General features: G+C 39.2%; 2 protein-coding genes across 7 annotated transcripts; one reads left to right on the top strand and one right to left on the bottom strand.

The window, feature by feature from the left end:
• Positions 1–20848: 20848 nt before the first annotated feature.
• On the top strand, positions 20849–44457 carry BMAL1 (basic helix-loop-helix ARNT like 1). 4 transcript variants are annotated; one of them, XM_061347383.1, is made up of 18 exons: positions 20850–21039; positions 21782–21929; positions 24971–24991; positions 26006–26044; positions 26380–26421; positions 27377–27534; positions 28613–28692; positions 29702–29794; positions 30739–30856; positions 32987–33136; positions 34509–34752; positions 36519–36625; positions 36938–37088; positions 37700–37788; positions 39632–39740; positions 41436–41529; positions 43101–43203; positions 43749–44457. In XM_061347383.1, exons 2-18 carry the CDS (start codon positions 21790–21792, stop codon positions 43907–43909), a joined length of 1899 nt encoding a protein of 632 aa, XP_061203367.1. In that variant the 5' UTR covers positions 20850–21039; positions 21782–21789; the 3' UTR covers positions 43910–44457. The 4 variants fall into 4 exon arrangements, with proteins under 4 accessions (XP_061203382.1, XP_061203367.1, XP_061203376.1 ...); XM_061347374.1 differs by having other exon boundaries at positions 20855–21039; positions 34506–34752; XM_061347398.1 differs by lacking the exon at positions 24971–24991 and having other exon boundaries at positions 20849–21039.
• Positions 44458–44758: 301 nt separating this feature from the next.
• BTBD10 (BTB domain containing 10) lies at positions 44759–70986 on the bottom strand. Of its 3 annotated transcripts, none has more exons than XM_061347431.1 (8): positions 70828–70986; positions 54402–54595; positions 53445–53730; positions 51043–51145; positions 50211–50331; positions 48910–49107; positions 47311–47421; positions 44759–45868 (listed from the first exon to the last, which is right to left on the bottom strand). In XM_061347431.1, exons 1-8 carry the CDS (start codon positions 70926–70928, stop codon positions 45558–45560), a joined length of 1425 nt encoding a protein of 474 aa, XP_061203415.1. In that variant the 5' UTR covers positions 70929–70986; the 3' UTR covers positions 44759–45557. The 3 variants fall into 3 exon arrangements, with proteins under 3 accessions (XP_061203415.1, XP_061203422.1, XP_061203405.1); XM_061347438.1 differs by lacking the exon at positions 70828–70986 and adding an exon at positions 60538–60678; XM_061347421.1 differs by lacking the exon at positions 70828–70986 and adding an exon at positions 60342–60493.
• Positions 70987–71725: the final 739 nt, after the last annotated feature.

Here is a 71725-nt window from a genome sequence, read left to right as displayed (position 1 = left end):
TAAAGTTGAGATGTAATGTGATAGCTGCAGCCTGGGTGCTGCATATGAGTAAGACCCTTTTTCAAAATGAATTCATAACAAAGAGGCTGGGAACACCAAGAAACATGTAGGTCAGTTAGCTTAGAGGAATACGGAAGTGCTGTTTTTATGCTCAAATTCAATATTTAAAGCTGTTTTCAGCACAGAGCCAATTGTCTGTGTAGTTACACTTTGACAGGAGGTACAAGGAAACCTGAGGAAATATACTGTTGTTGAGAAAAACAGAGGGATTTTAGTGCATCCCTTTGTGACTTTCTTTTTTTTTAAAACCTTTGTCTTCAGTTTTCTCAATAGTTCTGCTCTTGAAAGAGGGCAGAAAAGTAATAAAAAGCAGCTACCTCTATCCCCAATTAATAGACAGTTCTGTGCAGTTAGCTGTCTTCAGTAAAAGATGTTTAAAGGCATATAATATGCAAATGACTGCAAAGAAAAGCCAAAAATAAATATTTCTAAGCTTGCATAGCTTCCTTGTTCTCAGTAAGTTTACAGAACTCAACAAATATTAAAAGTTTCACTCTTTAATACATTAAACATGGTTTGAAACTTTAATTTTTGGGTGTTGTCATACTTGGAAGACTTCAGACTAAAACAGTTGGTTTTGATAAATGTAGTAGCTGAGTTGATACTGACTGGAGCACAGCATTAACTTTAGTTGGTGAAGGGGCTGCTTGAGCAGCCTAGAGAAATTACGGTCTATGTTTTGGAGGTGCTTGCAAGTAAGGCATTCTATGGCATTTTCAAAAGCAGTGCAAGAGCTTTCAATCTGGGTTTTTTGGTTTTGTTAAGAGTTGCTATAGGTAGATTTTAGATAATGGACTGTTGATGGGCTAAAGTAAAGCAGAGGTATACTCTGCCTGCGGTATGTGTTTGTGTGTATATAAATATATACACATGTGTATATATATGTTTGTGTGGTAGCCTTGCATTGCAGTAGTAAATACGTTCCAAGCTTAGATCAAATACAGACTGGCAGTTTTTGCATACTCCTGTGGTTATGTAGGGAACAGACAAGACACTTGAAACAGAACAGAAAATGATGCACTTACAGGATGAGAGTGGTTTTTTTCTTTTTAAGAGTGCATTGAGATACTGATAAAGCCCATGTAAGTTTTGTTTGCAGTATTTATTTTTTTCTATTGTGATAGGAAGAGATCCCAGTTGTAATTACCAAATTATTTTTATCTGGTTTTAATAACTTTGAATATTGTCAGATGACCTGTGGTGTGATTCTAATTGAGCTTTACATTCAGTGAGATGGACATTGAGGTGAATAGCTCACTGGCATGAACAGCATATTGCACCTGCCTTGTTTTACCTCAGTTTGTTGGAATAATGCAGAAAGGCTACTTATCCAAGGCCCAGGCTTCATCTCCTTGGAAACATGATCTTTCACCAGATGTTGAGAAATGTAATTTCTTTTTTAATCCACTCAGCAGAAGAACGCAGATCAAAACAGCATCTTCAGGTTTTGTTAGTCTGGAATATTCATTAAGTAAAAAAAAAATAGTCTGACATTTCAGTCTTTGTCCCAGAGAAGATCGAATTGATAGTTTCTCTTGCATTTGATATTATTTCGAGTTTGTTTTATCTGGTCCTAAAATTCGTGTAATAGTGGTATAGTTTCATTCAAGAACTGGCTGATAATATCATCATATGTACAGTGCAGGACAGTTTGTGTTCCCTGCCCCCTTCCTTGTCTGCAAGGATTCGTCCCTCTTCTCTATACTCAGGTAATGTTTGCTCCTTTGCAGCTGCAAAAAGCTATTTCTTAGCCAGTGCTCACAGGATTTGTAACCTTTTCAGTCTCTTGCCATTTGAGAAGCTGTTATTCAATGTCTCTGATGTCAGACACACTTCTAGGTCAGCTGCTGGTGTCAGAACAACTTGTGACCCTGAGCTGAAGCCATGGTGTAGTTTAGTAGGTTGGTCTTCTGTGGGAATGGTGCCAGTAGGCTACTTACAGAGCAAGAAATATTGTTGGCAGGATTTTAGAATGGTGAAATAACAAGCCATATTTCTCATGGTCTAAGATGTTGGTGTTCTCTACTGACTTTAAAGAAACCCATTCATGTGAAAGTAAGCAGTGAGGAAGAGGGTTATAGTTTTCCTGTTTATTTTGGCAGTATTTTCCTTGCAAATGTTAGTAAGCTCTTTTTTACACAGGTACAAGGCAATTTAGAGGCACCTTGTGTAAACTTTGGTAGAAATTGCTAAATAATGCTGTACTGCAGAACAGTAATGGAGTGAAGTGAGAAAGGAAAGTTACTTCCTAGGGGAAAAAAAAAAAGAGAGAAAATAAAAGAGACTTTTTGTGTTTTGGGGTGGGTTTTTTTGTTTGTTGTTGGTTTGTTTCTTTGTTTTGGAGGGTTTGGGTTGTTTTTTTGTTTTGAGTTATGAATGTGTTTATCATTGTTATCTATGGATTTTTCTTGGAATGTTATGAAATTTAGGAGTTCTGTTCCGATTTGAAAAGTAATAAAACTTTATCCTTCATGTTTCATATATTCATTATAGTTATGAATGACAGCAAGAGGAAAGGAGTTACGGTTTGGATTAAGCTGTGTTTGGTCATTTTTTTCATAAATCTACATAAGAATTTGACTAAAAATCTGGTTTTGATACTGATACCCAGAAGTCAGAAAAATAAGCAACTTTTTACTTCTCTAGAACTTTTTTTATTCTCTAGAGCTTTTCTAGTACAGTTCTAGCTTCTCTAGAACTGTGTAACTGTACTAGAGCTTTTAACTATTTTTTATGCCACTGAAGAAGAGAAAAAAATATTTTTTTATTACAAGAAAGAGTAACTTAGCTGCATCTCTGACTCTATTCCCTTTCTCCTTACTGGTTTCCATGTGTTTCTGGGTTTCCAGCTGAACAAATATAGAAGTGTTTCAGATATGCAGATCTCTCAGGAGCTCATTCACCACCATCACCTGACTTTACCGGAGCTGGACACTTACACGTCCAAGTTGTTGTCAAACTGATAATAAATTGAAAAATGGCAGAGACCCAGCAGTGTCTCCAGTTTGGCTTGCCAGGAAATCTGGAGGAAACGAAGTATAGGAAGGAGACTGGAAGGAAGATCTTCTTTTCCACCAAGGCAATACATGATTTGAGCTGGAGTCCACTAATTGTCCCCTTTTGGGAAGTAAAGCTGTCTGTTTAAAAAAAATATGTGTATAAAAAAATGTATATACTTATATATATATATAATATTGAATTACTGTGTAAGAATGATTTCCTGACTTGCATAGATCTCATCTTGCTGTCAGTTTGTCTGCATGTTCCGTTTTCTTGAAGCAGAACTCCCTAAAACCTACTTGGGCTTCCCTTTAGAGCAATATTGGCACCTTAGTTTGTTCTTGGTATTCTTATCTAAGAGCCATAGGAGAACTGTTCTTGTGTTCTGTGACATGAAAATCTGTTTTTTGTATGACAGTGATGTGGGCCTTTTTAAAAAAAATAAAAAAAAAAAAAGATTTAGTAAAACTCTTGATCTTAATTTGTGATATAAATGGAAAGTAGGAAAAGGTTTAAGTTAGCAGATAAGAGGAGAATTTGTACCTTCTACTTTAAATTGATTACTGACTTTTTCTTTCCCTAGAGCAGATGAGCACTAGTCAGGACCAATTAGTTGCACATCTTGGAAAAAAGCTGGATGGAAAAAAAAATAATCCTCCATGTAATAAAAAAATCCAGGAAAAAGTTCCTACTGATACCTAATTAGAGACCTTGATAGTATTGTAGCATATCGACAGCCTTTTGTCTCTAGGTGAACTGGCCATTCAACCTTACAAGACTTTTGAAGTACCTTTAAATGCATAGGTAAGTCTAAAGGAGTTCTGGATGCTTTTTAGGCAAAATTAATATGCCTTTTATAACAGGATTTGCTCAGGCAAGTAGGTAAGCCTGCATGGATTCATTCATGATGTGCGTAAAACTTGTGTGATCTACTTCCTTTGGTATGGCTTTCAGATGTGTACTTCTTATTTTTTAGAACAAATGTTTTGTCAGTCAACAAATTTGTCTTACAGTTTTAGGATATTTCTATGGCTTGTAGTTCCCTGCAGCCCTAAACATACAGGAATGATGGTGTTCCTTGACAAACCTGGAAAAGTACTGGTTTCTGGGTTTTGTCAATGAGGCCTTTTTTTTTGCTGATATTTGTGTGTGTGTGTGTGTGTGTGTGTGTGTGTGTGACAGAAAAACCCGGTCTCTTAACTGGTCTTTGACTTTACTTACACAACTTGAAGTTGCTTGTGTGTGGCTTTCTGTTATCCTTTTGTCTTAGTTCTGTGAATGCTTTGTTTGCTTTTAGTGTGTGTATGTTTGCTTTTAGTGTGTGTGGCAATGGGGATGTTTTGGAATGATGCTGTGTTGGCAACCAGGTCAGAGGATGTGATTGGTGTGAGTTCTCAGGTTTGTCTGTAGGAGTGGCTGCTGAGTGGATTTCGGAGACTTTTGGGAAGCAGAAAAAGGAACTTTCCTGGCCTTCCTTCAGGAATCTTGATGGACTAGCAGATTTATACTTAAAGAAAAAAAAAATAGGAATAAATACAGTTAACTTTAGTTGTCCCTTCTAGCAAAACTAATTGCATGTTGTAGTGAAGTGCCATAATTTTCGGTGTTCAAATGCACCACTGCATATCCCCTTTAACTCCTCCCTATGATGTAGTTTGGCTGAGTCTTTGTTTGGCAACAGTACATAAGTTTCTCTTCAGTCATTCTTTATAGTGTAGTTCTGTATTTTCCATGCATCCTTCCAAAAGTGTACTCATCAGAATCATTTCCACATGTGAACTAATCATTGTCTTCAACTCTTAAAAGGGGCAGTCACTTCCTGCTGGCTTCCTGTACTGTGTTATGCTTATCTTCCTAGTTTTCACATTCAGTTTGTAAACATCAGTCATTTATGTGCCATTCTAATATAGAACAATGTTGTCTTAAATCTGGCTTACCTGGACGTTAAATAGCTTTCATACAAGTTCTGTCTTGACTATGCTCCTGTGTATTGGAGATTGATTTAACTTAGGTCTTGATTAAAAAAAAAACCTTTTATAAAAGGAGTAAATTTATTCAAAGCAGCAGCTCACAACATAAATACCACTTGACAGACAGTTTCTTGAATACTTCTCTTACACTGGAGGCTTTGTAGGCTTATTCTTGCTGTAGCATCCCCGTAGAAGTTAGCCTGTGTGTTCAGGTGCGCATTTGCTTAGGCAAGTTACATATACAGTCACTGTTGACCTCATCATCTCTCCCCCTGTGTACAATGCCGGTACTTGTTTAACTCCCTGAATCACCTTCTGTCATTTACGCAGGTTTGTAACTTTTTAAAACAAAATATTTTTTTGGTAGGATTAGTTTTAATCTATTTTGGATCTCTGAACAGTTCACTGTGGGGTTAGGTGAGTGCTAGGGTTGTATGGGAGTGCACAGCTGAAAGGTGAAGCTAGGAGGTTAACAACTCCTGCAGTAATTCTTCAGTTATAAAGGGTTAATGTTTAGATTTACAACTTCTCATCTAAAAAAAAAAAAAAGAAAAAGAAAAACAATTGTGTCACATGACTCTCCCAAAGAGAGGTCTGCGCTGCAGTGTAAAGATCCACGTAGCCCCATATTGAATAAACTGGCTAACTGATTCATACTGTTTGTGATCTAGGATTAGTCAGTAGTGTTGTTCCTGGCAGTTTCCACTTGGCTTTGTCCCTGCTGTTACATGAGTGAGGATCTGTACCTGTTACATGGTGACAGAGGAGACTCTTGCTGGTGAGAGCCAAGTAGTGCAGGTTGGCCTGTTACCACTCCAACAGTTTATGTGGCTTGCTAACAGCTGTCTTAGGAGATGTACCACTTCCAAGTAGTTATCTGTGTATCACACAAGATGAAGGTTAGAAGTGACTGAAGATGGGAGGACTGTATTGACTGGCAGTTCCCAGTGCAGTGTTACAGAGATGTGGATAAATGAATTTTTGGCTTGGGAAACAAGGATATCAGGCTGGATTCAAAGGTAGTTTGGTCCATGTATTAAGTATGTCACAACTTTAATACTTTCCCAGACTTCATAAAGTACTGGTAGAAAACTGAAAGGAGTTTAAGGAATGAACCATGTTTTGCAAACATAACGTTACAGTGTGAGATCCAAGAAACACAACTGAACTTAAAGGAAGAAAAAACAATTCACTGGCTTCATCTTTCAGTTAATGACCTGATAAGGTTACCTGGTAGGAGTAAATGAAATGAGATTTAGGAGCTGATAGGTAGCCAACTCGATTCAGACTAGAAAAGTTGGAAGTTTTGAACAAGAGGAAGTAAGCTCTGGAACAGAAAAGATAGGAGGCGAGTAAATTCTTGTACCAGATCAGTTCATCCAGGATATCTTTCTAAAATAAACTTTGGCCTGAATTACAGCATATCAGTTTGTTGCATAAAATAGTAGATGAGGTTGCCTTCTATTGCAGAAGAGATACAAATACAGGATTATATGAGGGAACAAATCTCAATGATTCTGGTATCCGTATTAAGATAAAACTTATGTACTTATCTCTGTGCTACTCTGTGCTTAAGCAGAAGGAAGCTGAAGGACGTACAGCTTTAACCAATCTGTGAAGGAGAGGCAGGGCCAGAGGGACTTGTAGGAGAGAGAGGGCACAGATCTATAAAGACTCTTGCAACCTTTGTTCAAAACAATTTAAAAGGTTAAAAATACTACTGGGGATTCTCATATTGTTATTCTGTAAGGCATAGATAAAATGCAATACCTAAGAGATTTGCACAGCAATCTAAAAAGCAAAACAAACCTCGCTTTTGGTCTGTAATCTTTCTAATTAAAAGGAATAAAAGGCAACATTTCTGTATTTTTGAAATAAGAATATTGAGTTGTTCAAGAGTAGAATTTCAAGCACTGGTACTTGATGGAGGCAGAGGTGGGGGAGAAACTTGAGGGGCTATATCCCTATTCAGGAAAACAAAGATGTAGTGATTTAACAGGAAGGTCATGGAAAAGACCTGAAAGGTCATCATGTCTAACCTTTACCCCATGACTGCAGTCCACTAAACCATGTCACTAGGGGCCTCATCTACATGGTTTTTGAACACTTCCAAGGATGGTGAGTGATGGAGGCAAAAACTCATGCAGAAAGGGTATGTATTTCTCTATTAGTCAGAGCAAAATGGTGCGTGAGACCCTAGACCATGATCTGAAGTGAACGCTGGGGGGGGGGGGGGGGTTGTGAAAGAGGAAAAATGCCAGAAATATTTGTACCTAGTGGTTAGCATATGATCCCCTGAAATATGTGATGCTTTCTTTTCTGTTCTAGTCTAAGCATGTTTGTCTGGTTGGGATTTTCCCCATGTGTTATCAGTAACAGTTACCCTACTTTGCTGGCTCCTTTGGCCTCTTTAAAAGGGAATCGTGAGCTCTACTTGTTGATTTGAAATTTAATTTCATACTATAGGCAAGACTTCAAGTGAGCAGAGAGCTGAAGTACTTAGAGCAAGGCGAAGCATGGAACTGCCATTCTGAGTGTTTGGTTTAGGTGATTTGCGCCTGCCAACTTTTACATGGTTCCCTGCTCAGTGCTATTGTTTCTAAGCACTGCATAGAAATCTAGTTACTTAAAATGGGTTTGAAATTCCACTTATGAAAGCTGATACCGAGCATGTAAATCTTGTTTCCTATATTAGAGGATTTTTTTCTGATAAGCTAAGCTTTTACATTTGCCTTGCTAAATTAGTGCAATGTGTACTGATTGAATTTAAATCTTTCACCTGGTGTTATGTTCAGTGATGTTATGCAGATTCGTTGACTTAAACCAGAGGTAACCTACAGGGGTCTTTTGAGGATGTTGTACTCTGTCACTGTGAGTATTCCATGTATGTCATACTTGGAAGTTGACATTTTCTCTGGATACTAAGAGATAATGTTGTTTTGCTAGTACTTAAAGAAGTCAAGAGTGACTGCTGCATGCCATAATGAAGACCTGGTTCTTGTAGAGTATCATCGGGAGCAGTGGCTGTGAGTGGCTGCCTAGTGAAGAGAAAGATTAGGGCAACCATGTGTCCTCTGATACTGGCCTGCAGCTATTTTCAGCTCAGGGACTTCACAAGCCAGATGTGGTTGGTAACCCTCAGGGCCAATTAATGGAATTCCTTTCCATGAAGTGGTTCTACCTCTCTTTGGAAACCACATGAACCTCTAGCCTTCCCAATATTTGGCAGAGAGTTTCCACAGCCTGCCGCCTCATGTGTGCTGTTTTCAACCTTTCAGCCAAGCTTTGTTTGATGTCCCTGTGACATTTGATGATTTTCTAAACCTTGGTCTCCTCAATTTTCTAAGCTGAAGAGTACTAGCTTATTTCATTATTCCTTATGCAGAACTCATTGCCTGTCTTGTTCTGCCAAGTAAAACTAGAAAGTTTTCCATTTTCTAATAAATCTTATTGCTGTGGATGTGTTGGGTGATATCCAGGTTGTCCTCTGTACTGTTCAGGAGCTGTAAATACTTATGAGGGTTTGTAAGTGGTAACTAAGGGACTGCATTGTTATTATTTGGGGCAAGTCTGCTACTTGCGGAAATAAGATCATCTAAACCTACTTAAACTTTTCTGTGGAGGAATGTGAACTGTCTAATGATCCTTCCTAGGTCCTTTGGGATCAGACTGCGTAGGTCGTGGAATGTTCTCTTTTGGGATAAAACAATGGGTTGGAAGAACTTCTGCTTGCAACTGTTAGTCAGATGTCCCTGTGTTCTGTACTGTGTCTACTCTCCATTTGGATGGGGAGGGGGTTGTTGCATGGGTGGATCTGTGATCCAAGCAAATGCAAGCAAAAGCAGTAATTAAAAAATACAGCCTCCAGTTTTACCAATAGCCCTTTTGTGGTGTGTGTGGCGGTGTTTTATTGTGTGGTTTGAGGTTTTGTGTTTCTGAACAAGTTTTCTTTTTTGCTCATGTTTGGTCTTGGCAGGATTTTTTTGTCTCTGTGTTTCGGGGTTTTTTTGGTATGTGTGGATGACGCTGTTCTTCACCACTAGATGTACTTCCTTTTTGTAACAGTCAAGATGCCTGCATAGTACAGAATTTCTGGTGTTTCCTGAATCATTTCTCTGCCTTTATTAAGGGCTGTCATGATTTGGTAATGTGAGCCTTTGCTCTAAATGCAACAGCAATTTTAAAACACTTTTTCAGTTTCAGTTGTAATGTAAAAGCATTCAAACTGTACTGTTGATTTAAATTAGAAATCATAGGTTTTAAAAGCCTGTCTGGAAAAATGCAAGCCTGAGGCTTGTATCCAAATGTACCTCTGGCAGCTGAATGTGACAGGTTTAGAAATTAGGTGGTTCTCAACATCAGCATTAATGTATAGACACACAAAAATTCAATATATTTTATCAGCCATTTCTGGAAAGGGCTTTCCTATTGCTGTAGGCCTTCTCAAGAAAATAAGGCATATATTCCCCCTGAAGCAATGAATAGAGAGTGGGTAGGAATACTCCTCTGCTGTGCCTGTATATTCATATTTGTCATTCACAAAATGACAGCCTGAGGAATTTGACACACTGTACAGACAGGAGTGTGTAAAGTGTGCTGGAGTACTGAAAGTGAAATATGGGGGAAGAGTAACAAGGAAGAGAAGAAAAAAGGGTGTGAAGCTACCTCTTTGATGGCACTAAGGTATTTTATCAGCTGTTCTGTAGAACTTTGCTGTTGTGATTTTCAGCAACCTCTCATGCTTACCCTGAGCTAGACAAATACAACTTTTTCCAACCCATAAAGCTGTTAGGTACTTACCAGTCTGGACATGAATGTGAAAGACAGGAAATACTCTGCGTGGTTTCTCCCTAAATTATCACTTGATTTGCTCCACAAGTTGTGTCTTTGAATGCTGTGATTTATAAAGCCTCAGAAGCAAAAATTTCTTGGATGTTGGCTTTAGTGAAGTGCACATTGTTGGGTATTTAGGACTCACCTTGGAGATGTGTCACATTGCACAGAAATTCCACTTTATCCAAGTAAGACGGAAGCATAAAAAAGTAGCTACTGCTGTGGCAGAAGCAGCCAAGAGGATATCACTTGCACATTCAGTGTATGCTATGATGACATATGTAACTTTACTTCTAATGTCCTGTTAAAAGATGACTTTTAGCTATGCTCTTGGTTTGGTGCTGAATGGGTAGTCTTCAGCTGTAGCATTCTGCTCAAAAAGCACATTATCAGTACTAGTGCTGGCCATAGCGGGGTGTTGGGACTTGCCCTACTTCTCAATGTTTGCTGTTGCTGCAGTTCCTAACTACTTCGTGTGAATCTCTCTGAGGAGCAGAGCATTGGATAATGCCACAGTATGAGCTGTCAGAACTCTGAAATGCTGCCTTCTCAGTATTAGCAGCAGATTGCTCATTTAAAAAACCTAGGATTTCAGGAATGGGGGAGATTATTATATCTGAACCATTGAACAAGACTGAAAATGGCATGTCTGTCTTTTTTTGATGATTGTGTTTCTGCATGTTTTACAGAAAACATGCAGGAGCTAAATTGTTGCAGTGTATTGGTTTTCACTAAGTTTGATTTGGGTTTAACTGGCAAATAATGTGTGACTTCAGGAAATCAAACTGCTGAGCTTATTTATGTTAGTGTTTCTTGTTGCTCCACATATACGAAAAGGATTCTGGGTGCAGAGACAGGTAGCTGAGGCTATATGCACGAGTGTGTGTTGGGAGGGATTATTTTTTTAAACCAGGAGATTTGTAAATAATTCTAAGTTTCTCAATTCCCACACATAAACTTTGCTAACTTAACACATAGAGTAGCTATGCCATCATTGTATGCTCTTCTGCAGCCTTTTTTTTAGCAGACTACCTACTCATATGCTTAACAAAATGCTGTGATGCCTTCCTATCCAAAAAAAACTGTGATGTAGTGGGAGAACGTAACTTAAGTAGAACCTCTGATATAGTACTGAAATAGTCTGAAGGAAGAAATATTAATGTTCATGTGGGTGTCGTGCATATGCATTTGGCATCTAGTTTTGTGTAAAGTTAAGTCCAAAAAAGCTTTTAAGAAACCAGTGGGGAAAAATGAACCTGTCAGGGATACGTGTGCTAGAGGAAACAGTAGAGAGGCAGCTGAGTGGGGAATACCCCAGCTTGGTTCCAGACAGGCTGAGAATATCTTCCTTTTCCTAAGGCTTATTTTAGGATTGAAGTGAAACTGACAGCCTGTTGACTTTTCTTTGTCGTGCTGGCAGAGCGGTGAGAGCAGTGATGGCTTCTTCCAGCCAGAGATGGAATTTAACAGGACCAGAGGGAGTGTGAAAAAACTGGAAATTGAAGTATAAGGTATAAACAAAACCACCTTTGCCTACACTTCTCTTTGTGATATTTTGCTCTTTTGTTTCTATGCTTTTCTTCCTGAAGATATAAAGTCTTTAGTTGTAGTTTGTTTGGCAGTCAATCTCCAAATGGAAGGTTTCACAAATGCCAAATGTGTTTGGGTTTGTTGTAGTGATAATGTGGCTGGAAAACAGAATCGACTGTAGTCTATAAACACGAAATCAGAATCAACTAGATATGTCACCTTAATAAATGCACTTAAGAGACTAGAAGTGAGTTGTGGTTCAAACTTTTAAGCTGAAAAAATGGCTAACACGCCTGAATGGGGAAACTTTAAAAGTCAACTGAGGAAATATTACTTGGGTAATATTAGTCATGCCAGAGCCTCAATGTATTGTCTAGTTTTGATGCCTACAAGGCTCCAGTATGAGGAGGGGAGAAGAAAGTGAAAACTTGACAAAAGCACAGAAGGATTTGGTGACTGGGAGGTGGAATAAGTAGCGGAATACTAAAATACTACTTTGCCAGTCGGAAGAGTGGCTTGAGCTGAAGCTTCTCTTGATTTGAAGATTTCAAGTGAGAACAAGTTATATTGAAGCACAAGCTGAAGTTAAAAGCTTGAAGAAGAAATCCTAGAATGAGTTGCTTGGTGTGCCAAATGACCGCTTGGACTGGTTAAGTATTAGTGTAGGATCTGGCATACAGAAGAATTGTTTTGCTAGACTGGTGTTTCAGATGGATACCTTCTAGAAAATGTGTTCCATAGAACTGCTTGTGGGATGATTTTGCCTTCCTGCTGTTGAAAGGCAACTTTGGAGTTTTAGAACTACAGGAAGAATCTGCTGAATTGTGAGGATACAGGAGCTTCACTTAGCTGCAGTAAGGAAATTAAACTTGCCCAGAGCATATTACAGTGATAATAATACTTAGAATGAACAGTTGGACTTCAGTTTGTAAGCTCTTAATTAGAAGATGTATATTTAACTGCATAAAACTTAGCTTGTTCATTTTGAGTAATTGAGTAAGATATCCTTAAAACTTGTACCTAAAGCATGTCTGCTATAAACTAGTGTTCATATTTAGGAATCAGATGAAATCATGAAACAGAAAGCTGTTACTTTTGGACTGCAAGTGCAAGAAATAGGCGTACCCAGCTGTGAGTTAAAGATGTACTGATTTGTAAATTCCCACTATCTGTATAAGCATGAGGAGTGAATTAAGTAGCTTGCCTACTTCTTATCTTGTATGTTTCTCTGCTCTGGAAATCTCAGTCCAGGTTGTGTACAGCCCTCTTCAGGAGAAATTCCTAATTTTCTAAAGATTTTTAGTCCAGCACATAAGACATCTTACTTTATTGGCAGATCAGAAGCAACGTGTACAGCTTGGGAGACTTCGCAAAGCCACTACCTCCATTGAGAGAGTTTTTGTTGTTTTGTGGTTTGGGGTTTTTTTGTTAGGTTTGGGGTTTTGTTGTTGGATGGGGTTTTTGTGTGTGTGTAGTTTGTTGGCTGGTTTTGGTTTTTTAAGGTTTCTGATCAAAGCATGCTGGAAGTACATAGCTACTAAAGTCAGCATTAACTTTATGTTTTTATTTAAGCATATTAATGCTGGGTAATTGATTTACCCACATGGTAGGATGGATTTCCCTCTGTCTTTCACTCACCCCCTTTATCTCCCATTTCCACCTCCAAATCCTGTGGATGGCTTAGGGCTGATGAACCAAGATTGTGTTTGGTGGTTGTGAAACAGTATGCCCCTCACATATTGGAAGCTGGACCTGGCTTGGAAACTCAGTTTAGGAACTTCAGCTAAGTTTATATTTCAGTAGTTGAGAGAGTAGATTGTTGTTTACTTTAACTGTGAATGAGTCTGTCATTACTAAAAGAATAGATGATTTTGGTGTTAAATCAGTAGAATTAGATATCTGGCCCAAAGGACTTAGTTTTTGTTGTCTATTAATTTTGAGACTTGCCACCCTCCCCAGTGCTGGAAATGTAATACTTTGTTCCTTCCCACACATGCACAGTCTTCTGAAGGACTGGAATAAATTAATATTAAGTACTATGCTTTAACATAGATTTGGGAACTTTACCAGCATTTAACATTAGTGGACCCTTTTTTAAAATGTAAATGATAATTATTTTGTTCTGTAACTTACTCCACAGAAATGTTTGTGGGATTGTCTTACAGTAAGTTGTTGATTTGTTTGGGTTGGTTTTTAATCATTAAACCACTTATGATATTGTGTTTAGTCCTTTCCCTACAAGCAGCTGTTCTCAGAATAACTGATTTTTACTCCATTTTGGTTGTATCCATTTCCAGTGAAAGCAAACTGTATGTTTTTGATCAGCAGGACCTGTTGTCGTAAGGCATCCAAAGTCATGAAGGAGTGTGCTGAGAATGGATCTTGTGTTGATAGTTATATCTGGGTGTAATTTTTCTTCCTCTCTAGGAGATTGGCTGTTTGTTATCTTGTATATTTTGTATGAGCACTATACTTTTTTTTTTTTTTTTTTTAAAGGCTCCTTGAAATATCTATTTTCTTGACATTCAAGGTGAAATCTGAAGATATGATTTATATACCTGTTGGGGGTATTGGTGTGTCTGTAAAATGTCATAAGGCACACAGTAAAATGTTTGCACAGCTCTGAGACAGAATTCACTGGTTCCTGTTCTGAGTAGGGGCATCTGAACTGGTCAGTCTCATTCCGGCCACTGTGTCTGAGCTCAGGAATGACTTCAGTACTGGTATTTCTGCTCGGTATCTAGTGATATGAAGACCAGCACTTCTTGGTTCCAGAAGGCTGTGGAGAGGATACAGTTTGCTCCATGTGCAGGTAATAGCTGTATTTGGTAGGTGTGTTGCAGAAGTCCCTTGAAACCTGGTCATCCAGGAAAGGCGTGTCCATTTTGTTTTCACTATGGAAGTGGTTTCTGGAAGCCTAAGATGTATGAGTACTAAAGGATTGATTATTGAAGCAGGCCAAGTTCCTTTAGTAACAGCAGCATGTTAGTACTGATTTTCAAGAGTGTGCATCATCACCTTTTAACAAGGCCTTGATTAGTTCTTTGTTTCCTTTTGGTGGCTGCCCAAAATGAAACATCCAAAAAAGCGAACATAAGCTTACCTCAAAGAGTAAGAGCTCAAATAATCTAATCTTGGCAGACAAGAAGCTTATACTAGATCAAGCTTTCTATAATGATTGCAAACTAACAAGCTTTGTTGAAACACTCTCTTAGCTGAGTTTCACTGAATAGGTAGAGAGGCAAATGGTCTTAAGACATAAGAGGAAATGAAATTTATGGTGTGTGAGAGTCAGCTGGTTACTCAGAATGCTCTTCTGGTGATGGTACAGTCTCCAGACCCAGTGGCTGTTCTGTAGAGTTGTGTATTAGACTTTTAGTTCTCTCACTGGAGGTATGTACCAGTGCTCTACTAGACAGGGAAATAACTTCATCCATAACATAGACAGATCCCTTTCAGCCTAAACAGGTTTGATTCCTGGAAGTGGCATGGGTTGGTTTTGGTTTGATTCCAGTTTTTGTTGTCCATGTCTCCATCTGTAAGGCCTTCTCATGGGACAGCACCAGCCTTGAAGCAAAAATTTATCTGCTTCCCTGAGAGAACATGAACTAGGATTTTGAGGGTTGTTAAATCTGTTTGGTTTGCTTTCAAGATCCAACCTCTTTTCCTGTCTTTCCATGCTGTTTGAAGGTTCATACTTTAGAAATGCAGACAATACAAAACAGGGAGGAGTGACTGATACATTACATAGGTGTGCTACCAATCAGGGATCTCCACAGACCAGTAAAAAGGGTTGACCTTGTCAAATACCCTTTGAAGTTCAGTGAAGAGGAATGTCAAGTCCTGCATGTGAAGAAGAAAAATCCCACGCCCCAGTACAGACGAGGGGCTGACCAGCTGGAGAAGAGCTTGGGAGAGGGTCTGTGAGCCAGCATTGGTGCCCTTGCACCAAAGGCCAGCAGCCTTCTGGGTTGTGCTAGGGGTAGTGTTGCCAGCAGGCTGAGGGAAGTGATCCTTCCTGTTTACTGCGCACTGGTGAGAAACTTGTGTTCTTGGGTCTAGTTCTAAGCACTTCCATGCAAAAGAAAGTGATTTTAGTTACCACTTAGAATCATAGAATCATAGAATAGTTAGGGTTGGAAAGGATCTTAAGATCATCTAGTTCCAACCCCCCTGCCATGGGCAGGGACACCTTGCTCTAAAATCATATCACCCAAGGCCTCGTCCAACCTGGCCCTGAACACTGCTAGGGATGGAGCATTCATGACCTCCCTGGGCAACCTATACCAGTGCCTCAGCACCCGAACAGGAAAGAATTTCCTCCTTATATCCAGTCTAAACTTCCCCTGTTTAAGTTTTAACCCATTACCCCTTTTCCTATCACTACAGTCCCTAATGAAGAGTCCCTCCCCAGCATCCCTATAGGCCCCCTTCAGATACTGGAAGGTTGCTATGAGGTCTCCACGCAGCCTTCTCTTCTCCAGGCTGAACAGTCCCAGCTTTCTCAGCCTATCTTCATATGGGAGGTGCTCCAGTCCCTTGATCATCCTCGTGGCCCTCCGCTGGACTTGTTCCAACAGATCCATGTCCTTTTTATGTTGAGCACACCAGAACTGCACACAGTACTCTAAGTGAGGTCTCACAAGAGCAGAGTAGAGGGGCAGGATCACCTCCTTCGACCTGCTGGTCACGCTCCTTGTGATGCAGCCCAGGATACGGTTGGCTTTCTGGGCTGCAAGCGCACACTGAAGCCGGCTCATGTTCATTTTCTCATCGACCAACACCCCCAAGTCCTTCTCCGCAGGCCTGCTCTGTGTGTCTTCTGTGCCCAGCCTGTAGCTGTGCCTGGGATTGCTCCGACCCAGGTGTAGGACCTTGCACTTGTCATGGTTATGACATGGTTATGACTTGACATGGTTATACCCTTATTCCAGTGTTTAGAGCAACAGAGGAGTTCTTTGTTAAAATAGCTGGAAGTTGAAGTTTCAAGTACTTCCCCTTTTAAGCAAGAAGAGATGGGATCTGAGGCCTCTCTTGAACTAAAAGTCTAAGTGTCCTGTGAACAAAGTAGAATTCAGACTATTGTCCTGTGGCTCCATTGCCACTCAGTGTGGAAAACTGCTGTGGGGTCATGCCACAATACAGCTCGTTCTATCTTTCCTCAGAGATGCTAGTGATGAACAGACTTATTTGGCAGGGGAATGCATGTGAACAGTACATTGATCTGTTGAGAAACTGTCTTTATGTTAACTTCTATTGTTGAAAGATGTTCTTTGTGCAAGTGTTTTTCTTCTGTTTATTGGAGACACCCGTATGTCAGAATGATTCATCTTGCAGTTTTGTGGCTGGTTGAGATTCATGGCTGCTTCCCTCCAGCTACTTTTTTCTTCAGAAAGATGGGGAACAGCTATGCAGCAGGAAGTGTTTTGAGCAGTGCAAATGCCTCTGCCTTCCAACAGAGCAAGGGATACTTGTGCCCTGTTGTGAGGGGCTGGGTAGCAGCAACTGCTAACACAAGAGGTGCAGGAGGATTGCTGTTGCTCTGTGTGTGTGGTTAAGGATTGGGTCGAAACATGAGCTACTGGTGTCATTAAGAGCTTGGGCTGGGACGAGTTCTGAAGCTCAGATGTGGATCGTAGGCTGTCACGAGTTGGCGAACATGCTGATGAATGAGTGCTACAAGTTGACCTCAACAAGCAAAGGAAGCAAAATCTCTTCTTTGCCCCAGAGGGTGTGGTGAGATGCACCTGGATGTGAGAGGAAGCCACAGGGCCTTTTAACTTCTGGGAGTACACTGTTCTTGTGGGTGACAGGGGGTTAAAGGAGCACAAATGGGCCACTGGAACAAAACAATACCAATGTGTTAGGCAAAAAGGAAGTATTCTGACAGCTGCTCCTTAAATATTGAAGGAAAAGGAAAATACCACTGCTTTATTTTAAAGATATTCCTTCAATTCTTTCAGAGTATTTCATGATAAAGACTCTGATGTATGATCTGCTTGTTACTTGCTGCAGCAATATCCAAGTGTGCCAGTATATGTATTGAAATCATCATGGGGACACTTGCAGTCCTTTGCTAAGCAGAAATCTCCCAACTGTACTGAGTGCATGCACATCTGGATTATACATACACCTCTTGAGGAAACACATAGTGAAGATAAATAATCCTATTCTGTTTCTTACTAGTTTGTACTGTGACCATTCGGAGGTGGTATATTGCTGTGAAGGGAAGCAGATGTTTTCCTTTTTGTAGCTGTTTGTGGTTCAGTTATTACGCACAGTGACAATGAATATCTTTTCAATTACTTCTTAAGGAAACCACAGCAGTTTTCCTCTGTCATTGCAAAATAGTGCTTTTAAGGTATGAAGCACTTCTGATTCATAAAGGTATAAACTGCATTTCTTCTAGAATAAGTATGTATGTGTGTTGGAGATAGTTGACTCCTGCCTAAGGGTAACTGGAACTGGTGGTGCTTCTGTAAAGAGGTCTTGACTCCTGGATGGGTGCTTGGCAGACATAGTTGACCTACTTTAGCTCTGACCTTGATTTGTTCAGAGGTGTTTATGTACTCGTGATCAGCTTTGCTGCATGATTAAGCCAGTCACGTGGCTTCCAACTTTTTCTTTTTCTTTTTGTTTTTTATTTTTTTTAAGGAATGAGCAGTATGATTTGTTTTTACTCTCTCATTGGCCTTGTTAGAGGGGTCTGGAGAAAGACTAAATGCAAGGGAGGGGAATCCTGAAGGAAGTAGTCCCAAACAGGCTGTGGAGACACACTGTCATGCAATACAATGGCAAAATATCACTCAATTCTTATGTACAGAAGAACTTAATCAGAGAGATGGCTACATTTTTTTCAAGTAGGTCCTTGGAGTACTTTGGCAACAGGCTGGGTATTCATAAAGGGAAGATTTGAACTTTGCTGATAAATGTGGGTAACTTTTGTGTTCCTTCTCAATAGGATTTTTTTGAGTCATTGAACAACTAGCAGCTGAAGGCTGGAAAGGTAGTAAAATTCTCAGTTTTTCAGAACTGTAGGAGTCTTGCAACAAAACACTGAGCTGTTCACTATTTATTATAGCGGGGCATGCTTTTATTTGCTCTCATCATTGCTTTGACATTTTCTTAACTTTAAGCCTCATTTCAAGAGGCATGCTAAAATGGAGGGCTGTGATTGTTAGAACTGAGATGAGCATTTGTGACATGGTAGAGAAAGAAAAGAAATTGAGAATTCCATAGTCTGCTTAAATAGTCAAAATATTTAATAGAATGCTTTGTAGCTATCAAATATAGATACTTGATTATAATTTAAAATAGCAGCGCAGTTGAATGGGTACTTGATTTCAAGATAATTTTTTTTCTATAAAACAGCTTTGAAATTTTTGTTTTGAGATGAACAGCAAAGCAGTTTTTATTTTCCCATTAAAGTAAACCAGTGACTTGTGCAGTGTTATGATTCTTAAGCTAAGATGCTGACAGGTATTCTTAAAGGGAAAGGACTGTGTTAAACTTACAAACCCTTTTTTTCTCCTTTTTTTTTTAATTTTTGTTTTAATTCCAGCTCATCACAGTCTTCTATCTGAGGTCATCATAAGTGGTGCATGAAATTATAACAAGCATTAAAATGTGAGTTCAGCAAGTACGCTTACATGTGGAGATGGTCAGGAACGTTTGAAAGTTAATTGTGGGTGTCTGGGGCAGAAATCTTAGAAACATACTTGTTTCTGGTATGTGCATTATGGAGTGCTTGGGTTCCAAGGCTGAGTCACAGGTGCACAGTAACTGGCATTAGAAAAAGAGGTATTGTAGGTAGTTTGATGCAACAAACTTATCACTGGATTCATAGGCCTTAGCCACAGGCCACACTAAATTTAGCTATAACTGACTTCTGCGCATCAGATGAGGTTGAAGATAATGTTTTTGTATCTGTATCAATCAAAGAGAAATGGTCAGGAGCTGTGGTTTAACTGGTGGCTTATAAATTAAGCTGCAGTAATCTCATAAACCACAGTAACATAATCATGTTTATTGTTGTTGGACTACTTTGAGTGAGAAAGACAAAGGAGGCAACTAGGAAAAGGCTGATATAGGAAAAAAGTAAGGCCTGATCTACAAGTGACTGTACTTGTGTGAATTAAAGCCTTGTAAAATAATCTGTGGTTATGGATTCAATTTATAATTTAACTTAAATTTGTAATGATTTAGCTTTTGTCAGTGACCATTTGGTGTGAGGTGGCCTCTTCACTCACCCTTGCCAGTATTTCCACACATTTGCAAATAACCTGACGGCTCTTTCATTTTTGGCAAAGGATCACAGGGAAGGTGTCGGGTGAGATGGACAGTGGGCTGTCAGTAGCAGTTTGGAAGTTCTGCTTCTAGAACAGTGATGATCCTCTGTTGAAAAGTTGGTGGTGTTAAGGCAGTGACTTGCCTGACCTTATATTTAAGAGCTGTGATCCTGACTGTTATTACTGTAACAGGACCAGTGATTTAGGTGATTTAAACTTCTGAAATAAATTATGAATTTGCTTTTTTTTGCAGAACTGAAGAAAATTATACCACTGACTTTGGATTCTCTGAGGTTTCTGTTGGCTTATAACTTTTGATGTGTTGATATATGTGATTCAGTGGAATTGGTTGTAATGTCATGTTGGCAGAACATTGGTTGTTTGACTTGCAAACTTCTGAGGGTGCCATGGGAACTTGCTGCTCTGTGTAGTTGGGGAAATGCTGCTGTCATCACATGTTGGAAAGACAGTCACGATGTTCACAGATGCTTTAACCAGAAAACAGTGTATCCCAAAGACTTTCAAAGCTTTTTGCAGGAGGCAGATTAAGAACAGTTTTTAAGTCTTGCATAGTAAGTTTTGCTGGAAAACTTGTTTTGTGACGGCAGTCTGGAAAAGAAGGACATCCATATGCAGACCCGCCAGTAAGCTTACAGTGTACCTGGGAGATATAGTCGAGGACTTGAGTTATGGTACAGGGTGTGAATTTTATTTAAAACTTGAAGCCTGCAGAATAGAAGAGCGTTTAACCCCCTTTCCTTTGAAAATGCCAACTGTGCTTACAAAGGAAAATAAAATAGTAAGCTAAGCCCAAGCTGTCTTACAGCTATGTCCACCTTAAAAGTGAGGCAGCCAGGAGTGAAGGGTAAGTCTGTCTTTCGCACTGTAACAGCAGTTTGACTCATTCTGGTAGCATCTGACAATAAATCTGTGCAGATCTAACCGCTGTTTGTAAGACGAGGGCTTTTATGTAAAGACCAAAGGATAAGCACAGCCCAAAAGGAAGTGATGCTGAAGAGATTCCTTATGGTCCAAAGTCTGGGTCATTTGAGATGCACATCCCAGCGTTTAACCCTTTTGATGATAGATAAAGCTTCTACACTTTATAAAGAAATTTAAATTCAATCCTTTTGTGGGAAACATTTATTTGGTTTGTGAACTGTGTCTAAAACAATTGTTCTAAACAAACTTGTTTTGAAAGGTGTATTTTAAGCTTGCTGGTTTTCTTCCTACTCAGATTTTTGGAAGTACTTGACTAACAGAATATGAGGCATGGAAGAGTTTTAAGGTGATCAGCTGCTTCAGGCTGACCATCATCTTTCCCCAGGAGGATCTAGGCTTCCAAGACAAGCTTTCAGGTAAAAACTCTTCTGTTTGACAGTCAATCCCATTTAGTAATGAATCAACTTTTCACGGGGTTTCTTCCAACTATATAGTTAGTTGCAGTTCAGAGGATTAAAATGTGTGTGTTTTGGATGAAAAAGCTAATTAGATTCATTTGTACCTTTAACTAGTAATCTTAAACCATCATTGGGTTATTTACTTCTTTACTTATGGGGTCTGCTGTGGTGAAGATGTTTATTTAGCCTCTTATTTTCATGGAAATATTAATTCTTTTCCATGAAACTCAGTGGAATTCGGACTTTGAAAGCTTATGAACTTTGATAATATGATCTTCAAATGGAGAGAGACACCAAAGTTAGTGTTCCCAGTCAGCAAAAGACAGACAGAACGTACTCTTTACTTATGTAATGTAGAAGTAGTTGGCTGGCCAGTTAAGGTGAGAGTAAACCCAGTTTAGTTAAAGATCACATTGACAATTGTTTGAAAATAATTAAGTAATGAGTTTTGAGAATGGTTGTGGTTTGTCTGCAGTACTCAATACCCCAGTAACTGGAAAAGGAGAAATGGTGAAAGGAAATAATAAAACTGTGAGTTTTGCGGTTTTAGAGAATGGTGATTTTGAGATCTGGGGTTGGTTTGGGTTTTGGTTTGGTTTGGGTTTTTTGTTAAAAATATGTAAGTTTCTGCTTTTCTCAGTGCAGTGGTGTTTTGGTTGGTGGTTTTCATTTACTTGTTTGTCTTTTTTCCTGGTGTTAGACAATCCAATGGCAGACCAAAGGATGGACATATCTTCTACAATTAGTGACTTTATGTCACCAGACCCTGCTGACTTGATCTCCAGTTCTCTTAGCACTTCAGGAATGGATTGTAATAGGAAAAGAAAGGGAAGCTCTACTGATTATCAGTAAGTTGTATTTTTCTTGATCTAACACTGCCAAAAAGAGGTGGTAACACAACAATACAGTGGGGGAGATGATAGTAATATTTACAGCTATTTTTCAGTGACCTTTTCTTGGCAACCTGCTGTAAAGGTTTTATAAAGGAAAAAGCTACTGTGCACTAACAGCAAAGTTCATTATTTAATAATAAAAATAAAGTCTTCATCTCGATGCAGCTCGGATTGGGGGTATCAGGTGGGTTAAGGCTGAGGAGAGAAAATTTTGGCTGATAAGTGGGGAAAGAAAACTAATCCCAATGAAACATAGAGTGTGAAGGTTGATTACGTTGACTATTTGCATGGGAAATAGAGTGTCAGAGCAATGGGAAGGAAGCAAATAAATTCATTAGAAAGAAGAAGTGGGAATAGTTCATTTTCTTCACCTATTTTTTTGCCTTTCTAGTTACTTCAGATCAGTGGGCTGCCAGCCTTTACCTGATGAAGCTATTTTGGTCTCACAGTTGAATATGAATCTGAATAGTCCCTGGTTTGAGGCAGTAGATCTACCTTTTATTCAATCAACTGACTTAATCTTGTATTGGCCCACAACTGTAGGCTATTATTCCTGACAAAATGAAAACCTGGTTTCTTCGAAATCGATAGTAGATCGCTAGTTTTGTTTCAAGAAAGCTGCTTCTCTTCAAGGGAAGCGTGCTAATGACTGCTTGGAAGCACTGTCCAAGCCATAGCTTCTCTCCTGGGGCAGGTATTTGAAATAGAAATCACACCAGCTCTGCTTTAGAATAGTAAAGGTTGTAGTAAAGCTTGCCAGATTTTCAGATGTGTAATGTCTTCTGCACTAGGCACACCAGGACCAACCTACTTACTCCTTAATCACTGTGTGAACGTCATATGTATTGTAACTTTACAAAGTATACCTGCAGGGTAACTTGTGAATGGGTCCCATCCATTATTAATACAGCTGCCTACTCATTTTTATGTAACATCACAAATTTTACCGTTCTTGGCCTTTGGATTGCTGGCAGTTCTTTTTTACTTCGGGGGTAGGATTTTTAAGCCATGTTGAGCAAGACAAGTAAGAATTAGGATCCCTGTGCTTAGGACTTCCTTTTAGGAGAACGTACGCATGAAACTTTAAGCACTGTTGAAAGACCACAAACATACTGCATATGTACCTTCTCCAACATGCATTTAGTCTTCCTAAGACATTCATTACCGCCTCTAGTTGAATTGACTAGTACAAAAGTCAGTGAACAGCCTCAATCTTACCAACTTCCTCTTCTGTAGAAAGGATTTTTCCATCTTTATTCTCCTGGGTAGGAAGCATTGCTCAAGCCCGTTTTTCCAAAAGCAGCTTGCTCTTCTAATTTATAATTCCACCCTTTAGTTTGTGTGTGCCTAAAAAAAAAAATGTGGAAACACTGTTTCCTTGAATCCCAAGTAAAATACGCATACAACAGCTGTTGTCATACCACAGTTTGTGTTGTGTTTCAGAGTAAAGGGTGGCTAGTAAATATTCCTATTTGAAAATAGAACTTAAGGTAGATTTCCTTGATCCCTCCTTCTTTATGTATGTAATGGTAAATGTTCAGAAATGCGCCTATTCAGCTTTTGCTGCCCATGAACAAGTGTCCAGTTTTATGCTTCATTTACCATTGAAGCCAGGCAATAACAAAGGCAGAACCTGACTGGTTTAGCGGAGTTCTTTGTTCACCTCTCAAGTACAAACAAACGTATTGATCGGTGGTGCTTTCAGCTCTCCACACTAGATTCTTTTCCATTTTTTCTCCTGCCATTCCTCCAGGAAAATTCCTGTCCAGCCTATTGCTAACACAACACTGCAAAGGTTGTCTGTTCTCCAGTGCGATCTGTTATAGTCAAACGCTGGAATCCAAGAGTTCATGCACAGGCCTATAAAGAGTTAATTTCTTTTCTTGGGAGTAGTGTTTTCAGTTGTAATAATACATAAGGAAACTATCCAGAAGAATTTGTAGCTTACCTTGTGCCTCTTTGAAATTTTACTTCCTGTGGATTTTTTCTAAAACAATTTTTTTCTAAAATAAATGTTGTCACAGCAAGCATCCTGTAGCTAAAGGTGTCATCGCAAGTGGAAAACTGATGCCTCATTTCTGTTTCTAAGTCCTATGCTAGACCTGCATGCTAATTCTTTGTGAGCCTCAAAAGTGCTTTGAGCTGTTGACTTAGACAGTAACTCAGATGTGGGAATTGGGAGATAAAGTAAACCTTTAGCAATATTTGAACTTCTTTTAAAATCTAGTCACAAAGACAATTGATCAAAAAGCGCAGTGGAGAATATATGAATGACTGCCATGTTTATATGTTAAGAAGGTTACTGCCCAATGTTGAACAGGCATAAGTACTATGTTAATGGCTAATATGAGATTTTTCATGAGGCTTTTAGAAAACAGCCTCTTAACATGTTAAGGTTCAGTGGTATTTCAGATCATTTTACAGTCTTGAAGTGATGCCAGCAGTTAGCTTGCATGTAGAAACTCTGTTTAATTTCCTTATGGTATGATAAAGTCTGTATAAAGTTCAGAATTAGGACTTTAGTACTGACTATAAGAAAATGTTTATCTGTCCTGCTGGGCAGAATCACAACTTGAGAAACTTGGGGTATTTTTCTTAAAAATTGCTTTTAATTTCTGGCTGTAGAGTCCTGTGATATAAATCCTATTTATGTAACCACAAAGGAAACACACATAAAGCACAGATCTGTCCTTTCTGAAGCTGAAACGATATCTCAGTGATTTGCATAACACAATTTAGGTTAGTTGTTTTACTAGTTTTTCATGTTAAGTATAATGAGCTATGCTAGCTTTTCTTAAAAAGCAGAACTGTTCTTTCAGAAAGTAGATCGATTTGAAGTAGCTTATTGCCTTAGAATACATTCACTGCTATTGTCTTATTTCATTGTACCTTTCATTTCAAATAGAATATAAATTAGCTTGAGAATTTCAACAGAAAATGTAAGACACAATTCTTATTTCCTATATATGGTGTACTTTATTTTTCTTTCTTTTCAGACTTGATGGCTTTCCTTTTGAGTAAGTATAAATATTTTAATAATTGGCTTCACTTGAAAAAGAGATGCTTGGTGTTTTTGCTTGCCTTTCCCTCCCATTTACTTAAAATTTGCAGGTAAAAAATGAAACCAGCATAAGCCAGGCCTCAGTGTCCATTTGAGCACAGTTGTACAGATTTAAGTATATCAAAACGCGCTTTTCTGAATTCTTTTGTCTAACAGGGCTGTGATTGTAGGCATTCAAAATTTTTTTTGCCAGATATAGCTATAAAAACTTATGCTTTCCTCTCATTATTTCTGTACATATGGTTTTAATATTACAGTGTAATAAGGGGAAATCCTTTTTATTCTGCATTCCTCGTTGTTTTTGTTTTGTGTTTTTTCACGTTGAGTCAAAAGTAAACCATGTATCTACACTGAAAGTTGAACTGATTTAAAATGTTCCTGGTTAGTTTTATACAGTCCCTCATTCTGTTGTGCATTTGGCCATCTCCAGTAGTTCACTGGTCTAGATTATTATCATTACTATCCCAAAATGAACTACCAGAAGGGAAACTAACATGCAGAACACAGAAGCACAGAGTAATTAAGGGCAATTTGTGAATTTTATGCTAGGCACTTTGATAACTGCCTCCCGTGGAACTTTTAAGTGTAGTAAATGCAAGTTAGTAGCCCTGTCTGATGAAGGCACAAAAAGTATCTGCTGTGATTTGTCCTTTTTTCCCCTCTAGTTAACTGAAAAACGTTTTTATAACAGATGATATCTTTGAACCACAGCATGTTTTACTGTCAAACACATCAAGCTGTGCCATTTTGTTCGCTCGAAAGGAGACGCAACTAATTTAAGAAAATGTTTTAATGTTGTAAAAACCACACAGCTTCTTTAGCCGTTCCAGGTTCTCACTTTTATATTCTTACTTTTAAGTTTGTGATTTAAAGAGGACAGGAATACTTTAGTCTAATTTTATGATACTTTGATAACAGTTTTGCTAATCCTGCTTAATTTGTGATATATTGCTTTATTCTGTTTCTGCAGGGAAGGTATGGATACAGATAAAGATGACCAACATGGAAGGTACTATTGATACAGTCACTAAAATGGTAGTTCCGTGGTACTGACATAGGATCCTGTGTGTAGATACCTGTTTTGGGTGTTGTTGTGGTCATGGGTCTCAAATGTTTCTTTGCTGGCACAAAGGCTTAAGATCACTGAACAAATTAAAACAGACAAAAAACCCTAACACTTTGAGCCACAATATTACAAATAATGATCTTTTCAGAAGAAAGGTTAAATAAACATTCAGAGTTTTTAAAACAGATTTTAATGAGGATCAGTAGGTATATAAAATGCATTAAAATAATTTGGTTTGGTGTTTTCAATACTTTCTTTGTGATACCATTTCTCAACAGACTGGAGTATACAGACCAACAAGGCAGAATAAAAAATGCAAGGTAATACTCTGAACAAGTATATCATAAAGAATTCTCTTGCCTTTTCCTATACGTGAAATATTTGCACATGTATCTTATCCTGAAAACAATTTTTTTTTCTAGCTTTGACCTTTTATTTTTCCATGTCTTTGCATTGTTAACATTTTTCATGTGTAAACTGCATATACTGATTTGGTAGGAAACTTGGTTTTACTTCATTAACATTGAAATTTGAAGGCTGTGATTTGTGTTTCTGATAATGTATTCTTTCATCTTGTTTCTTTCAAACTCAATAGTGGGTAGTGAATGTATTAACAGTGACTCCTTAATATGGGAAAACATAAAACAAAAATTAACTTACTTAGTATTTGTCATAATTTTTCTTGATTAGGAAGAGTTTTGTTCAGAGGTATCTCAAGTACTTGAAGTGGAAAGCTATAGAATGAGTAGAAGACCTGTATTGCCACAGCAAAAGGTGGTTTTAAATACTTAGTACACTCATATAGTATTCCGATTACAAATTCATAATTGAATGCTTTATTAAATATTTAGATATTTATAAATATTTAGATATTTATAAGTTTGCTTATCCATGACCTTTATGATTCCAGTTATGTTTCAGTGTATGTGCTAAGAACAGAAATGGTGTACAGCAGTAGAAATCTCCACGTAATTTTGTACTGTTTAGGGGGTTGTTTCAGAACAGATTCAGTGTACTGCATAGCCAGCGTTATTTGTGTTTTCTGGTAAGCTAGAACCATGTGCTGCAGCCTTACCTGTTGCTTATAACTGTTACTCATCCAAATAATGAACATAAAATATCTGAAGAATGCTGTATGTGGATGTCCTTTTCATGAGGATAAGAGGGTGACTTAATTACCAGGCGGAGATTGTTTGTTTGTGTTATACTGGATTTTTTAAATATGATTTATTTTCTCATGCTTTTCTGTGTTTCCTCACCACCTTCCCTGTTTAGGGAGGCTCACAGTCAAATTGAGAAAAGGCGTAGAGATAAAATGAACAGTTTTATAGATGAACTGGCATCTTTGGTACCAACGTGCAACGCTATGTCTCGGAAGCTAGATAAACTCACTGTATTGAGAATGGCAGTCCAGCACATGAAAACATTACGTGGTAAGTTGATTGGGGTAAAAGGGGTGCATGGACAGGGCTAGAGGAGGATGGCAAAATGGGATTTTCCCCAAAGTTGTACTTTTTCTCTCCCTATCCTTTTGCCTAAAAGAGTAAGTTAATACGCTGTGGGATGCGTTCTCACTTTTCTTAGCATTTGATGCTGTGCAGTCATTTATAGCTTACTTGTTCATGGTCCAATATCCTGATCCAACTGGGAAATTTATGGATGAGAAAGAATAGTCTTCTATCATTTGACCTGATTGGTTACCATCAGTAGATTCAACAAAAGGAAGGCAGCTGAGACAGGTTGGGACAAGGGCTTAAGTGGCAGTGCACAGTTGAATCTTGTGCAGTGCTCTTAAGCAGGTAATGTGCAAAACTCATTGGATAAAGAAGTTAGATTTTAGCTGTAGGGAATATTCCTACAGGACTTCAGAGATTTTGTGTTCATACCTTTAGCTGTGTGTGAAATAATGTAGAGTACTTTTAATGTTCAATTTTATTGTTTTTAACAGTTTTCTGTTGCAAGCACCTGAAGGAAAACACACAGGTTTGGAAGAGTTGGGGTTGTTGCAAATTTCTGTATGTCCAAAAGCTTCATACAAGGAGTCAGTGATGATCGAAAGAGCTTTCAAGAAATATGAGAAAACAGTGATGCAGCTAATGTATAGGAACAGCCACTGTTCTAGTTTCTAGGAGACCTGGTGTCTTCCAGACGTATTTATCCTAGTGTTTTGGAAGGTTTAACTTCTGCAACTGTCATTTGATTATATGAGTACTTCACAGTACAGCATTTGGGTTAAAAAGTATGTCAAGGAACACTTTTATATCTCAGAAGACATCTAATTTGCATTACTACATAATGCAGTGTCTGTGGTTTAGCAAAAAAGCTTCATCCTTTTTTAAGTTAATATCTACAGAGCTCATGTTGATAGTAAAACAGAACCAAAAAGCAAGTTCTATTTTAAAGAACACCTGTAATGAATAACAGTATAAGAAGGAGCCGAAGAAAAATTGCTCTTTTAAGTGTGTGTTGTTAAGTCTGTGATATGGTGATTGTTTGTTTGGGTTTTTTTAGGTGCTACAAACCCTTATACAGAAGCAAACTACAAGCCTTCTTTTCTATCAGACGATGAGTTAAAACATCTTATTCTCAGGGTATGTTTAAACTTTTAATAAAGAGATATTAATGGCTATGGATATAACTCTCCCAAAGCAAAACACCAGTGTTTTTCTGCCTTTTGTCTCAGCTTAAGAATGTTCTGATTATAAAGGATAATGAAGAAATCAACAAGATTTCCGCATAATTTCTTCATAAAGTCAATGGGTTTTAACAATGACTAGAACCTCTTAATTTAAGCAGGAAGATTTAAGAGGAAGGTCTGAGAAAACTGTGGTATTTTGGTGGTAACCATCAGAATCTCCAGCTGTTTCATGGACTGAAGCAAAATTACATAAATTATTTCCTTGCAGACTTTCTGTCATTGGCTACCTTGACGTGATTTTCGGTGAACAATGATATAACAAACACCTTTTTTAAGGTCATTGATGTAACATGATTCAGTATGTTTGGCTGTAGATTTCTTTTACAGAGTGAAGAGTGTCTATTGTTCGTCAGTAGTTAAGCTTTTCTGGTAGCCTGTGTAATCTGTGCACTTGTGCACTTTAATGTCCAGACACAGCATATGCAGAATGTGGTTTCTGCAATATTGTGACTCTAAAGCTATAAAATTAGGGCCTAATCCCGCATGCTTCTATGTGACTGAAAGAGTCATAATGGGAATTACTTGCTTACAGGCACATAAGTAAATACCCAGGTTACATTTGGTTTCTAAAAGAGGAACTATAGAATAAATACAGTTAAAATAATATTTTAATTTGAAGGAATTTGAAACATAATCATAATATTATTGGACAAAGACATGGATTCTTTCTTCCCATAAAAGTGATTTTATGTTTTGGGCATGATGCCTGGAATTATGCAGAAAATGTTTGTAGATGCTGAGAAAACTATTGTAATTTAGTATCTTGCCTGTTGACTCAGTTATCTCAAATGTTAAGACAGCTCTCCTAGTGTAGAAATTTTACTGTATTCAAAGCGGTTTTAAAGGTTATAACGATGCAGTGAGGATTTATAACTTAGTAACTTTCTCCTCTCCCCAATTAGGCAGCAGATGGATTTCTTTTTGTTGTGGGCTGTGACAGAGGGAAAATACTGTTTGTTTCAGAATCTGTCTTCAAGATCCTCAACTACAGTCAGGTATTCTTTTCTATTTTAAGTAATGTTAGGCCTTAAAAGATTGAAAAGCCTTTTTTTATGATTATGTGTTTATATGGGGGGGTATTTATGTAATAATCTGTCTTGAAAGCTGAGATTTCATGCAAAGAAAGTAATTTTTCTTTGCCGTCTCATTAGAGAAGATTGTTTCTGGTTTCCCTTCAAACCAAGGAGGTGAAAAGGAACTAAATTAACCTCACTGATTGATTGCATTCTGATCAGGCATTTACTCTCAGGCTTGCAAAATCATTATCTAATTGGAAGCAGAAACAAATACTGAAAAAACACTCAGGTTTTTCCAATTGCTTCACATGATTTTTTTTTTTTACTTGGTTTTCTTTTTTCTATTCTGGTTTTGCTAGAATACTTACTGATGGGAACTGGGAAGCAGTTATACCAAAGCCAAGAATTTAATACACGCTTAACATGAGGCTTAACTTGCACCATATATTGTGTAAATAAGATTCTTCATTCGTTCTGTCATCTGCCCTTGTTGCCAAATTTGAAAACTGTATTAGCTTCAGCAGTTTTCTTCAGGAAGCCTTTGGTGCTAGGTATATGCTAAATACCTACTCACATTGTACATAGTGGAAGAGAATGTTGGCAAGTAATGATTTATTTTTTCTCCTTCAAATGTGTGCCACATGAAGAAAGGTGGAAGAGAAACTGGAGTGTTTGGTGGTGGTAGATTGAGCGTGCTGTTGCTGCTAAGCTCTTACTGAAAACAGTGAAATAGATTATTATATAATGTAGTCATAACTTAAATATACAGAGAAACCATAAACATACCTTGCATTAAATCCTGAATCACATGTTTAGTGGTCCTTGGTTAGACCTAGATGTAAAAGGACTGCTTACAATAGGTGCTAAAGTTGAGGAAATACACTGAACAACTACTTTTTTTACTAAATATTCAATCTCTACAGAATGATCTGATTGGTCAAAGTTTATTTGATTACCTTCATCCTAAAGATATTGCCAAAGTGAAGGAGCAGCTCTCTTCTTCTGACACTGCACCACGAGAAAGGCTTATAGATGCAAAAAGTAAGTATTGCCGCCTTTGAAAAACAGTGTTGTGTATCCAGATTCACTGCTCCTGAGTATTTGCCTAATGTCAAAAGTGTGTGTGTGTAGTGTGCTGTTTGGTTTATGTGTCATGCCAAGGAAGTTTTAGCTATGTCAAAACTGGTAGCCTTGGTGTGTGTTGCAGAATAGATGCATTAGTTTAACTGGCTTCACCTGTGAGGTGTCCTCTCTTTTTCCAGGTATCAGAGGTTTAGTTTTTCCCATTAAAATTTGTGAAGCATTTGTTCTAATATGTCATTCTCAATGGCAGAATACACTTCAGTATTATTCTGGATATTTTCAAGGTAGAGGATTTTTCAGTTTGTTTATTTTTTTTATTGCCACTTCCATCAGTGACCTAACCTTTCTCTTCAAAGTTCTTTTACACTGGTCCTTGTAATCATTTCCTACTCCATATCTTAGCTCTATTCCACTCTGGTATTTTAAAGTTGTCTGTGTCTCTGCTGCTTTTGAGGTGAGTGGGTGTTTAATTCATTTCCTTAACAGGTGTCTGCATTGCTTGAGTAAAAGGTGGTATTTTACAGCTCCAGATTTCCAGGTCATTAAGTCTCATGCTTGTCTGGAGCACAAACCTCTAGGATGTCATCTTCAAGAAGCCACCATCTCAATCTCAGAAACTGAAGCCAAGAGGGATCATTCCAGGGCAGAGAGCCTAGAGGCTCCAGCTGGATCAGCTGAAGTTTTTCTGGCTCCTGGTTTTGTCTGGTTGTCAAGCATGTATCTACAGTGCTGGCTCCTTTTTTTTTTTGTGTGTGCCTCTGACAAAGTTACGGCAAAAATAAATACTGTGAATTACAGCCCTCCCATCTGCTATGGTAGACTGATTGGTAGAATTTCAAGAGCCCATATTCTTAAAGAGTACTAATATGTATGTATGTATTTATTTTTATGTTGGCATGAGTGACTCAGGCACAGCTTGTACTCTCACTACTGAGCAGCAGTTTCAAGTGCATGTGGTTGCAGGACAGTCTGACCTCCTTGTTGTGACCTCAGTCGACTCTAATTTTAAGGGAGGCACGCTTCACACTTTGGCGTTGTTTTTTCCCCCCCTTATGTTAAATGCCTTCAAGGCCCTAGAAGTTTTTGTACACGTTTGTAGCTGTTTGTTTATACATATCCCCATGCAGAAATGGTCGAAGTGGATAGCAAAAGTTGCTATGTGATTTAAATCCTCCATCAGCTCTTGGAGCACTGTCCCCTGGAGGTCCAGCTTCATCACTGGTGTTGCCAATACCTGTGTTCTTGATGCATGCCAGGCGTCTTCCTGGAGCTTAGTTTGTACCAGCACTCTTCTGTTGGCTCCCAGAGTGGATGTGTGTCTTGGTACTTTGTTTCTCCAGTTACTTTCCACAGAACAGAAGAGAATCTAAGAATCTCCTGCAAGAATATGATAAAGGTCAGGACTTAGTGTTAGGGCATGGTCATATGCATTTATTGCTTTGAGGCTGGAGAGACTTCAGACATACAACCAGAGGTCTTGGGGATTTGCAGCACCTGTGTAGGTCACTGCTGCCTTTTTCCACCTGCCATCATAACAGTGAAAACTGATGTCTACAATCACATCAGGGAAATGGACCTGAAATGGCACTGTGCTGTTTCTGCTCTATATGTGAATATGTGCTCTCTGAATGGGTGTTTTGATAGAAAAGCCTTTCAGTCTGAAGGGACAAGGGCCTATTGAGTGACTATGTATGAAGTACTGCTCTGGTTAGGGGTAAATAATCTCTATTTTGATCAGTTGATTGGTGTTCAAAGAAACCACGATTTATTGCAAAACTCATGTGGATTTGTACAATCTTTGCTAATCTTTGCATTTAGACCCCTGTGTTCTCCAGCTTGCATCGTTGTTTTCACACTAGAAGGTCTAATCACAAATTATAATGTTGGTCAGCCGAGTCCTGCACATACTCAATTCCATGAAAATCTCCAAGATAGGACTTCTGTTTCTGAAGAAGGATGTAAAAGGACTTCTGTGCAAGTCCCAGCAAAGTTGAAACTTTGTACAGTTGGGCAGTATGATATAATCCTTTGTATGGTTAATGTTGTACCTGAAGAAGAAGGCTTCCTCACTTACTCTCTTTGTTACAGCTGGACTCCCAGTTAAAACAGATATAACGCCTGGGCCATCACGACTGTGTTCTGGAGCAAGACGGTCCTTCTTTTGTAGGATGAAGTGCAACAGACCTTCGGTGAAAGTAGAAGAAAAGGATTTTCCTTCAACCTGTTCAAAGAAGAAAGGTAACAATTACATATTTTATTGCCAAATGTAATGGCTATCAGCCTTTTTTTTATACAATGGCTCATTTGCAGTGCTTAAATGTTTTACATTTATTGAACAGTGTCAATGTTTCCTATCAATGTACTGAACTCTGTCTAGGTCTGTTACTTCTTCATACGCCACCCACCTCCCAGTAGCTCTTACATACTGTATTAGCATATAAAGCCAAATTCTCCTCTCTGCTTTCCTGACATTTTTGCAAGCACTTCGTGCTGACAGTTCTGGTGTGGTTATTGCATCTTCTTCAGACATTGATCATATCATACTGAGTCCTGACATTCTAGTGAACGTCTGCAACAAAGGGGAGCTATTACTCTCTTTCTCTGCTCCATCTTTGACAAGTGATGTTTGGATGGATATCCAGCTTAAAAAATTAGTTTATTCTGAGTTCATCTGTGGTTTTGGTACATTCTGAGTACTGGAAACAGCATATCTACACCAGAATTGTTCAGTCATAACATTATCAAAGTTGGTAGTATTTTCTTGCTCTGCAGGGTATTATTCTGGACATGTTGGAATATATGTTTAGACCACATTTGAAAGTTTATTCTTTGAGTACCTTGGATAATACATTTGGTATTAAGGTGGAAAGTGTCAACTAGAGAACAGAAGTTAACTGCAGTGTTTTGTTTTGGGATGTGACAGCTGCCCCAAATACTTCCTGCTGGTTTCAGATACAGATTCAATTTTAGATCATGTTTTTGTGCCCAGCCCTGAGGAAGACACTTTGTGCAGTTAAGCGTACACCTTTGACTCTAGGAAAGTCTTCCTTGCAGTTTTAAGGCCTGCTCAGTGCTGAGGAATATGGGTTCTCCTTTTGTATTACTTGTCATTGTGAATCTTCATCCTCACCTCTATGTGCAGAGCTATCCCCTGTATACCCCAAACAGTGTCTATTCTGGCAAATAAATTGCTCTTGTTTTTTGTAGGAGCTTCATGTTAAGCTGAAAGAGGCATCCTGTTTATCTATTTAGTATATTAATTTCTTCAAACAATCCTTGAGATGGTTTGCATCCTTTGCTGAAATAAGAAAAGATGATGCAATTTCTACTTAAAGACTATCAAAAGCAACCTTGGTCCCAACTGTGTGGTGTTTCAGTACCAACCATGGTTTTGCAGACATAAATTGTGTATCACATTATCTCAGATTAGCTGTGTTGAAGCAGGAGTACTGAAAAATCCCTTAGTGAACAGTGTCCCAAATATCCTGGATAAGAGAGGAGATGCATTATCAGCAGAACGGAGGAGAAGTTCTTCAAAGCAGTATCCGTGACATAACTGCTCTTTTTGGGTTTTGTTGTTTTGTTTTTTTCTGTTTTCTTTTTGCAGCAGACCGCAAAAGCTTTTGCACTATTCATAGTACAGGATATCTAAAAAGCTGGCCTCCAACAAAAATGGGACTGGATGAAGATAACGAACCGGATAATGAGGGTTGCAATTTAAGCTGTCTTGTTGCAATTGGACGGCTGCATCCTCACGTAGTACCCCAGCCAGTCAACGGTGAGATCAGGGTGAAACCCACAGAGTATGTTTCTCGACACGCAATAGATGGGAAGTTTGTTTTTGTAGATCAGAGGTAAGGATACTTGTAATCTCTTCCACAATAAGTCAGTGTCTAACACTGCTTTACTGGCTGCTTTACTTGAAGCGGTGTAAATACTAATGGAATAAGAAATAACTGTTCTTTTCAGCTTTTTACTAAATCCTCACTGCAGGTTATTTTGGTTTTTGAGACCAAGTTAAAAGCTATTCCTGTGTATTTATACAGTATTACCGATTCAATTAAAAAAAATCCCAAACTTCCCCAAATATGGTTTATTAGAGTAATCCAGGGATCATTTCTGCCCATTTGTTAAGTGGAAACCTATTTGGAATGTATGCATATAATCTTCAGAAGAATCTGCTGTCCTATCTTGAAACAGGACTGTGATTACTACTTTTCTTGTGGTTTGAAAACTTTGGCAAGCACTACATAGTTCAGTTATTATACAGGCTGCATTAGGCTTTGGTAGCATATACCCTTATTTAACTATGTACTTGGATGCATTCTGCTGAATTAGTGCTTCTGTATGTGATCCTTTGTAATTCTTAGAAAGCAAGCTTTTTGTAAGCTTTACTTAGTGGAAAAGGCTTGAGAACTTGTACCAGTATGGTATCTTCTTTCAAACATAAATTTTATGTTATTTAAAAGGCTAATTTTTATCTTTTTCAAAAGAAATTGCTTGAATTTTCTTAAATAGCAGAGACCCATGACCTGTGTCTTCCTTCAAAATAGCTGGCATTGTTAAGGGAAAAAAGGTGGATGAAGGATGCTAATGGAGGCGTTATATAGGGTTGGTTGGAGAGGCCTTGTTTTGTTTCCTGCCTTGTCAAGATGGATTGAGACTGCTCAGATGAGGCTGTTTCAGGTTGACTGTGGCTTAAGTTTAGTTGCTTACAGCATAGAAAAGCCCAGGCTCCAAATGCTGACAGAATCTGCCTGCTGGGATTTGTTTAGGGATGTGTCTGGTCTGTCAGCTGAGTTTGTGGACTTTAAGAGGAAATAGGGTAGATAGTCTTGAGAGGAAGCACAGTAAGGAGAATCTGAGTGCTGTCTGGGTGGTTGGGTCTGGGGGGGTTGCAGGTTTTGGTTGAGCTGTTTGGGGGGGGGTGTTTTTAATTTGAAGGAAAGCTTTTTAACGTACCAGCTCTTCAGCAGCAGTGCTTAGAGCTGGTGGTCACACAGGGAGCTGTGAGAGCATTCCTAGCCTTTCTGTTGCTCAGAGTGTGCTGTTCTGTCATGCCAAGGTATGGCAGCTTGTGAACGAGTCTCACTTTCAAAAGATCAGATGTATTCTGCAGGTGGGTAATTCTGAAGAGTTTCTAAAATAGTAAGATTCAAAATGTTGGATTTAAACACCTACACTCCTATTTAATGGTTTTCCAGCTGTTGTTTACAATCCTCAAAAGTGACCCTTTCAGTTCATGCTAGGCTGTTGTATAGCTCACTGCCACTTAACCTACAGCGCTGCTTTGTCTTTTCCTCTTCAGGTTTAAATTCTCAGTATTACAGTGTACCTCCAAAGCTGTTTAGGAAGTCTTACATCCCTTCCAGTGGTGGTAGCTCAAATGTAATACCTGAGGGCTCCTGGTGTTCCCTACTTTTTTAATTACCTGAGAATTAAAAAGAATATTAATGACTTTTTTTGCGTTTTGTACCTTCTAAGCTAAAAACACAGTTCCACATCAGTCAAGCCTTACCCTGTGTCAGTGCGAGTTTAAGTAATCTGTCGGTAAAGACGCCATCAACTTGAAATGAATGATATCCTCTTACTTTCTTTCCCTCTCCTTCCTTTTCCCAAGGGCCACAGCCATTCTGGCGTACTTACCCCAGGAACTTCTAGGTACTTCATGTTACGAATATTTTCATCAAGATGATATAGGACATCTTGCAGAATGTCATAGGCAAGGTACGGTTAAGTAAAGAAATGTTGTAAATCCTACCAGGAACGATTGTGTATTGAGAAACCCAAACTTGAGGAGATGTGGATACCTCTCTGTTTGCAGGTGCTTTAGTCAAGAACATTATGCGGCCTGTGCCAAACAATAGGATTATCTTTGACTTCCATGGATTTTTAGTGAATATGTGAGGTTCTGGTTGGGTGTGGGGCGTGTCTGCAGAAATAGCAGTCTAATTCAGGGGTGAAAGGAGATAAGGGCTCTGTTCATGTACTTGTGGTGCCTGTTTGACACAGGGTTCCTTGCTTTCTGCCTGTCTTTAGTTTTGCAGACAAGAGAAAAGATAACGACTAACTGCTACAAGTTCAAAATAAAAGATGGCTCTTTTATTACACTGCGGAGTCGCTGGTTCAGTTTCATGAACCCTTGGACCAAAGAAGTAGAATATATTGTCTCAACAAACACAGTCGTTTCGTAAGTATTCTTCTCTTAGCAGCCGCAGGTACAGGCTGAATGCTTTACCCTGTGTTCAGATGCGCTTTGACCCAAGTATGTGCATGTCTTCTGTATGACAATAGGGGTCTTCTCCAGATAACACCCAGAACTGCATCCTGGGGGAGAAGGCCATTAGTTTAATAATTACAATAGTTTAGTATGTGATGTGTTTATTTTAAAGCCTGCAGAAATGCAAACGCTTTATTTCTTTGGGAAAACCTGGGGTTCCAGTCTTTGCAGGCACTTACAGGAGGTGCAGTTCTTTGCTTTCATATGGCTTCCCCTCCACTTTTCTTTTTCCATGAGAGTTCTGTACAGGTGCAGTGGCTTTGCAGTAGAATAGCTGCTGTAGAGGAACTCTCACAGGAGAGCAGCAGTTCGGTTCTGCGTTGCACGCTTTGAATCATAACAGGGTGGTTTATGTTGGTTGTTTATCTAGCCTTGGTGTCAGCCACAGTGTTGCTTTCACAGAGGTGATAGTGACTCACAAACTGCTTACACCCTGAAGCATTCCATTCTGACGTGCTGGCAGAGAGACTGTTACACAGGGTTTGTCTGTCACTGATTCTTTTAATTCTTGATATCCACAGTGCCAACGTACTTGATAGTGGAGACTCGGCCTTTCCCCAGCTTGCGGCTTCTCCACACAGCATGGACAGTGTGCTTCAGGCTGGAGAAGGTAACCACTGTACAGTGAGGAAATCATTGGCAGCCATGCCTTGTTAGCAGCTAACCCTGCATGCACAAATCTGCTGCACTTTTCCACTGAGAATTTGTTAATGCCCTAAAGAAAAGTATTTTTTGGGGCAGAGAAGCACAAAGGTAGTTCATGTCCTGTTGAACTTAAAATACCAGCTTTGGATGTAAGCTGGTCAGAGATGCACAAATGAGCTTGTTAGAAGAAACAAGTATAAATGGGGTTGGAGGACTGACACAGAGGACAAATGTTTGCGTCATGGCTAGTGCTATTTGTACATCACCCCGCAGTGACTTGAGGTTCCGTGGTCAGTGCAGGTGACCACTCTGAGGAGGAATGTATCATAAATACAGGTTGGTCATTTGGCCTGCCCTGGGTTTGACTTTTTGTCAAGACATGAAGTCTGACCTCTTGTAATCATCATGGGCTGGTTATGGATGCTGCAGGTCACTGAAGCATCTTGTATAATAGGTGGTGTGCAGCATAATGCAGAGCACATCTTAATAATGAAGTGTTACTGGAGCTGGGTGAAACTGAGGTAGAATAGAAAGATGTGGTGACAGCCTATGGATGAAAGATGGTGATAATACTGAAATCCTTGCCGAAGAATCGGGACCCATTGCTTTTAGAGACCCTATTCAGGAGATATTTGTCAGCTATGCCTTTGTAACTGTAGAGCAAGGATGTTACACATGTCTGGAATACATTGTAAGCTGTATGCGATACACTTAGAAGAGTGCAAGACTTCAGCTTTTCAGTTACATTTCCTTGTGAAAGATGAGGTTCAGAAAGTGGCACTGTGGAGAAGAAGTAAAGGTGCCAAAGCATGAGACAGCTGAGAATAGAGGAAGAGAAGCTGCTGGTAGGCATGATGGTTAGTATTGGAAGGTAGAGTAAAAGCAATAACATGGTGTCTGGGCCTCCTGAGAATGGGAAGAACAGAGAACTGTTCTCTAATAGGATAAGCTTTTTTTCTTACAATGTAGCCTCTGAAAAGGAAACATGCAGAATATTGTCATACTGACAATTCTTGTCCTAGAAAAGTGGGTTAAGTGCAGTTTAATTACAAGTGGTTCTGGCTCTGCTAAGGATCTGATGATCTTTTACGTGAACCTTATCACCTCCTGGTGAGTCTGAGCCAAGATACTGAGGGTTGCTGTTGTTAAATATCAATTTCTAAATGGTGACAAGTACCCATTGTGGATAAGCAATGCTAGGGGCTTTCTTCCCTTTTCAGTACATGATCCTTTCTTTGCTATGCTTTTGAGTATATCAGGTTCCTTCCTCCCTGCCTCTCAAGTGTTGTACAAGCATCAAATCATGCTAAAGTAGCAGTGAGCTTCTAACTGTTCAGACCTCATGTTTTTCCTCCATTTTTAGATACTTGCAGTTACCTTCAGGGGTAGCTTGGGTTTATCCCATACTGAATGGAGTATCTGCTGGCATGTTCTTTACACAAACAAAAAACAGACATCTTTGGAGGTGAGCCTATTCAGGCACAGAATAAAGCTGGTCTGACAAGCTATGGTGTACCACTTCTTCACAAGAGGTGCTACCAGGTGCTTGAAATTCCCAGGTTCCAATAAGAGTCAGGATGTGTTGCATGATACATCCCTGCTGGAGCAGAGGGTTGTTTGAGAGACATAGCGTAGCTCAGTGTGAGATGGGGCTTCCCCTACATTTGAAGGTAGTCACCAGTTGGTGGAATTGCAAATAAATGGGGTTCAGGAGGTCCTGCAGCTTGTCAAAGCACATCTAAATGCAGACGGTTTTTGGAAAAGGTTTGTAAGCTTTTACCTGACCTGAAGATTTCTGCTTATCGCAGGTGGCCCAAAAAGGACCCATCCTACTGTGCCTGGAATTCCAGGTGGAACGAGGGCTGGGGCAGGTAAAATAGGGAGGATGATTGCTGAAGAAATCATGGAGATTCACAGGTGAGAGGAAATGTATGAAGTTAGAAGAAAATGAGTGTTGTTTTCCAGGAGAAAATTAGGGCAGGCTTTCTTGAAGCAGAGTACAGAATGATACAACTGTATTCTATCAGTAGACAGCTACGGGTGACTCAGAACACCTGAGGCAGTCAAAAAGCCTATAGTGAAAGAATGAAAAAGTTACAGCCTTCCAGCTTTCTGCTGTAACAGACTAATCCTGGAACTGTTTTTGCAGTGGTGACAATTACCTGTTTACCAGAAACAGTAGTTAAAAAGAACAGCTAACTAGAAACAAGTTTGTTTCCAGGCTGTTCTTTTTCCAATGACTTAAGGGTGTGAGTGGCACAGCCTCCAACTGCCAAAGCTATTGACTCTGTGCCAAAAAAGCACAGAGTTTGTTTTCGCTTTGCTCAGATGCTTTTACTGTCGATAAATGCGTAGGTTCAGCTTGTGCTGTCCTGCCACAGCCCTTTGAGCAGGGATACAAGGATTAAGCTAGGTCTGCCTTCCCAGGGGTGCTCTAAGAGTCAAGACATACATCTTGATTTAAACAAGTCTTGTAGCACCCCTCAATAAGGGCCTGTAGTAACACAGAGCTGTGTCTCAGAACAGCCACCTCACACAGGTGAGAGGTACTTCCAGCGGGTATCACTTTATTTCTACTGGCTAACGGTCCCTATTCTTCATGAACTTCCTTTTTGGAACTGTTCTCTTTCCTGTAAAAGTGGTCTTATCCAGCAGATGTTTAGTGGCAGTAATTCAGCCATCCTGAGCTGCAGGTTGGGAAAACGTTCACTCCATTTCCCATACTTTTGCTTCTCCTGAAGACCAGAGACTGCTTGCATCATTGTTTAAGGGAACATTAGAATAGGAAGAAAAGAAACCCAGATAAACCAAGACCAAACCAGTACTTTGAAACTTAACCATCCCTTTCAGTAGCTATAACACACTTAGCCTCAAGTGAGTGTAGTAGTATCGCTCACCGCCCATGTCTTTCATTTCATTTCAAGACCCTGGGTTAGTTCCAGTCCTCTTTCAGCAGCTGTTACTATTTTCCAAAGCTGCCTTCTGTTCAGCTTTCCCAGGGGAGCTCTGCCAAGGATAAGATTCCCATTTCCATTGCTTTTCTCCATAACTGCTCCTCCTCCTTGTTGGTTCTACAGTTAATACATTATTAATTAATAACAAAATTATATTTGATCAAGCCATGGAAAATGGAAGTGAAAAAACCTGCTTTGAGCAGTTTAATATTAACTCCATCAAATGTCCAATGTATTTCTGCAGCAGTAGCTCACTTAAAGAGCGCAGGTTACTGTGACTGAGGCAGCTCAAATCCTTAGCTGATCTAAACTGAAGTAAAATACAAAAGATGAGGCTTTCCTCAGTACCCAGGACCATTTTCCTTGTGACTCCCTGTGAAGGCTGTACAGGGGCAAGCAAAGGGGCGGGAGGAGGTAAAGCTTGCAGAGCAAGGAGCAAGCTGGACAATGACACACAGCTGTGTATCAAGCTGCAAATAAAAACATTGCTACTGCTGATTTGAGTGACACTGAAAAAAGGAGAAAATCACAGAAATGAAGGTCATGCTTTTAACACCTTATGCCACCTGACAGTAAAGTCCGCATTCGAGCTCCAGGTCTCTAGAGCCTGAGTCTCAAAGTTGCTGGCAAATTCATTCCCTGTGTACGCATTTTTTAGGATAAGAGGATCATCCCCTTCTAGCTGCGGTTCAAGTCCACTGAACATTACCAGCACACCACCACCCGACACATCCTCCCCAGGAGGAAAGAAGGTAAGAGCAAGCTTTACAACCAGTCTTGTAGCAGTGGTGGGAAGCAACATGAAATCATGTGTGTAAAATTACACATGATGTTTGGCTCCTTCTTGGCTGAAAAAGCCTGGCAGCAAGTCAGAGTATCCTCGTGGTAGAAATGGCTGGACAGTACTCCCTGAAGTGCAGAGACCGCTCGTTCTTAAACACTGGCAGCTTTGGAACGCCCCCTGCTCTGTAGATGTTTAACAGAGCTGCGACAGCTCTCCTCCTCTCTTGATCCTCCAAAAACTCTCTACCACCACGTACTGGCGAACACTGGAAGTGCTGTCATTTGAGCACAGTGCCTAAATGAATCGCAGCAGTTTTACTGTACTGCTGTAGCACAAAATATGACAATGAGATGCTTTACTGTGCACTGACAGTTTAAGTCAATACCACGTAGCATGTCTTGTTCTAAGACTGCTTAAGTAGCACTTACATACCATTACCAATACTTAACAACCTGAACGCTAGTGCTGACTGCATTTAAGTCTTGCAAATTGGTGTTTATGGTAGTTACATTCAAGACAAGAAGAACACTTATCCAGATCCTTAGTCTGTGCATTCAAACACTGCCTCAGACTTACTTTTTTCCCCCAGAACTTATGACTATACGTAGGAATTGCTTGTACTGGAGCATATAACAGAAGCAACTATTTCTGTCTATTCCTGGCTCTCTTTGTTCTTTGAAATAAAACTTGCAGTTGGAACAAACCTTTGTTTGTATGTAATTCTAGGAACAGTTATTCCTACCCTTCTGCTCTACAGGAATACAACACCTGCATAGAGTAGGGGATGCTGTAATGGAATAAAGGCAAATGCCCACGGAGAGCTGGGTATTTCCAAGAGGGGACACACCCCCTCCATGTATCGACTTAGTCAGAAGACTGCATTTGCTAGAAACAACACAAGTTCTATCTAACGCTGCCGTCAAGAGCTCCCAAGTACTTACCTTCCAGTGCACACACCTCTGAGTGGTACAAACTATGGCTCAGGTTCTGCTATTCCCTTGGTATTTAAGAATCCCGGAGAAGGTTCTTCTGTTTCTGGTGAACTCTGGTGCTCTGGAGCCACACTGCATACGAAAACGTGGTTAGACTTGCCAGCCAGGAGCAATGCTCAGCTCATGCACTCTGCCTGGGAGGATTTTACTTCCAGAATTAAGGGTCTTAGTTGACAGTACTTCACGTACACCCCATATTTGTAAATTCAGAAGTATTTCTGTAGATAGTGTAATTATGATCACTTGCAGATGGAACATTTACAAAGATGACCCCCAGAAATCCCGAGGACATTTTCTATGACCTGTTTAGAAGTTCAGTGTGTAGTACCAATTTGATTTCCTTTCTAATGGTGATACAGTCCCCCTGCTACCTGCTTGATGGGCACCACACAGAGGAAGTAGCTCCTGGTTTACAAGTTTGATTAGCTGGGCTGTAGGTGTTGTGTCAGGAAGCCCATCTTCCCTGTATTAGAAATACCAATATAGGGCAATTTAGACTTAATGCAGTATTTCATGCTGGTTTGTGGCTTCTGTTTTTCCTTTCAAGATCTTGAATGGTGGCACTCCAGACATTTCTTCAGCTGGGTTACTGTCTGGGCAAATCCAAGATAATTCTGGTTACCCATATTCTGACAACTCCTCTATTCTTGGTAAGTGCAAGTCACACACTGAGGTGCCTCAATACCAGTGAAACACAAAAACGTGGTGGTTTTTAGCAGTAACTTGCTTTTGCTACCTGCCAGCTATAGCTGAGGCACAAAGCCCATAACATACCAGTTTGGTTGGCAGTCTGTTTTGCCGCTTACTTCATGTTGTAATTTGGTTTAAGACAGTACTTAGAAGCCTCTCTTCTCTTGCTGAAACAGTGTGAATTAACTGAACTCCTTACCTGCTTTTATGACTGCTTTTAAGCAACTGAAGACAAAGAGAAAGGCTAGGCCAAAACCTAGAAGCTGATCTGGATTGAATTTTTGAGGTATAGCATATGAGGTCATCCATCTACTAATCATTTCTGAGGAGAGACCTAGCCTCTGTGTGGTATCCTTAGAACTTTGGCAACCTGGATATCAAACAGATTAATACTCCCAATATAGCTGAGCCTGTTCAGATACTCTTACTTCAAGTCATATGGCAAGTGTCTGCAGCAAGTGAATAACCCTGAACTTGTGGTAACTTACTGTATTTACGTTTCCAGGGGAGAACTCTCATATAGGCATTGATATGATTGACAACGATCAAGGATCAAGCAGCCCTAGCAACGATGAAGCAGCAATGGCAGTAATCATGAGCCTTCTTGAAGCAGATGCAGGCCTCGGTGGCCCTGTGGACTTCAGCGACTTGCCATGGCCCTTGTAAATGATGCACCTGGCTCTGAAATCCAAATATCAAAGTGCATTTACTGGTGGAGTTCTACAGTCTGTGAAACTTGTTTGACTGAGCAGCTTTTATGTATGAATTTCATAAAAGCTGTATCGGAATGCAACTCATCCTACCATGTGTAACTTCAGACAAAGTGGAATAACCTGCTCCAGTGTTCTGTGTTGATTTGGTTAGCCGTGTATAGCTTGCAATACTTGTATATTTTGGATTCTGTTGTTTGAAATTTTTTTTAAATCACTGTGCAACTCACTGGCATCAGTGGTAGCTTTTATATGCAAATGACCATTTCAGATGTATGGTGTGTTTTTACACTGCAAAACAGTCCCCATGTGGATATTTCTTATACTAATTGTACCATAAAGCTGTTTATTCTTTCTTGTAAGAATCCTTTACTATAAATATTGTTAAAGTGTAATGTATTAGACAGTTAAATATTTTTAAAATAAATGTTTCCCTTGTTCTAAGATGGACATTTACTTTGATAAATAAATTTGATAAAACTCTGCTGATGGTGCATGCTAGAAGCAGTTGGTATTTATGATTTCTTTAGCTTTGGGGGAAGAAGGAAGACAGCCAATGCCTTACATACACTGACACCATTTTTGCCACAACAGTGTTTCAAGAGGAGCTATTGTTACCTACTCCTAGGTTCAAGTTTGTACTTGTAAAAACACAACAGTAAGGTAGGTTAAGATAGCCTGACATGACGAGATTCCTCCTGAAAAACAAATACTTAACTTAATACTGACCACACTTCTCCAAGGAAAGAAAAGAAGCTACTTTCAGAATTCATCTGTATACTTAATCACAGATAATTCAAACCCATTAAAATAATGGAAACTTTATTTGCATGAAAAACTTGTTTACAATCATTAATAAATGAAGAATGAACCATCTGCATTTTCCTATTTCATGACACTTATGAAAAATGTATTAAATAAATATTTGTGAACAGATTAAGGTAAGGCAAAATTTAAGATAAAGCCCCTATCCATTGTTCACAAGTTCTGAACATGGCTCACGCTGCAAGCAAGTGAAAAAATTCACTGAAGAACTTCGAGTTTAACAAGATGTTACATGGGTAATTGAATCATGTCCTCAATCCAAAAACCCAATAGTAAGTAGTTTTGTGCTCAACCATTTAAAATAACTTTAAAAGGGTCAACCTATTCAGAGCAGAACTATTTACAGTTAATACTTTTGATAGAAGCACTTTGTTAGTATTGTGCAACACATTTATAAAAAATGGCTTCAAATTCCATTTATCAACCATTTATAAAGTGCTACTATCAATTCCAATTCCGCATTCTAACCCTGTGTAACAACAGCCACTGGCATCCCATTGCTTCTGATGGGCTTCAGAGTGAGGACAGTCCAGCATACAAATCACCAATGTCACAAACCTACTGGTAAACACATACATGTATGTAACTGTAACCCCAGGATGTTTGATCTGTACTCTTTCAAAAAGAATTGGGCACTCCCTTTGGTCTTTTCAAAGGTCCGCACTGCAATATCCTAAATACTGTTACACAATGGAAAAAAAACTGGAATTGCAGTGTAGTGTGAGTCAAGTACAGAGTTGCTTTAAAGTAGCATGCTTTTGTTTTATTACGAGTCTAGATCAGAGCAGTGGGTTTTGTCCCTCGGGATCCATCTCACTGTTACTAGGTGGAGGATGAATAGGCAGAATATCCAGCTCATCTACCTGGGGGGTAGGATGCATTACCACAAGCTGGTCCTGGGGTATATCTGCAGCTGCTGCAGCTAGATTTGTAATAGATTTGCTCTTCACACACTGGAAGTCAACATGCCGACTCTTCCCCTCCTCCTTCTCCCATGACATCCGAATGAACGGTCTTTGGACATAGTTGTAAATCACCTCCGGCCTTCCGCCTGGTCGCTTTTTCACCTTCTCTTTGTACGTGGGGTAACCTAAGGAACCGAGCACAGCAGACATTAACATCTCCTGCACTGTTCACGTCAGGAGGTTCTTTTACAAGAAGGCAACATGTGGAGGCACAATGAAGATAAGCAGTTGTCACCATCACCACCCTGAACAGAAGCAGATGCTATGTGTTCTTAATACTGTCTATGCAAGGAGAGCACAGAGTCAGCAGTTCAACTACCAAATTGTAAGGGAAGATGCTACAGTGCTATCAACAGTGAATACACTCATCAGGCAACTCTTCCAAACTTCACAGGCAAAACTACTTGCTCCTTCCTGAAGCCAAAAGCAGCTGGCTGCTTTAAAACACTATGACCTGGAAAATGGGAAATGAGATCTCAGAAGTAGAGACAGCATTACTCCAACTAGTTTAAATTCCCTAGCACAACCCTACCACATTCCTTCCAGCTCCCCCAGGTGATGAAAGTGCATTGTTTTAGACCAGCTAGTGATTCTGGTTATGCTGTCTGTGATCAAGTCATCACCCTCCTCTGCTTAAGCAGTAATTTTCATTACTAGAAAGTTATGTATTATTATGGGGCACTAGCACTATAGTTTAGTCAAACAGTTGTTCTTCATCTAAAACAAGGAATGCCAGCAGAAATCTGCTATTAGCCAGCATTACACATACCACCAGCTCCTTCTCAGCTGAACAGCATGCCCATCTGTTTGAACAAACTTACTTATTTTAGAAATCACAAGTGGTTAAAAGCATTTGCTTTTGGTTGTCAAATCACAAATGTAACTATGACAACTTAGTGAGTGAATGATAAGAAACCTTGCAAATGGTAAAGGGTGGATTTTGAAGTATTTGGGTCAACACTCAGAAGTAAAATGAAATGCAAAGAAATCCAGTTAAAAAAAAAAATCCAAGACTACCTAATGTAGCTGTCTTTTGCAAAGCCAGAGCCAAGATTTTACAAGATTTACAATAATTTACAAATGTTCATTTCAGATTAGTATTTCTTTGCACTTCAATGATCCATTTGATAGTTTCACATTTCCTGAAAGAAAATATCTACTTAACACACATTTCCAGCCCTGGAAAGGACACTAGACTAAGAACAGAATACACAGAGCTGTAAAAATGCATCACTACTTCAAATAAAGTAGAGAGATTTTGCATGGAAACTAGAGGGCAAATGGCACAAGCTGCAAGTCAGCAGAAAGCAGTTAAGTCTCTGCAAATAGCCTAGAAGCGAGGCACATCTTGTAGACCTGCCTGTAATCTTGTAGACAAGCCTGTAATGAGGTCTTCTATTGCTGAACTGGTTGTTACTGGTACCACTCCCCTCTGGACATTTTATCACCTAAATACAATATCGAGGACAACACCAGCCCTTATTGTTTTCAACTGCAGAGACAATCAAATTGGAGAGGTGCTGCAGATCTCCTCCAAAGAGCTGTGTGCAAGCAATGCCCCTCTTACCTTCAATGCCCAGCCGGATCTTCTTGAGCCCTCTTTCCTTCAGAACTGATTTGGCCACATCTCTATTTTCAATATATTTGAAGAATCTATACAACTTCGTGCTGTAAATAACTAAATACATATTTTAATGAGGAAGAAAATGTATTCAAAGATTAAACATGTAGTTTTAAAACCACAAAGGTTTAGCTTCTTCACTGTTCTGCTTTACTCTCATATTTCTATTTCAGAATAAGGAGAAAGACTTAAGAACCTGAGAAAAATGGCTGAGGACACTGTGAAAGGGGTCAGTTGCACGAGTCTTTCCCCCTTATCAATTTAGTCTGGTGTACAGACATAGGTTGGGGTTGGGATTTTTTTGAGGGGTGGGTTTGGGGATTTTGATGTTAGATTTAGGAATGTAATAGGACAATTCACAGGGCAAACCACAGTGAGAATATTCCCAATCCCACCTCCACACAAAAAAAAATTAATAATAATTTTCTGGAATTCCTGCAGACATTAAAAAAAACCCTTTCCATTCTGCTTGCCATTATGTAAGAGATCTGCAAATCACTTTCAGAAAACCCAGACTCACGAAGCAGAACAAGAGGGACACCTTTAGCATTTAAATTATAGCACCTTAAAAGAAGGGACTGAAAAGTATAGATGTAAGAGGTGTCTAATTAACTATGGGTAGGATTAATTATGTGCTTATGCCTTTGAGACACCAAGGTCCTAGAAACCTGAGCTGATTATGTTACTACATTAGAACAGCCACATTTGATCGATATTTGCATTCTTCCTCCTTTCGTTAGAAAGGGCTGCAGGTTGGTACCCTCCAAAAATCTAGGGGTTGTTTTTTTCAATTAGTGTTTAAAAAACAGACCCAAAAGCCAAACCCATGCACGCACACACACATACACACACACACACACACACACACACACACACACACACAGAGAGAGAAAGAAAACCACAGCACAACACAAAAAAACACCACCAAAATATCCCAAACCCACCCAACAAGAAAAACAGTAATATTTTGAAGAGACTTCTAGGAAGATTTGGTACGGCTGGAGTACAAGGAGTATCTCAAGCTCCCACATGCCCCCAGAAAACCCTGCATTTCAAGTTTTCATACTGAAGGCACATTTTCAGCTACAAGGACAGTGCTGATGCAAGGCAGGGCACTCACTCCTTTCACAGGTGCTTTAACTAATCTATGTACCAAAATATTAACAGTTAACAGACGCCTCCCCTCCCCATACTCCCCTCAAAACACCCTTCTAGTTGTTCCCCAATGGTAAACATGACTCCTATCCATTTTTCTCATAAAGATCCGTATAAAAATATCTCCTTCCCCCTCACTGACAGACAAAACCTTAATAATAAATATTAGCATCTATTTTAATTAAGATTTGAACATTAACACACAGGATATGCCTCTGAAGCAGAACGTTCAGCAGAACTACCTAAATTAAGGGGATTTTTTTTTTGTGAGTCATTAGGATGTTGTAAAGACTTTGCTAACAGCGCTTACATACAAAACAGTTAAATCAGCACATTTACTGCTACCTCTACCACAGCATGACTTGGGGGAAACAATGAAAACAAACTTACTTTGTGAATACTCCTCTCCCATTTGTGGGGGATACTCTTCATCCCAGTCAACAACATCATCATCTGTCAGCACAACAATGTGGCACTCCCTCTCACCACTTTGGGCACTGGCTACCATTAATGGGAGAATCATTTCTTCTAGATAAAACTCAAATTGTTTGCGAGCACCATCATTTGACAACTCATGCATGAGAGCACCTGGAATGACATTTTAAGCATAGGCACATTTGAAAGCTTGGTAAAAAACCTGAAAGTGGGAATAAGAAAGCAGTTGTGTTTATTTAGCAAGATTCACTGCAGACTGCTGTAAAGACACTTAGACTATTAGTTTGTGTAAGATCAGAACTTTTTCCAAATGTTTACCAAAAGTTCAAACTAACAGAGCAGTCCCACAGATACTAACATAACGTTGGGCAGTCAGAGGAGTGACTTCGAGGAGAGCTCTTCCATGTTTTACTACTGCTAAACATTTGTTGATTGTGTAAGACTCCTCCCAGGCTTCCCCAAAGAAACACGATTTAAGCCAGTTGCTGATACAGTAGAGCACGTAACCCACTTTTCATAAGTGGTAGCTTAAAAACAAAGCCTCCCAAAACCCTCACAGCACGAGCTGCTAAATCCTTCTGCTCAGGACAAAGTACACGGAGTGCATGACTCTGCAGGCAGCACGCTGAGAGCTCGCAGCACTGCAGTGATGGCACAGGTGCCCCACATAGATCTCACAGCTGGAATGCCACAGCTTGGCCCTGGGCTCTGTGCTGTGCAAACATAAGATCATAGCAACCAGAGGCAGGCCGGGTCATTTAAACACTGGCCAAAGCTTTGGCTGTACTCGGGGCAGGAGCAAGCTGAAGAGACACTACACGCTGGGAACCATGGTGAACCATACACCATCAGCAAAGCTCTGATGCTTTTGCTGGCAACACAGCTTTAACTGACTTAAGCTGTGAGCTGAATAAATTATCCTGTCATCTGCAAAACAGATACTACTTAATGTTTCTGGATCTGTACTGCAAATGCATCAGCAGAGTTTAAGCATCCCACAGAGCTGACCACAGCAGAAAAATACCTGAATATCAGATCCCGAAATATCAGAAACATTATTTTTCAAAAGGAGTACACTCACTGTCTCTAGGGCTTCACTGTATAAGAGAGAAAAAAGGATGGATTTTGCTCATGTAGTGTCAGCCATGTTCCTTACCTCAATAAAGAATACCATTTGGAATTAACAACCCCACCCCTGCACATTTGCTTAAGTTAGTCTATATAATTCAAATTATTTTAATAAATTCTGGACTTACTGAGATCTCTGCATTTAATAGTACTATACTCAAAAGAAATACAGAGATAGTCACATGCTTCTCTCAATTCGGGAATAGATATCCCATCCGGACAGCGTATCACTCCAGTCTTGTAGTAATCCTACAGTAATGAAGCAAACAAAGCACACTTCAAAATTCACTGACAAACATTTTGTCATTTCATTTATAGTGCTTTCTACATAAGCAAACCCCATAAAATGTAAAGGAGCAACATATGTTAAACTTGGTGAATTATGCTGTCCTCAAATGTATCAATTTTCTGAGCTGCTTTGAAGGGCAATGAGTTCTGGTTAAAATTGTTATTTAAATGACAACTATTAATACTGATCATTTGGGTGCATGTATGCTGCCTTTTAGCTATAATTCACGTGGCTATTGCTATTCTGATTCTGCTGACAAAGCACTGCGGCAGCTCTGCTTCTTTGTGTAGACATGGAACATTTTCTTTTAAGACTGAAGTTTGCCTTTTTCCTCTTACCTGCAGTAAATTAATTTCCAGTACACATTTCATCTAATTTCAGTATCAAAAGGGCTGAATATATCTGAACTAGATGCATAAGAAGATAAATTTATGGCATGCAGTAGTTTTTTGGCTCATTTCCTGCATGTCTTCTTTCTCCCTGGCTTTCACATGCACATGTCCAGAAAACCTAGGGGTGTTTTCATATCAAACATCATTTCTCCTCTAGACAACACAGAAGAACAGTATCTATTCCATCCACAAAGTCCAGATAACGCAAGTACTCCTAAATCAAGAGGTTATACCTCTTAATCCTCCTAGTACGTGTCCTAAACAGTACTGAAAACTCACCAAAATAGCACGAAACACAGTGGAACCAATTCCTTCAGCAACCTCATACTCTCCTTTTTCATTAGGACGTGTAAAGTTATGTTCTCTGCCTGATCCAAACATCCTGCTCAAGAATAAAAGTAATGTGGTTAGATTTCCTTACTATCATTTTCTCTTTTTTTAATCTGGAAAGTAAAGTCTGAAAAATTGTACTGAAATGGCAAGGAAAACCCAGTCTATTCTAGCTCATATGCTCAGTTTGGTTTATGTTTAGCAAGACTTCTAGAAAATAGGAAGCAGGACAGTGTAACTCGGGAAACTAGTTTTATTCTTCAACCTTAACTTGCTAATACCTTTTAATCAAAAGAAAAGTTAGACCAGGCCATTTCTTGCCAGTGCCAAAGGTGGGGGAAACCCAAAATAAATCATTTTTGGCATTTGTAGGATAACGTAGCAGGAAAAAGGGTTTTGCAGTTGTTGAACTGTCATTATTTAAAGACATTCAAGGTAATTTAGGAAACAGAATTTAGGTTAAGGTCCATGCAACTTGCTTCAGTTTCATTTCTAAGATTCATTTAATTAAAAAACTATAATAACATTCTGAAAGAAGATACCCATACTTGCTGGTAGTATGCGTTTCTTCCTGCTAGGATGAAAATGAAGTTACAATAAGAGGAAAACTACAAGTATTTTCCAAAAAATTTCCCAAACTTTTTGAAACACCTCTGACTCAGAATTACACCATATGCTTACAAAAAGTATTGCCATGTAGTCTTGGTTTTATTTACAAATATAGCCAAATGGCAAAGCTTCACTTTCACACACAAAACCCAGAGACACAAGAGCTGGTGTACTGCGTCCATTTATAATGGACAAAGTAACTTTTTTCACCAAATTATTTGACAGGTGTTTTCTGACCACTCTTCATGACAAGAAGTAATATTTAGGAAAAAACAGTCTATATATAGGCTTGAGGCAAATAATATGTCCTTATTATAGTTACTTTTACCTGTCAGAATATACTAGCTAAGTTGTTCCTGTTTAGTGTCCTGTGAACTGACATTGGGGGAAAGTGGGTTTATAAATAACTAGCCTTTTAGAACTGTATTTTCATACCTTTATTAACCTACTTTTGAATTAGCAAAAGATAAAATAAGCTTGTTCCTTGAACCAATCCCACAGGGAGAATAACTCAGCGCTGCACACACACACACACACACACACACACACACACACACACACACACACAAAAATATCTAGTGCGTTAGGCAGCACCATTTACTCTGAGGCTGGGCATGGGAAAGAAAACTCTTTTGCCACATAACTTCACACTGATACCCTCCCAGTTAGGCAGCCTGACCATTTAAATATATCTGCATACTATACATATATAAATGCCTCACATCACTGATTTAATTCTACTGATTATCACTTCTATTTATTTCCCTTTACAGTGTACACAGAGAAGCTTTTTTTGCTTTCTCTGTAACTCTTCCCTGACTTTTCACAAAATAGGGAACCAAGGTACTATTTATCCCACACAGTGGTGATTGAAACAAAGCAGAAATTGTTTAATCATATTTGTTTCCTGTACCTTGGCAAATAGCTTTATATATATGTATTTTAATTATTATATTGTCATGGACTGAGAAGCAGCCACATTTTAGTGAAAAAGCCAAATCCAAAGTGACACAGACATACACCTTCATTTCTTCCTTGCCACAAGTTTGCAAGCAGTGCTCTCTACATTTGGACAATGCAAAACCAGCCAGTAACTGAGTAAGTAAATCAAGGAATCTCTTCCCACGAAGTAAACATGTTAAATATGCTGCTCATTATAGTTTCTACAGAACACATTACATATTGCTGACTTTCATTCAACTACCAACCGTTCTGAGTGTTAGGTATCTTTGCTGAAGGGTTCTGATCTGTTATACTGTTTGACATTTCCCTGTCCAAAAAACATGTCAGAAGATAAATGTACTAAGCTTGAGTGTTGTCAGGGTAGGCACATAAAGCAAAATAAATTCCTTCAAGGTTGTCCTCCTTGCTATTTTGAAATAAACTATCTATACTCATTACTTGTTTTACAAAGGAACTAGCTTGAAAAACAAGGGATGGAATGAGGCAGACAATACAAAAGCAATGCCCAGCAAGGCAGAAGGAAATGAGTACATCATGAAACGTTAATTTACTTACGAACTCTTTTGTCTCTTGGTAATAGACATCTATTGTTAATCTGCCAAATACAGAGAACTAACACCTGATTTTTACTTAAAGACCTTTGCAAACTGGTAACATTAGGCATTCACAGATTAGCTGTAGCAATGACTTCAACAGCTATTTAAACAGTGTTCTTATCTACAAAGCATTTATGGCTCTTTTTTACAGTTAGAAATCAAGGTTTAAAAAAAGATACAAACCTGCCCAACATCGTATTAGGCTGTGCAGTAAAGATAGAAGGATCTACAACAAATCTGGTGTTATCCACTATGAGCGTCACCCGTTCAGAAGTTCTTAGATTCCGAGCTCCCTCTTTTCCATTTTCATACACAAACACCATTTCCCCACCAGTCTTGCAGCTCCCATCTGAACTTGACTGGCTACTGTTTCTGCTGCTGTTCCCCATGCTAATAACAGAACCGTTAGGGGAAGTCTTCTGAGGACGAGGGCTGCTTGGCTGAGACGAACTGTGATCCTTTTCTCGATCTTAAGTGTGAATGATGTGGGAAGGAGAAAAAACAGGAAATAAAATTATAGATTCATATAAGCTTTATACACTTTATATCTTTCTAGGCACAAAATGTGGCAACTTGGTAAGTACAAGTTCTGTCAGTTATGTCTATCCTAGTTAAAGAAACCTTCAGACAGTTATCAGAGATAACTGTCCATATATGAGAACCTGAAGTTTCTACCATTCAGGCAAAGCCACCTCACCTCCTTAAAATCTTTATCAGAAAAAAAATAGCATTCTAGCACTGAAAAAGCAACTCAACATTACACAGAAGCGATGCATTGTAGTTGGAGTTAGTTCAAAGAAACAAACCAACTTTTGTCACAAAAAAAAAAAAAGTTAAGTGTTTCCTATATTTCCAGTTACCTAAACCCTACCAAGTAAACGGGAAGTGTTTAGTCAATTATCTTCTTAGAAAAACTAGACTCCTCTTGTGACGTGAACCAAAACCATCACATAGGAATACACACTGCAGATGAAGAAAAAGTTATGACCTATCAAAGAGGGGTAGTCCCAGCCCAGGGCACATGTAAAAAAATCTCTATATTGTGTCATCAACAAAAAATGTTCTTCATTCTATTCTTTCAACATAACATTAGTCAAGTTTAAGAATTTTAATATAGAAATGCTATAGATATGAACACACCGGAATGATACTGTCTTGTTGGTGAAGTAACATTCCTGATGCATGGAGTAAGCTGAGATTCTGCTCTTTCATGGGATGAGTCACGAGATCTGTCACTTGATCTGCGTCTGTCCCTTGATCTCTCATGTCCGCCACTTGCACCATGGAGGCTCATTTTTGTGTAGTCTATTCCTTTAGGAATACGAGATGAGGTGCTGAAAACATAGAGAAGTGTTCAGCATTTAGAAATTTTAGAAACTTTATACATGAAAATTTTAAAGACATTCACACTCCATGTACATGCTTTGAAGATTAATATTATCCACCACCATTTGCTCTGCTGTACTTTTGTTTATATTTACAAACATGAACAATGATTTGCAACATTAAGTAGCAAGAATTATCTGTTATAGCTGTGTGATCTACAGACACTGCCTGATCTGCTGAGCCTGCACAACTAAGCATTTTATTTTGATTCTGTTAAAGGATCTAATTAAACCATGAAATTAAAAGTTAGGGGTCCATTTTTCCAATGAAACTTCTCAGAGGACAGGCTTTTAGTACTGATTTACCTTATTTTGCAACTTGCCCTTTACAGAGGTGGCCAGCCTTAAACTAGTTGATACATCAAGACACAACTGTTTCTGCACATTGTCTTTTACCCTTTCAGTTACTCTTAGGAGGAGCAATAGTAAAGCACCACAAGTTAGACTGCAAGCATACAAACTATATTACTAAAGACAAGACCTACAGCACTCAACAAGTAGGACACTTGTTCTGAACTAGCAAATCTTAATATAACAGTTTCAGATACTTTTTTTAAGACTGTTACATTACATTGCTTAAATCAAGATATTGATTACATTTTGCAATTAATTATTAAACCTATGAATGTAACCAGGCAGATCCAGTGCTCTCAAACTATGTAAAAATTAAGTATCAACTTGTAATAGCTACTATTGAATTAAAAAAAAAATACTTACACCTTTTATTTTTATTCTTTAAAACAGAAATTTTTGATTCAGGACAGCACAGGAATATCTGTGTCCTTGCACCCCCACTGGAATGGCTAAATCAACTCATTTGCTATTTGACTTTCAATGGTCCGCATGACAACACGCCTTACCTAATGGTTTAACTGCACAACTTTCCAAAAGCCTCAGGTACTGGATAACTGAGACAGACACCTGCACAGCTACAAGGTCTGACAGACAAAGAGGGGACAGGATTTCCCACAGGAGCGCCAATGGCCTACTTGCTTGCAGCTTGCAAATCCCACAGTTTATACCAAGAGACCTTAAATACGACTGCTAGGTATGCTTTAGGATTTGAGAACACAAAGAAGTAAGAGTAATGACCTAAGAAAAGCACAACAAATTTTTAAAACCTGTACAAGCAAGTTGAGCAGAATGTCCTCTTTCTGAGTAGCTTAGAAGTAATGAAAAAAATAAATCACAACTATTCAGAAAAGTGAACATCATGTATACATGATAAGTTGTAGCTTCAGGTTTCTGGAACCGACGAGAAGAGGAGCTTAAATCAGAACAGAAAGGCTATGATAGATCTTATGCAGTTTACATTGGCACAAAATTAGTAGTAGCACAATGCAAAGAGTAGGAAATATACCTCTTAGCTAAGGAAAAAAAAGCTTACCCCCATCCTATTTGAATGAGGGAAGGACAGTGTATCCTATAAAGCAGAAGTATGGCGCAGAGACAATCTACTGCAGTACTGTTTCCTGCCAAGCTTAAAATATACTGCAATAAGACATGCATCTTTAGGATGTGAAGTCAGCCAAAGTTCCATAGAATAAGGTATAAGAACTGCAAGCCTTGCTAATGGCTGGAAATGCTCAGATACAGAGTCCAAGAATAAAGATGATCCAACTACCTTCACCAAAAGGAAATAGAATTTTCCTCAGGCCTTACAATGCGGTTGTGAATGTGTTGAGATATACAGCATTTCAGCATGAGTCACATGTCTCCTTACTTGTTTTACTTCTCTATTAGAGAAAGGTAAATTCTGTATTATCAAAGTGAAATAGGCAAAAGTTAGCAAGAGTGAGACCTGCATAACTCCCTTTCAGGAACATCAACATATAGGAAAACCCTTTCACCTTTTCTTATATATATATATATGCATAAAAATCATAACTGTTTTTATAGGTACAAAATATGCCCACAAATTATCAGAAGTGTAAAAAGGAAATGTGGATTACAACCTGTAATTAAAATCTAACTTGAAGACAAAGTCTGATCCTGCTTATACATTATGATACACATTACTACTACAGCTAAACTTCCTAAGAAATGGTCAAACTTAAAGAAAAAACAAAATAACCCCCCCTCTGTATCCCATCTGTGCATTTATATTTGTGCATTATGGTATAACCAACTATCCTACAGAGAGTAGGTGGGTGGGTGAGTGTGGATGTGTGTGGAGTACTCACATAGCAGTCCTGTGACAAAGTATGCATCTCAGTAAATCCTAATAAAACCCCATGTGATGTGGCCTTTGTTAAAGCAGCACTTTGATCCCAGCCCTGATAATACTTCTAGCCATGCTGTGAGAAACCAGAGTTTTGCAGGTACCACATTCTGTAGTATCAAAATTCATGAGTCACTATTTCTCAATAGATAAAGCACTCTAGTTGCTTTAAATAAGGGAAACACACTAGAAAATGAAAGTGAACCTTTGTGAGGATATGCAGGCTGATCATGCATTTTGCAGAGCAGACATGAATTACCTTTTATCAGAGAAGGCAATTAAAACGCGATTCTTCATCCAAAAAAAATCTGAAGCCACCTTACCCTCTAAACAGTGATTCGGAGTTCACACTGAAGTAGGGCAAACACTAGTTAATAATATCTTTACAGGAGTTGAGAAAAACAGGTGCTACAGGAAGTAACACTGACTCAGTTGGCATCATACTTCCTCCTTAATCATGTCTTAATAAAGGACTAAACACGCCCAGCATGACACTTTCACCTATACTTTCCCAGTATCAGAACTGGGGCTACTTTTGCCTTGGTACATACAGCCAACATTCCAGGGAGGACAGGGGCAGTGTGCCTCCCCTCCCACTGCCAGCCACATCTGTCTCTTTGGAGCATTGACACAAGAACCATCAATTCAGCACATCGTGCTATGACAGAGGCTGAGGACACCAGCTGGAGGAAGACAGGATCCCGACATATTAAATCAATCGTTTCTGAAGCAGAGAGATCAGTAAATAATTTCAAGGACTTGTTCAGATTGCAACTGGCCACACCATTTATTTGCTTGCTTTTTGTACTTTCCTCCCTTTAATATGCAGATAAATGCTAACTGTAAGACTGGCACATTATCTCTTAGCCAGAAGATGAAAGATGAAAGCCCAAACGGCAAAGATTTCTGAGAATTCGAGCAGTTTGGCTTGAGACAGCATCATCTGAATCATAAATCTTCACTCATCTTAATAACAGTAATCTAAAATGTCAATCTTAAATCTTATCACTGTTGAGTCACAGTGTAAAAAAAACCAAACAACCACAACCAAAACCAACAAAAACCCACCAAAAAACACAACTTCTCTTGAGCTGTTAGATATATACCTGACAAAATCGGAAGTTCCATTTGTTCAACAGCACATGTACTCAGACAAATGACTCCACTGAAATACAACTTGGCTCTATAACAAACAAGACAACTAAAATTAGTTTAAATCTGAACAAAGAGAAGACAAAGAGGTAGAATCTATCATGTCAGAAAAGACGGTCACTGGCTCTCCCCTGCAATACTTGACTAGCAGAACACTATCACTGAGTTACTCTTACCAGTTAGGCTGAAAGAACTACATCTGTGGCCAGTACATATGAAAGACAACCAGTGGCTTACATTTTCCTGTACAGAGGCTTTAGAAGTCACAAGTGTTTAAAAAAAAAAAAAACAACACCCCCCAAAAAAAAAATAAAAAACAAAACCAACAAACAAACAAAACCACACAAACAAAACCCTGACAAAAAACCGCCATCAGAACTATCAAATATTTTTGCTTTTTTAGCTGGAACTTATTAATAGTATTTTTTCCCCTCTAACAAAGCCACTGGGGACAAGCTGCTGTTTCTGCAGGGAAATACAAACAAAAACAAAACAACTTTCACTCCATAGCAGCAATGTGTGGAGCTACAAACCTGTCCCCATTGATGCAGACAAGCCAAACTGGCATTCACTAGGCAGTTCCACCATTGTGTCCACACATCTACCTACATACACCAATGGAAAGGTGACTGACAAAAGCAGAGCTGCCCCATTTGCAGAGACAGGCAAACTGTCAGAGGATACTGTGGTTCCCAGAAGCATTACACAGACCAGATAAAATACCAGTACTTCTCAAACAGCAGAGAACTGCTGATAATGAAAAGTGCCCGGAAGCCACTGGTCTCCTGCGGCACCTGGCTCCCATACTATATTCATCTGTAATTTCATCTTACAACAGTCAATGGTGCTCTGCACAGTGCATTACCTCAAGCCTCCAAGAAAGTCATTATAGTTTCAGATCTCTATCGCACTCTGAAAAGAAGTATCTGCAATGTCAACTTCCAATTAATTTCCCAGCCGATGACTGCCAGCTGCACACTGTGCTGTGGAAGTCACAGGCACTGACTGGGGCACAACATGCAAAATTTTCTCCTGCATGATTAATAACACATTGCATTTAATTTAAAACTCTAAGAAAGAAAAAATAAACCCATTTTAAACCTACAGCCTCATTTCCTCGTTCACTAAAGCTGGAAAAAAAGCCCATATATGCAGACAATCTAGTACCCAAAAGTTTATAAAAGAAAGCTAAGAGTCTTGCTTTATCAATTACTTTCCTTCATGAGGGGAAAAAAAAAAAAAAAAAAAGCCAAAACACAACCCTATGAATACTGGTATATTTAGATAACCTTCATAAATTCAATATGCAGTTTTTCCTGGCTCCAAAGGAACATTAGGACACTAGCACTGCACCCATTCAAGAACTTTAAACCAGTGATAGAATTTATTTCCCCCCCTGAGTCAGGGATCAAGAAAGCTCTGCCTTTGTAAAGGGAAGAGGCATTTTCTTTAAAAGAAGCTGCCTCACAAAGAAAACCAAGTAAGCTCAAGACTTTATTAAAGCAAACCTATTTAATATGATGTAAAGGAGGAAAAAGAGTACCATTCAAAATGGCACACTCGTCATACTGGTATGCTTCTTATTTCTGCAATTAGGGAAGAGCTGTTCCTAAAATAAGTGTAAATGCTCTTCAATTTAAATGACACTTTGGAGTCATTTGTGGAAGGAGAGCTTCATTTTGTCTTTATACATAATATATTGCTCTGAATAGATTACTAATGATTAAAATAATTAATTCTACTGCCAAAACAATTAGCATGTATTCCAATACAAAAATTTCTTGTGCATCCTACTGAATACTGCCAATAAACATACTGACTTTATAAAACTAGCCCTTGTTTACACAGAATTATGGTGCTAAACCAATATACTTATTACCTCCCAAAGTCACCCTAAAACCTGATCTAAATTCAAAGGAATCAGGGGTGGAACATTAACTAAGGTATTTACTCTTTTTTTTTTTTTCCTTTCTTTATCTTCCAAAACTTGTATTAACTAACTCCTCTTAAAACATAAACTTGCATCAAAATCCTTTCCTAGGATGATTCACATAATCAACACTTTGTAGAATAGGGATATAGAGCTTTATCTATACACTAAGTTACAGATAAAATGCTGTAAGGCTTTAGAAGAAAAGAAATCTGTTCTGCTCAAATTGCTAGGACTTACACAATGACAATGCTTATGCCCCTCTTCCTCCCCCTGAAGCCTGTTCTTTGTCAGCAGACATTTCAATTGACCAGTGCACACAAAGGACAGTACTTTTCCTCATTCTTCTCCTGAATAATGCCCATAGATTATTCCTGTTAACAGATACGCACCTTCCTCTTGTATCTATCAGGGAGGAAACACAAAAGCACGGAAATAATTTTGAAATCAGAGCACAAAGAAATTCTGTTCCTTCCAAAAAGGCAGCTTTGAAAGCCAGATCAGCATCCTTTGGCATTACTTAAGTTCAGCATATTTGTTATTTCCATCATTTCTTCAGTAGTTCACTGCACCATCAGCGAGCCTTACTTTTTCCTCCATCATCTTCCCCTCAAGGATAAGAGATTGCAGCTATACGGTCCATTAAGTGTTCAAAGACGCAAACCCCCTCTAGATATTAATTCAATTCAATTTCTCACAGTCACTGATTCAGCCATGCGTAGTGCAATACTGACGTCTGACCTCGCAGCCTCCTGTGAGCTGAATTCATACTTGCTGTTTCCCCTTCTCTAAGCAGCCATTGGGTACCACAATTGACAGGCAGGGTGGGGAGCGTGCGGGAGCAGAGCTGCTCGCTACCGTGCCAAGTACCATCTGCGAAGCTATTTCTAGTCCTCCTGCCAGCTTGTCAGGTTTCAGCACACAAACACCACATCTGAAGAGGTTATTGCTAACACTCTTGTCACGTCTCTTGTTTGTGTTCATGATTACCCAAGACACACAAATCCATGCAAGTTTCAGGGGACAGTTAATTTGTTCCTGTAAAGTCTGCCTGAGTTACTATTTAAAATTAATTCACCTTGCACAAAGTTCATAAGGAGGTACAACAATAGCCTTTTGAGAACAAGGCAGCACAGCCACCATTTTTTTTTAACTACAGGCATCCCTTTTCCAGCAAGTCTAAGCCAGGAAAGAAAACCAAACAAAAAAACAAAAAAAAAAAAAAAACCAAAACAAACAAACAAAAAAAAAAGAACAAAAACACACCTACTATGCATTGTGACAATAAATATGAGAAATCTCCTGGCTGGCTCGCCAAATTGATAGCGGAATAGACTCCACAACTTCGTTAAAGTTGTAAAGTAGGTATGCTTTATTCAGCTGAAGACGCACGGGGGATTGATCCTCCAAAAGGCATGCGTGCCTCAGTGTTGTTTCCCTCTACATTTATCCTCTAAAGTTACAAGGTTGCACAATACGCCTATACATGTTCATATTCTATCCCCGCTTCGTATTATAATGACCTAGAAAGTCCTCTGCGCCTGCGCAGTGCCCCCTCTGGTCATGGGCAGGGGTCTCAAGATGAAGTAAATGAGTCTTCCTCCTGTGGGTAGGGGTCTTCAAGATGAAGTAAATGAGTCTTCCTCTTCTTGAACTTGTCACCTTTTAGTCTTCACACATATGGTCTTAGGGTTTGGTCGGTGCCCCAGCCATAAACCATCTGCTTCTTCCCGGGGCCTGCTTTTCCTTATCAATAACTACTTATCATTATAATCAGGTGTCTGCTTATCAATAGGACCAGGTGTCTGCTTTTGCTTATCAATAGGACTTGGTGTCTTTGTTCTGCTTAGTAAGCACTTACAACAGACAATACCTTCTCTAGGCGAGTAAATTCCTCTAACACAAGTAAATTCCTCAAACCCTGCCCCCCCCCCCTACATTGGTCAACCCTCTGCATCAGAGTCCTGATGTAGTATATCTTCACATCAATAGGTCATCAAATGCTTGTCAAGTCAAGCCCATGGAGCACAATGCATGTGTCAGAATGCAATTTTCTAAAGGGTTGTTTTTTTTCTTTGGGGGAGGATAAGTAAGCTTTTTTAAAATTATTCTTTTTAGAATGTCTGTAGGCTGTTTTAAGGAGCTATGGAGCCACTGTACACTGGACAAATAGCTTAAAAGCAACTCTTACAATAAATAAAAATCAAGATGCCATAAATGGTAGAGTGGAGGAAATTAAAATATGATGAAATCTGAAGGAGTAAGAGGGATTGTTCAGCAAAAGACTGCTGTTGTAAAGAGGAAGTTAATAAGAGACATGATTTAAAAGACAGGAGAGCAGTGGCATTCTAAACTGAAGTCAGCTCTTCAGACATGGAAAGAAAATTTCTGCTCACACAATTTCAACTGCCTGAGTCATGTATTTTCTCCTATTTTAGGGTTTTGTGAGGGTTCACACAACCACCCACCCCATGCCCTTGGACAGAATAACCACTGCAGTCTTGTAAGCCTTTTATTGCCTTCAAAACAAGCTATGGAAGACATGGCTATAAGCTATATATAAAAAGCATTCTGGAAAAGCCTTTCTCAGGCTTCCTTTTTTTTTTTTTTCTTTTTTTTTTTTCTTCTTTTTTTTTGCCTCCAATAGAACAATCCCCCAGCAACAAGAAAGTGAAAGTGCACCTAGTTTTTTTCAGCACTGGTTCCCTATATGTGGTCTTTTCTCCATAGCAGAATAAGAACGTTTTGTTCTCCTTTACTCCTATTTCAGGTACAAGTAACATGCCATGGGTGGATTAGCTCTCCATTGCCATAAAACTACCCTCAGGCCAGGACATGCATCCATCAAAATCTTGCAGAACCACAGTCCAGCAGTCGTGCTTAACTTGGGCTTCATCTCCAGTAAGAAAGCCCTCAAAAAGAATTCTCTGATTTATTTGGAGACTGCTACAGATCTTTCATCAGCTCAACACAGCAACTCTATGAACACTTGCCTGCTCCAAAATCTTAAATATTCACATAATTCTGGTCTTCAGTGGGCACTCTAAACCATGAGTAATCCATTTCTTAGTAAATCAGTTCCATCTCAGGAAAGAAAGAAAAACAAACAAAAAAAAAATCCCATGAGCATTCAGTTGCCAAAGTGATCTTTCAAGCAGCAAGGAGTTAACCTCTAGATAGGTATACATTCACACCTTATGACTTCTGTCAAGCTACCCAAATACATGTCCCTCCATAAAAGAATACTGTTTGCCTTTATTTATATACAAATTCCTATTCCATTTTCAAAATGGGATGTTAAGTAAAAATTTAAATTTAAGAAACTTGGAGACATATTACCCTCCTTCAAACTAGAAAATACTTCCGATCTATTAAAAAACAGCTTCAGAAGTTCTAATTCAAAAGGTGCAAACACCTGCTGAACCTGTACCTAGCCATTAGAGTTTCTACTCTCAGAGCAGAAATGAGCAAACAGGAATTCAGAAGAAAGTTGTCCATAAATATTCTACAGCATAATAGTTCTGTGCATAATTGTTTCACCTCTAAAATGCTTTGTGTCTTAAAGTCAGGGTCTGATCAAGTTTTGCATTATGCCCAAGTCCACCACAAATAATATCCAATGATATTTGGAAAAGGTCATTTGTGTGCTGAGAGGTTGAAGGGATTTAGTGTGTTTTTGCACAGAAGGTCACTGAGTTTTCTTTCTCAGAAGTGTTCAAAAGCTGCCATTTCAGAAAAAGGATGTCAAAAAGGAAGGTGGGGAAGGGGGAACAAAACAAACTACACCACAAAATACACAACTGTTTAAGACTACTCACTATACCACAGATACCTTATAAGAGATTGGTAGACTGATGCTTTCGAAAGACATCACTGAATGCAGCCCATTTTTCTAGATTCCAAGAAATTTCAATTCCAATTCTACTTCCCAGCCCACCTCAGTTTCTTCTGAGGGCTTTACATCCTGGTGCCAATAAAATCTAGAGGAAGAGATCTTGGTCTGCCAATACCAGACTGCATTTAAGAGCAGGCATGTTTACAGTTAAAGCAGACTATGCACAGTAATTCACAGACTGTAACTTGAACTCATGGTAAAAGTAGGCCTGATTGTTTTCACATTGTACATTGTGTAGGCCTGCCCCATGCTATAAAGTGTTCAACTGCAGAAATCCAACTTATGTGAAGAGAAATAATACCCATCCTGCAGTGGAGAACAGATTATACAGTCTGATATCATTCCAGAGATAAGGACCCATCCAGGGATGATTTGTTTGTATACAAAATGCTGAGGCAAGTGGCACTTCCATTCACAACCCATGAATCATAAAATACTTAGGGCTGGAAAGGACCTTAAGATCATCTAGTTCCAACCCCCCTGCCACAAATGCATACTCTCAGCATGCTAAAATATTAGGGGGAAAACCAACCAACCAACCAACCAAACAGAAAACTCAGCATTCAGAATCTCCACAATAACTTGTCATCTATGGAAACCTTTTCAAAGAGGAAGATTTTCCAAGATTCAAGAGGTTCAAGAGTCATGACAACAGAATCATAGTACACCCACGTTTTCTTCATTAACCCAGTAGGGCAGGCAGGACTTTGAATCTAATACTACCTAAACAGAATAACAAACAAGAAACTATCAAATGGAACTAAAACAGAAGCAGATTTGGAAAATTAAATCCAGGACAAATCTTCAGGAAGACTAAAATTTAAGCCACAGGTTTTTCAGCAAAACTCCAGTGAAAGCACAAGTACACCAGAATTAGAATTAAAGTCTCCCCAAAATGACAAAAACTATAGCACTAAAGAGAAATTCCATGTGGGAAGCCAATAACCAATGAAAAATTAAAGAGAAAATACAAGCCAGCAATACCTAATAATGAAAACATGAATTCAGAGACCATTTACTTGAACCTTAGTTACTGTTTAGTCAACATATGGTTCCTGAAATTCTTCTTCCATCTTATTTGGGTAAGTCAAAACATCTCAAAGATTTTTTTAAATAGCTTGGACAAACAAAACCCTTTGTATTGTTATCTACAGTCAGCTTTAATACCATATAATTCCATTCTGCCAAGCTTTTTATTTTTATATCAGGGATTATTTGCATTACATTTTTCATCCTTATTTTCTGAATCTCTCCAAGTTTTTCAGTACATTGTCCATCTCAGAACAAATAAGAAAAACGAGGAGAGAAAACAATGGCACAACTTGCCAGAGGTTTAACAAAATTGGACACTCACCAAACTAAATAAACAGATAAAATGCTAACCTGTGTAACTGTTTAATACATACACCCCTTAGAGTTTTGCTACATATCCTTTGCCTCAACCAGCCAGCACAGTGAAGGGAGCAGAGTCCTGTGGCTTTCCTTGCTGCCATAAGCCTTAAACACAGACGGAGAGCTCATAGACTTTACGCTTTGTATGAGTCTAGAAAATTACCTAAGATATTTTACAAACGTTAAGGCTGGAGGATTAAACACATCAAAGCACCAAGAAGGGACAAGCTAAGTATCTATCTTAAATATTACTCTCTTGTTGAGATTTATAATAAAGTTCTTATTTCACCATTACACTTCTCAAACCTGAGTATTTTTTCCTTATGATAACAAGCCGTATTTTGAATGTGCAAGGCTAATAAAACTGTAGCACTCAAACCTTTTAACAGAAGAGTTCTGTTCAAGTTCTATCATGAAAAAAAACTTATGTCTCCAAAAGCATTTTGCCCGCCTCACACTGAATTTTTCACACAGATTTTCACTTGTCTGAAGAAAAAGTGTCCAGTCAGAAATAGTAGTAATATGTCTATATTCATATATGTCTATATTCATATTCAGCCACCCAAAACCCAATTATTTTAGTTAGGCTTTTGAACAGAGTATACTAGTTTCCAATAATTGGATTCTCTGAAGTAATCGAGTATCTCAAAGGAACAAAGTAACAAAATATTTCTCCTTAATTTATTCCTATTCTATTATGACCTCAAACTATTAGTTGGAGTCTCATTTGCAACGATTACTAAAAACAGGCCTACATTATGTGAAAAAAAAAAAAAAAATTGTCAGAATTGAGCTTGAATACTGTATCCCTACAATGCCCATTAAAAACTTCCATAAAACACTGGCTTTTCAGCATTTCATTGGAAACACAAATTGTGATTTTCCAGAAAGACATCCAACTTAACTGCAATTACTTTAGAGGCACAGATTTCATATCTTCTGATGTGCAAATCTTGAATTCAGACCCTGTATACAAAGTGATGGACAATAGCCTTCTGAAAGGTATAGGCCACAAACTTAGAAGTAACTCCTATCTGCATCAAATAATCTTTTCAGAAAGCTGCACATCTTTTTCTTTAAACATTTCCCTCGAACAGATAATCTACAACAGACCACACTTGGTAAGACATGTGCACTATTTCTCTGGACTGGATTTAGCTTCAGCTTCTAACTACTATACTTTATTACAAATTTGCCTACTGACTCATCATCATAACGCTGTTTCTGCAATGTTCTTCAGATAATCAAGATGCCATTATTTAACCTTTGAGTTTTTCCTGCCTCGAAACATATTTAGTAACCTCTATTTACACCAAGTTGTGCGGCAGTGTTAATCTGATGGAGGGTAGGAAGGCTCTATAGAAGGATCTGGACAGGCTGGATCAGTGGGCTCTGGCCAACAGTATGACGTTCAACAAGGCTCAGTGCCGGGTCCTTACCTTGATCCACAACAACCCCTTGCAATGCTACAGGCTTAGGGAAGAGTGGCTGGAAAGCTGCTTGGCGGAAAAGGCCCTAGGAGTGCTGACTGATGGCTGATGAACATGACCCAGCTTGTGCCCAGGCAGCCAACAGCATCCTGGCTTGTATGAGAAATAGCACAGCCAGCAGGACCAGGGAAGTGATCATTCCCCTGTACTCAGCACTGTTGAGGCTGCACCTGAAGTCCTCTGTTCAGTTGTGGCCACTTCACTACAAGAGAGATACTGAGGTGCTGGAGTGGGTCAAAAGAAGGAAAACAAAGCTGGTGAAGGGTCTGGAGCACAGGTCTGCTGAGGGATGGCTGAGGGAACTGGGGTTGCTTAGTCTGGAGAAGAGAAGTCTCAGGGGGACCTTAAACTCTGCAACTACCAAAAGGAAGACGGATTGAGGAGGTGGCTGGTCTCTTCTCCCAGGTAACAAGTGGTAGGACAACAGGTAACAGCCTCAAGCTGCAACAGGGGAGGTTTAGAGTGGATAAAAATTTCTTCACCAAAAGGCTATTTAGGCAGTGGAACAGGTTTCCTAGGGAAGTGATAGAATCAACCAGCAGGGCAAGAGCAGTGAACCTGCCCCTCTGCTCTCGTGAAACCCTACCTGGAGTACTGCATGCAGTTCTGGTGTCCTCAGCATGAGGATACGGAACCGTTGGAACAAGTCCAAGGGCTACAAGAATGATATAAAGGGGCTGGCGTACCTCCCATACAAAGACCCGCTGAGGAATTTGAGGCCGTTCAGCCTGGAGAAGAGAAGGCTGCATGGAGACCTCATAGCAGCCTTCCAGTATCTGAGGAGGACCTAAAAGGATGCTGTAGAGGGACTCTCCATCAGGGACTGTAGTGATAGAACAAGGGGAAATGGGTTTAAACTTAAACAGGGGATGTTCAGATTAGATATAAAGAAGAAGTTCTTTACTGTGAGAGTGTTAAGGCACTGGAACAGGTTGACTAAAGAAGTAGTAAATGCTCCATCCCTGTCAGTGTTCAAGGCTGGGCTGGACAGAGTCTTGGGTGATACAGTCTAGTGTGAGGCGTCCCTGCCCATGTCAGGGGGTTGGAACTAGATGACCTTAAGGTCCTTTCCAACCCAAACCATTCTACAATTCTTCTGCATTACATCTTTGTCTCTAAATTGGAGAGACATCAATTTGATGGATGAACCACTCAGTGGATAAAGAAATGGCTGGATGGCTGCATGCAAAGAGTTGTGGTCAATAGCTCAATGTCCAGCTGGGGACCAGTAACGATTGGTGTCCCTCAGGAATCGGTGTTGGGACCAGCCTTGTTTAACATCTTCGTTGCTGACATGGACAGTGGGATTGAGTGCACCCTCAGCAAGTTTGCCAGTGACACCAAGCTGTGTGGTTCAGTTGATAAGCTGGAGGGAAGGAATGCCATCCAGAGGGACCTTGACAAGCTTGTGAGGTGGGCTGATGCCAACCTCGTGAAGTTTAACCATGCCAAGTGCAAAGTCCTACACCTGGGTCAGAGCAAACCCAGGCACAGCTACAGGTTGGGCAGAGAAGAGATTCAGAGTAGCTCTGCGGAGAAAGACTTGGGGGTGTTGGTTGATGAGAAAATGAACATGAGCTGGCTTCAGTGTGCACTTGAAGCCCAGAAAGCCAACCGTATCCTGGGCTGCATCAAAAGGTGCGTGACCAGCAGGTCGAAGGAGGTGATCCTGCCCCTTTACTCTGCTCTCGTGAGACCTCCCTTGGAGTATTTTGTACACTTCTAGTGTCCTCAACATAAAAAGGACATGAAACTGTTGGAACAAGTCCAGAGGAGGGCCATGAGGATGATCAGGGGACTGGAACACCTCCCATATGAAGACAGGCTGAGAAAGTAGGGGCTGTTCAGCCTGGAGAAGAGAAGGCTGCATGGAGACCTCATAGCAGCCTTCCAGTACCTGAAGGGGGACTGTAAGGATGCTGGGAAGGGACTCTTCATTAGGGACTATAATGATAGGACAAGGGGTAATGGGTTAAAACTTAAAACAGGGGACGTTTAGACTGGCTATAAGGAGGAAGTTCTTTACTGTAAGGGTGGTGAGGCATTGTAATGGGTTGCCCAGGGAAGTTGTGAATGCTCCATCCCTGGCAGTGTTCAAGGCCAGGATGGACAGAGCCTTGGGTGATGTGGTTTAGTACAAGGTGTCCCTGCTCATGGCAGGGGGGTTGGAACTAGATGATCTTAAGGTCCTTTCCAACCGTAACTATCCTATGATTCTATGAATCCTGGAAGCATTGGTAGGTCCCTGGAAGCATTCAAAAAAATGTGTAGATGAGGCCCTTTGTAGTCTTGGGGTAATGATGGTCTTAAAGGTCTTTTCCAACCTAGCTCATTCTCTACGCCTTCAGAATCCCCTCTAATCAAAATTTTCCTTCAACTGCTGATACCAGACTTTTAATAACTCCACCAAACATCCAACAGCCGCATTAACTCTTTTGACCATATGATGTTACTGGAGACTTAAGTTCAGCTGACTATCATTGAGATAGTGTCCTCTATAGTGCCAATACCATCAATGATTGGGAGTTGTAGTAGTCTACAAACAAACAAACCACACAGACAAAAAACTCAAACAAACAAAAGGTCTACATTCTTTGCTCCTAAATGTTTAACATTGTACTTAGTCATATGAAGACTGCATGGTTATTTGCAATCAGTTTACTGAGATCACATGCTATTAACAAGCTCTTTTATTATCTAACACTCCCCATCATAAGTTCTCATCAATACCCATTTTAGGTTTTATTCCAGATCACCAGTCATGGGAAGTAACATGGGATCAGAGATGAACTACATGAACTGGACTCAGCAACGAATCACCCATTTACAATCACAGAAACCTAAGCGTGAACAGTCCTCAACTCACATACAATACCCTATTTTATCCATACTGTTCATTTACTGATACTGTGCCAGATTTGGATCATAAGTAAGAACACAACCACTTACCAGATACCACCACCTTAATAAAAAACATCAGATGTACAAAGCTATATTCCATAAGCCTATACTGACCAGTAGCATCAGCCATCCTCTTCAGTTCTGTGTTAACTACTCCATTATTCATATCCCAGACAGGCCTATAATTAAGTGGGCTTCCCTGCAAGCCTTTTAATTACTGGTGCGTTATTTTTTCCTGCCCTCTTGGATGCCTCACAGTTATCCAATATTTAATGACAGGAAAATAACCCACTAATTGTCAGTAGAATACTTTGGGCAACACTCGAGTCCAGTTTATCTGAATTTATGCAATAAAAATGCAAATTAAGTTGCTGTTACTGAATGTGCTCCTTAGATCTTTTCCTATCATCTTATGAGTAAGAAATCTTGAATCACTAACAATTTCAGCTTGCTAACAGAGATGGTTTAGTTATATTTAGCCTTCTAAAAGGGCAAAGTACTTGGAAGATACACACTTATTTGGATGCATATATACATATATATGTATATTTTCCCAGCATCATGCTTCTTCACATATATTTGCTAGGTGATTCATTGCTTTGCTTAATTCATTTTAGAACACTATGTGCTGGAAAAACAATAATTAGCTCCATAATGTCTTCAAATCGAGAAGCATTTAGAAAGATTCTTACAGTGAGGGGTGCAGGCAAAAGCAAGACCTGACACACAGCTTTACAAAGAAAGTGCTATAGAGCATGACACGTACATGCAAGCACCTACTGGATATCATCATGAACAAGTTGCACATACTTTAAATATGCTACTTAACAGAGAGCGCCAACAACTAGGTGATGAACAAAGTAACTCCTAGTAAGCACCCCAAAAAAAAGTAAATAAAAATCACACATGTAGTCACTCAACTGGTGACTTGATATGCACACAAGGTTTTGTTTTGGTTTTGTTTTGTTGGGTTTTTTAAAATACCAAAATCCCATCCACAGCAAAACAAACCTAAGCACAGATTATGGAAGCTGACACATCATTTAGGTTAGAAAGTATCTCTTAAAGGAATTAAGAAGCATTCCTTTTAAGAAGAACTGCAAAATTTATGACAGGACTTGCCACAACCAGATACAGTAGCCTTTAGACTGGACTTTTACTGCAGTTTTTGAGATGCAATAGATTGTACATAGCACCTACCTTGAATGTTTACAAAGTTTACGAGGTCTATTATGCAATTTCCGATCCCAATTCTCTGGATCACTGGAGTTACTGTCATAAGGATGAGGCCGTCCTGCCATTCCACTGCCAGCTTCCTCACACTACTGCTCTGAAAAGCACACATGCAGCACTCACAACCTACATTAAGAGAGCAGTGTTTACCTTTAAATAATGCCACACAGAAAAAGAAAAGAATTAGACATGCAGAATTTAGTGCTGTTAGGTTTTGGGGTTTTTTTTAATAAAGATTAGAGAAAACAGGATGCACTGAAGCACAACTTCTAAAGAGCATGACAATAATATGTACATTTTGCCACTACCTGTACTGAAAGATTATTTTTTTAAGAAATACAGATCTATAAATGATGGCAGACAAACTCAGTTTTGCCACAATTAATTTCACTGTGTCCAAACAGAAAAGGCACTGGTTATGAAACACAAGACAAACATATCGTAATTTTCTTTCATATGTGTAAAGTTAGTTCAAAGAAAGATCCCAGCTGTAGAATAAACACCAACAGTTTTACAATTTGAATGGCTGATCAAGAGGAAAATGGAATTAATATTAACAGTTAAGATATCTGAGTCCTTACTTCAAAATGGAACCAACAGCAATCCTTAGACACACCCAATGTAGTCCAGTTTTACTGACTTTTGCAGAAAAGTCACAAAAAAGGAACAGAAAAATAGACATTATGAGCCTACCCTTCCTTGACTGCGATCCATCATTAAATTCAGCTCCCACTAAAATTCACTCATGACTGTCAATAAAGAAAGCCAAATTTTAAACAACTGGTGTTCAAGTCATAGGAATAAGTGACACTTGTGTCAAGAGAGTTGTCTCGTTCAGAATGACCTTCTTACAAAAACAAATGAC

Source organism: Neopsephotus bourkii, unplaced genomic scaffold (assembly GCF_033783945.1).
Source record: "Neopsephotus bourkii isolate Nb327-2 ecotype Australia unplaced genomic scaffold, CSIRO-AGI_Nbou_v1 NB_42, whole genome shotgun sequence".
NCBI lineage: Eukaryota > Metazoa > Chordata > Aves > Psittaciformes > Psittacidae > Neopsephotus > Neopsephotus bourkii.
The sequence above is the reverse complement of the archived record's forward strand: the minus strand, read 5'-3'. Positions and strand labels throughout refer to the sequence as shown.

What these genes read in the sequence shown, in the direction of transcription:
- BTBD10 (XM_061347421.1), bottom strand. Translation starts at nt 60,466, where the DNA reads ATGCCAAAGGATGCTGATCTGGCTTTCAAAGCTGCCTTTTTGGAAGGA. An exon ending in CTGATAGATACAAGAGGAAG is followed by an intron (nt 54,596 to 60,341) that starts GTGCGTATCTGT and finishes CTATGTTTTCAG; the next exon opens with CACCTCATCTCGTATTCCTA. An exon ending in CTGTGTTTCGTGCTATTTTG is followed by an intron (nt 50,332 to 51,042) that starts GTGAGTTTTCAG and finishes TCATTACTGTAG; the next exon opens with GATTACTACAAGACTGGAGT.
- BMAL1 (XM_061347374.1), top strand. Translation starts at nt 21,790, where the DNA reads ATGGCAGACCAAAGGATGGACATATCTTCTACAATTAGTGACTTTATG. An exon ending in AGATCCTCAACTACAGTCAG is followed by an intron (nt 29,795 to 30,738) that starts GTATTCTTTTCT and finishes CAATCTCTACAG; the next exon opens with AATGATCTGATTGGTCAAAG. An exon ending in TCAACAAACACAGTCGTTTC is followed by an intron (nt 37,089 to 37,699) that starts GTAAGTATTCTT and finishes TGATATCCACAG; the next exon opens with TGCCAACGTACTTGATAGTG.